Source organism: Lynx canadensis, chromosome B1, assembly GCF_007474595.2.
Source record: "Lynx canadensis isolate LIC74 chromosome B1, mLynCan4.pri.v2, whole genome shotgun sequence".
In the NCBI taxonomy this organism is placed as follows: Eukaryota; Metazoa; Chordata; class Mammalia; order Carnivora; family Felidae; genus Lynx; species Lynx canadensis.
Window position 1 is genome coordinate 85,961,264 of NC_044306.2, and position 72,089 is coordinate 86,033,352.

Genomic DNA, 72,089 nt, shown 5'->3' on the forward strand with positions numbered 1-72,089 from the left:
AAGCAGTATCTTAAATCACTGGGCAAAGAGATATTCTGATGATATTGGGACAACTGGATAGCCATTTAAAGAAATATTTACATGTTACAGAAAAATAAACTTTAAATAATAAACTTATAATAAAAAAGTATAATAAAGTATAATAGTATAATAGTATAATAAAAACTATAATAAAAAAGAAATAATAAAATTATATAAGTATTAAAATATAGATGAACCTGGAGTAGGGAAAGGTATTCAATGACTCAAAATCTGGACGCAATAAAAAGGAAACATTGTCCTTATGCATAAAAATTTATCCAGCCTCACAAGTAAAAATCAAAACCAGGGCAGGCGCCTGGGCGGCTCAGTTAAAGTGCTGGATTTTGGCTCAGGCTGTGATCTTGCCATTCCAGAGTTCAAGCCCTGTGACAGGCTCTGTGCTGACAGTTTAGAGCCTGGAGACTGTTTCAGATTCTGTATCTACCTCTTTCTTTCTCTCTGTCCCTCTCCTGCTTGTGCTGTCTCTTTCAAAAATAAACATTAAAACATTAAAACATTAAATTTTTTTTTAAATTGAAACTACACTGTGTCATGAGGTTGACAAAAATTCAAATGCTTGACAATGCATTCTGTTGGGTAAGGTTATGTGGAAAATAAACACTCTCATACACTGGAAATACAAAATGATAGAAGTCCTAAGGAGAGGATTTGGTATGCATAAGAAAACTACATAGCATTTAAAACCACATTGAGACATCATTGATTGGTCTCTAGAAAGACTAAGATTGACCATACTATGCAATAGTGAAAATGTAGTGTAACTGGAATTCTCATACATTCTGGTGGGGATGTAAAACAGCCATTTTGGAAGCTTGTTCAGCATTTTTTAAAACAGTTAAACATATGCCTACTATACATCCCAAACATTCTAATTCAGTCAAGATTTGCTATAAAATATTAGCAAAATATGTATGATCCACTATCAATGAGGCAAAGAAACTTGAGATTCAATACTACCTTTATGTTGTATTTTTAATTTTGGTGTGTTTGGTTAAAAGTACAGACTATGAGAGAGATGGGCCTGGATTTAAACCCTATTTCCACCATTTGTTAATCATAGATTCAGGCAAGTAATTATCTTTAGTTCCTTCACCAGGGTTGTGATGGTTAAATAAAATAATGTAAAACCCCTGGAGTACAGAGAACACAATAAATATTAGCAATTTCAGAAAGAAAATGTGTTACGTTAACATTTAATACGTCTATACTTAACCACACACCCACACGAAATAGGAAGCCTCCCTGCCGAGCACAACGACCTCTCTTAACATCTAGAACTCTAGGAAAGGCCTGAGGTACTAACTGGACACTGTTCAAAAATGTGAGTTATATAAAACTCAGGATCCATTTATGTGCAATAGCAGGCACTACCCCTCTGATTGCACAGAGGGCAGGTGCTCTTTGGGAGGAGAAACTCTTCGGGCTAAGAGGGAGGAATTCGTGCCCGGCCAGCCCACTTCACTCCTGGCCCGCTGAGCGGGCGCGAGGCCCAAGGGCGCGCCTTACCGCGGGCCCCGCAGCTGCAGCCTCCCCTCGCTGGGCAGCGACCCCTCCGCGCCAGTTGAGCCTCCACGCTGGTGCGCGCGGGCCGCCGCCTCCTCCCTGCCTGCGGCCGCTCGCGCATGCGCGGTTAGCAGTCGCTTCTGGGCGGCCGCCGGCGGGATTGGTCTGGGGAGACGCGGGGACCAAGTGGCAGCGACTCGGACATCTGAGCTGCCACTGCTGAAAACGGGCCCGCAGGACAGGTGCGTGGGCAGTACGCCACTTTCCTACTGCCCTTTGCGCTCCGGCTAGAGTGAGGAATCGGAGTCATTGCATTTACGCCCAGGGCGGGGATTCCTGGGCCGCACCCCTTTCTTTGGCGACCCGCCAGGCTGAACAGGTTGGGGCCAGGTGAGGGAGTGGTTCTTGAGTTCTGGGATGGAGGTGCCCCGAGCGAGGTTCCTGGGTGGGCTGTCCTGTCCTCGGGAGGAGAAAAGCCACCAAGGGCGGCGGGAGTTGATGCCATATCAGGTCCGTTGGGTCCTCCCGAACCGCTGTGTCCACCTGCTGCGCTGAGGCGGGGGCTGGGGCGCCGAGGAGGCTGGTGTTCTCTGCCTCCAAGGCTTGCGCGGCCCCAGCGAGCCGAGTCCGTTATTCCAGCGGTTACCATTTCAGCCCCATTCCAAGCTCGAGCCCCGGTGCGCGCTCCCGAGGGGTGTATGGAAGGCCGGGGCGTGTCAGGGCGCGGCTCACCCACCCACTAGTTTTAAAATCGTGAGCAAAAACAAAAAAGGCTCAGTTTACGCAATTCCCAGCTTTGTAAAACGAACAGATTCAACCCTCTTGGCAGTGGTGGCCTGTAATTCCTGGCCACTCCCTAGATGCGCTGCTTGGAGCCCGGTGTGTGCCTCCAGGGACTGAGCAAAAGAGTTGGGTTGAATCCAGTGAAGCCCTAATTACTATAGACTCATTTTCGCCTAAAGCCTGCTTACGATCAATCAAGACATTTTAGCTGATATTATTTTAGCATCGCCCAAGTAACAAGAAGGCATTTGCTTGGGATTTAAAATCAAGTGTCAATAAAGCTCAGAAGGGGAGGGGGTGGTGCAAGGAGCGAGAAAGTAAATTGAATGGCCATGGGAAGAAGTCTCAAATTAGAAGAGTTAATTTATTTTGAAAATTTTGCTGCATAAAAGCCATCAAAACCCTGATGTAGTCGTAAGATTTACTTAAAAACTTTTTAAGAGGGGCGCCTGGGTGGCTCAGTCGGTTAAGTGTCCGACTACGGCTCAGGTCATGATCTCACGGTTCGTGGGTTCGAGGCCCGCATCGGGCTCTGTGCTGACAGCTTGGAGCCTGGAGCCCGCTTCTGATTCTGTGTCTCCCTCTCTCTCTGCCCCTCCCCTGCTCACACTGTCTCTGTCTTTCAATAATAAATAAACATTAAAAAAAATTAAAGAAATTTTTTTAAGAAAAAAATTCTTAAAGTTTTTACATCACTCTATGTCATTTAATCACTCGAGGTATCCTTCCTTTTGGTCACCTTAAGTTGACCTCTCTTCACTTTACAGTTTTGCCTTCATATTTAATTGGTTTGGTCTTCCAGTACCATGTAGACCTATCCCTGATGCCTTGGAACGAGATAATCGATATTAGGGTTACCTGGGTGGCTCAGTTGGTTAAGCTTGGGACTCTTGATCCTGGCTCAGTTCATGATATCATGGTTGGTGAGTCGGCCCCATCTCTGGCTCTGTAATGACAGCGTGGAGCCTGCTTGGGATTTTCTGTCTCCCTCTCTCTCTGCCCCTCCCCGCCCCTCAAGAATAAATAAACATTACAAAAAAATTTTTTTAATGTTTTTACTTATTTTTGAGACAGAGAGAGAGAGAGCCTGAGCAGGGGAGGGGCAGACAGAGAGAGAGACACAGAATCCGAAACAGGCTCCAGGCTCTGAGCTGTCAGCACAGAGCCCGACGCGGGGCTCGAACTCACAGACTGTGAGATCATGACTTGAGCTGAAGTCAGACACTTAACCAACTGAGCCACCCAGGTGCCCCATAAATAAACATTTTTTAATTAAACAAAGATAATTATATTATCTAGTTGATAAAGTTAATTGTGTATGAATGATGCAAGTATGTTGATGGATCTCTAGAAATTGAACAGTGTTATAAATTAGCCTTACTACTTTTCAGGACCGAGTTTTAGTGCTCTTAATTAGAAAGCTAGAATTGTCCATTTTAATAGACCTTTAAATCATGTAGTTTAACTCTTTCACTTGGCAAAATGAAAAACAAAACGAGCCCAAAGCAGTTTTAACCTCTTGCCTTTTTAATAATAGAACTAGAAGCTTGGTGTGGTAGTGCCAAGTTCAGTGTGTAACTTTCTGTTGTATCATCTTGTAGTTGGGTTCCTCCTGAAGCTGCAGGACAACTAAGACTTTAAAAATAGTGACTTTGAAACACCACTTTTGAGGCATACCAGTGTTGGGGGAGTCCTCAGTGAAGCTGAACAGCAGAAGGGCCTCTTAGTTATAAGATACAGCATACAGAAAAGTATTAATGTGTTACAGAGTTGAGTGTTGGAGAGAAAGAAAGGAGTTTGAAAAGGACAGAATTTATGCTGAGCACTATGAAGAACTACTGTACATTTTTATAAACAGTAAGACTTGTTTTTGAAAACTCATGCTAGAGAGAAGGTAGAGAGGATAGATTTGGAGATTGGCAAGACTGGAAGTGAAGAGGCAAACTGGGAGTTTGTTGATCCTCTTCAGAAATGATAGGTTCCTAAATCAGGCTGTGTCGTGGGGATAGACTGAGGCATTTAAGAAATGCCCAAATGCGTTCAGTTGCCAATGACATGGGGGATCAGTAAGAAACAATAGTCTTATGATAATGGCAAAGTAACTTGACTGATTTAGCTGACTGGAGGTATGGTTAATGGAAGCAGAGCGTTCAGGAGATAAGCAGATTTGGGTGGAAAGCCCACGTTCAAATTAGCAGAAGCTTTGGGACACCCTTGAAGATGGATAGTGATTTGAAATCAAGGAGTGCTTGGGAAAAAAAAAAATAGTTACAAACAGGGAGGGGGGGAGGCAAACCACAAGAGACTCTCAAATACAGAGAACAAACTGAGGGTGGATGGGGAGGTGGGGGAGACGGGAAAGTGGGTGATGGGCATTGAGGAGGACACTTGTTGGGATGAGCACTGGGTGTTGTATGTAAGCCAACTTGACAATAAATTATATTTGTAAAAAAAAAGGAGTGCTTTTTGAGCTGTGGGTAAGATTTGGGAGTCCTTACCTAGCTTTTATAAGTAGAAATCAAGAGTATATATAATGTAAGAAGAGAGCCTGGGGATGGAACCCTAAGGAATAGCAACATTTACAGAAGATTGGAGAAAGTGCCCATGAAGGGGGCAGAGAAGATGAAGAGAATCAAGAATCAGGAACAGGGACATAAAAACCAAGGGAGGAGATGACTCCAAGAAGAAAGCAGTCAGGAGAACAGTAGGCAATAGAATTAAAAATGACTTTGTTAGTAGCATCAGTTTCAAAGAAGTTGAATCAAGAAGCTCAGGAATGATAAAAGTATTAGTTTTCATTGCTGCCAGAACTGATCCCACAAATGTAGGATCTTAAAGCAATACAGATTTATTTTCTCACGGTTCTATAGGCCAGAAGTCTGACACAGTCTCACGGAGCTAACATCAAGGCGTAGGCCAGGCATCACTGTTTACTAGAAGCTCTGGGAAAGTTCTGCTTCCTTGTTCATTCAGGTCGGTGGCAGAACTCTGTTTCTTGTGGCTGTAGGACTAAGGTTCCTGTTTGTTGACAGTCAGCTGAGGGCTGTTTTCAGCTTCTAGAGACTATTCACATTGCTTGGCTTACGGCCCCCTTCCTCCGTCTACAAGGTCTCTCTGGTGGGTGAAGTTCCTCTTACTCTTCAAATCTCTTCTACCCATCTCTCAAGGACTTTCTCTTCTACTTTTAAGGGCCCATGTAATTAAATTGGGCCCACCTGATAATCCAGCATAGTCCCTCTATTTTAGGGTCAGCTAATTAGCGACCTTACTTCCATCTTTAAAGCCCTTTTTGCTATATGAGGTAACATTCACAAGACCCAAGGATTAGGGTGTAAATATCTTTGGGGGGGGGCATTATTCTGTCTACCGTAGGAAAGTAGAAGTATTATTAACAGTTAATGAAAATATACCTTCTAGCTTTGCTAAGGAGAGGAGATACCTAGATACATTTATGTTATCTGGCATGTGATAATTATAGTTCCGATAGTAAGCCAATTATCTCCTTAAATGTCTTAAAATTTATATGAGCACTGTAAAATTTTAAAGGGTCATAGTAATGTAAGGTATTACCATGAAGTTGTTAGTTTTTATATTTTTATATAGGTTTAAGCTGCTTTAAAATCTTTGCTGGAAAGATTTTAAAAGCCATTTAAACTATATATGCATACGTCATAGTTTGGATACACATAAAAAAAGGATTTTCAAGTATAAAACCCACAGAAACTAAAATATATGTCTAAAGGATGGAAGAGAAAATATTTAACTTTGTATTTTATAGACCTAGAACTTTATTTTTTTAATAGTTATTTAATTATTATTTTTGAGAGAGAGAGGGAGCACAAGCAGGGGAGGGGCAGAGAGAGAAGGTGACATAGAATCTGAAGCAGGCTCCAGGCTCTGAACTGTCAGTGTAAAGCCCAAATACGGGGCTTGACCCATGAGCAGTGAGATCATGACCTGAGCCGAAGTCAGATGCTTAACTGATTGAGCCACCCAGGCACCCCAGACCTAGAACTTTAATGTCATTTGTTCTAATCTTAGAGCCTGAGTAAAAGGAATGTATAACCTGAAACTAGACCTCACTTTGAGTCTTGCCCCTTCTATTTAGTGGCAGTCTGTATTCTTAGGTAAGTTACCTATCTCCCTGAGCCTTGCTTTGCTTATGTATAATGGGATGCTAATGCCTTCACCACAGAGTGCTGCAAAGACTAGAATGACGTTTGTAAAATAGTATGTACTCGAGACAGCACTTCTTACTCTTCTTGCTCCACTCTTCCCCTTTCAGTTCCTTCATCAAGTGCTGCTGCTTCCTTTGTCCTTGGCCTAGGGAAATCACCCCTCTCTATCCTTTACATCACACCTTAAATGTAACTTTCTCAAGGAGGCTTTCTCTGACCTTTCCCCTACTATGCAAATTCAGTTTCCCAGTTACCAACTCTTAGAACTTATTTACTTTTCTTTTTTTTAAAGATTTTATTTTTAAGTAATCTCTGTACCCAGAGTGGGGCTCGAACTCACAACCCTGAGATCAAGAGTCTCATGCTTCACCGTCTGAGTCAGCCAGGCACCCCAGAACTTATTTACTTTTCTGTATTATAGTTTACCTGTAATACCTGGGTTATTCGTTTGATGTCTGCTTTCCATCCTAGACTAGAAGCTCTTTCAGATCAAGGCCTTTCTATGTATGTTTTGCTAATTACTGTAAATTCAGCGTCTAACATAGTTCCTGGCACATAATTGACAATCATAAATAGTTGTTAAATGAATTTGTGAATGATGAATTTTAGTATCTATTGGCTAACCTTCCCTGAATTTCTGGACACATCAGCCATCACGATTAATAAATCCCTGATGCAGCTTATTCTGAAGCATGCTCGTTTCTTCCGTGAGAAAATAACTGCATTTCAAATGGAGTCTTGCAGCTTCTTTGGAAGAAGGATGCCGCTATTACCTGCCTCTCTACCTCATTTGTGATCTTTCAAAGTGAATTTTCTATGTCTTACACAGAAAACTCTAAGAATGCCCTCTAATTTTGGTGAGAATTTGTCCAGTTTTATTTTTGTGATACGGTAACACAAAACCTCTTAATTTGATCTTTTTGTTCACTATCTTTCCTAGTAAATTATGAATTGGGTTGTTAAAATGCTGTCTGTAGCAAGATTCTGAAATAACTCATAAGAAGAGATGTTTCTTAATAGATATAGAATAGAACTTAAAAATATGATTAATTTCCCCATATTAAATTAGATCATAAAATTGCAAACTTTCTGGACCATTATCTCTTTTCTCTATAGAAATACGTTTGCTGTGTTAAGTTTTACCAATGTTCTAACAAACTTTAGGAGGCCAATGTTAGAAGTATTGACATAACTATTTTTCTCTCAAGACAATAAAGACATTTATTATGTAGGGATTCAGTCCATAAATTTTTCTAGCAGTTAATTCTAAAAGAGGATTTTTCTCTTTAAGGATCTCGTAGACTTTTGTAGACAATGAAAACTCCCTCATTTTATTTTTGCTTTCCTCTAATTGTGTAAAAATCTTTTTGCTAAATTTATTGCTGCGTACTGCCTCAACAAGAAACTCATCCTAGTTTGTTGCTTACTAACGTCTAGTCCCTCTGCCACCTGGCTTTTTTTTCCCCCTCTTACATATGCATTCATTCATTGATTCTATACACATGTATCTGTTCCTATCACATGCCAGCACTCTTGGGTACTGGGAATACAGAAATGAGAAGGAGTACCAGTCCTCAGCATTTTTGTCTGTTTTTTTGTTTTGCATGATACCTCAAGCTATTCTTTGGAACTATGTAGAAGTAGTATAAATCCTAAATACATAGGTAAGTATATTTTATAATATTTATAAACATTATTTTGAAAATGAACCTATTATAACCAAAGTAATATAATTATATCCAGGATTTCATCTTCGTTCATTTCATTAATCTCAGACCTCAGTAGTTTCTCACCTTCTAGGATCAGATCCAGACTTCTTGAAATGTTTTGTAGTACTGCAGTGTCTGAACTCCCAGAAAGTTGTATTTTCAACTATTATTTCTGCTCTTATGGTTCTTTTTCTACTGTTGTGCTGTATTGCTTGAGGTATTTTCATTATTTCTAGGTTTTTCTGAGTTAGAAAAAAAAAATGCCTGGTGTTAGTTAAAAGTATGTATTAGTCAAGGTAGTGCTCCAATAGAAAATAAAACTATCTCAGAGACCTAACACAATTTCTGGTTGTGGGCATTCTGGAGGAGTGTGCCAACTTGACTAAACCACAAGGTGCCCAGGTACGTTTAAACGTTATTCTGGGTGTGTATGTGAGGGTGTTTTTGGATGAGGTTAAAATCTGAGTGACAGGCTGAGGAAAGCAGATTGCTCTTCCAAGTGTGGGTACTTCATCCAGTCAGATGAAGGCCTGAATTGAACAGAAAGGCTGACCCTCTGGTGAGGAAGAGGGAATTCCTCCTGCCTGACTGTTGGAGCTGGGACTTCAGTCTTTTTCTGTCTTTGGACTCGAACTGAAACATTAGTTGTGTTTGCGTCCCGAGCCTGCTGGCTTTCAGGCTTGAACTTTTACCATTGACTTTTGGCTCTCAGGCCTTCAGACTCAGACTACAACTATGTCATTGGCTTTTCTGGGGTCTCACCTAACTCCAAGGAAAATGTAGTCCAGTCATGTCCCTTGGGCATGGTGATCAGCCAACAATGTCTCTCATGCTTTAAAACAATCATTGGGTATCCTGTGATTGTTTTTTGTTTTCGTGCTCTAGCAGCAGCTACCTTCGATGTGGGAGTGAGCATTACTTCAATACCAGTAAACGAGCTGCACTTTATAATTTGTGACTGTGGGCTCACAGTGGAGATTCAATAGGGCTTTTAGGTAATGTTGCTGAAACGCTTCCAGGTAGATCAGGCTGCTTGGTCTTGGTTTCAGAGATGAGCGAGAATGGCATCTCATACTTGGCCAAAGTCACATGTGCTGTAATTTGTTATTGAATCAGTGCAGAAGCAGTGCAGAGAACATATATGAGATGACGGGTACATGACAATAGATGGATTTCTCTAGGGCCTCCCTTCTACCTGATGAAGGCACAAATACTATTTAGTGATTTCAGCAATCTGTGTGGAGTAAGGAATACACAGGAAGCTTAGAACCCTGGGCCTACAATTTTTTATATGTTTATAACCGGGGGCAGAGGGGATAGTATCAGCATTACATGTTTTACCTTATACCATATAAACAAGTGCTGGCTACACTAAAATCGTATAACCATTTAAATCAATAAGGAAATAGAGGACTTGAACAATATTATACACCAACCGGACCTAATAGACATATACAGAACACTCTATCTAACAACAGTAAGAAAAATTAATACCAATCAATTGAAATAAATATTAATATCAGTCTTCCTCAAACTGTTCCAAAAAATCAAAGAGGAGAGAATACTTTCAGAGTCATTTTATGAGGACAGTATTACTCAGACACCAAAGCTAGGCAAAGACACTACAAGAAAAGTACAGACCAATATTCCTGATGAATATTGGTACAAATACATTATTTTTCTTTTTTTTACACTTATTTATTTATTTTAAAAGAGACAGAGATAGTACAAGTTGGGACAAGGGCGGAGACAGAGGAAGAGAGAAAATCCTAAGCAGGCTCCACACTGCCAGTGCAGAGCTCAATATGGGGCTCGAACTCATGAAACCGTGAGATTATGACCTGAGCTAAAACCAAGGGTCAGACACTTAACCAAGTGAGCCACCCAGGATCCCCAAAATAATTATTTTTTCTTAAGTATACATGGAATATTTTGTAGGATAGACCATATGTTAGGCCAAAAAACATATCTTAATAATTTTTTTAAAAACTGAAATCATACATGGTATTTTTTCCAAATTATAATGTAATGAAATGAGAAATCAATAGCAGAAGGAAACCAGGAAAATCCACAAATATGTGGAAATTAAACAACACACTCTTAAGCATACCAAAAGGCCAAAGAGGAAATCATAAGGAAATTAGAAAATATCTTGAGATAAGTGAAAACAGAAATGCAACATAGAAAATATCTTGAGATAAGTGAAAACAGAAATGCAACATACCAAAACTTATGAGATACAGTGAAAGTTTTGCAAAAAGGGAAATTTATAGCTGTTTATGTTTACATTAAAAAATAAAGATCTGAAATTCACAACCTAACTTTAGACTTTAAAGAACTAGAAAAACCAATACTACAAGAAGGAAAGAAATAATAAAGATTAGGTGAGAGAGAGAGAAATGGAACAGAGAGTAGATAAGCAATAGAGAAAAATCACTGAAACTAGAGTTGGTTTTTTGAAAAGATCAACAAAATTAACCAAGCTTTAGCTATACTGAGTAAGAAAAAAAAGACTCAACTAAAATCAGAAGTGAAAGAGAGGACATTACACCTGATTGTGTAGATATAAAAAGGACTGTAAGAGAATACTATGAACAATTATATGCCAACATCTGGTTAATCTAGATGAAAAGGGTAAATTCCTAGAACATAGAATCTATTAAGACTAAATCATGATGAAATAGAAAATCTGAACAAATCTATAACTAGAAAGGAGATTGAATCAGTAATCAAAAACCTTCCAACAAATAAAAGCCTAGGAGCAAATAAAGTCTATTTGTCTACCAAACATTGAAAGAAAAATTATTACCAATCCTCCTCTAATTCTTTTGACAAATTGAAGAGGAAGGAACACTTCCAAACTCATTCCATGAGGGTAGTGTTACCCTGATACCAAAGCCAGACAAAGAAACTACAAGAAAACTACAGACCAATATCCCTAATGAATGTTGATGCCACAATCCTTAACAAAATACTAGCAAACAGAATTCAGAAGTATATTAAAAAGATTATGCACCGTGAACAAGTGGGATTTATTCCCAGCATGCAAGGATGTTTCAACATACGAAAATTAATCAATGTACTATAACACATTATCAAAATGGAGGGGGGGGCATGATTATCTCAATTGATGCAGAAACAGCAATTGACAAGATTCAGCACTTTTATATGATGGACACTCAAACTATGTATAGAAAGAAACTACCTTTAATAGTAACAACATAATAAAGGCCATATGTAAAAAGCCAACAGCTAACACCATACTCAATGGTGAATGACTGAAAGCTTTTCCTCTAAGAACTAGAACAAAACAAGTATGTCTGTTTTTGACACTTCTATTCAACATATTATTGGGAGTCCTGGCAGGAGCAATTAGGCAAGAAAAAGAAATAAAAAGGAAGAAATAAAATTTATTCATAGATAACATGATGTTATATATAGAAAAAAACTTAAAGACTGTACCAAAAAAAATGTAAGAACTAATAAAGGAATGATGGTTGCCAGGGGTTTGAGGGAGGATCAATGAGAACATTGTTGCTTAATGGTATAGAGTTATTAGCTGTACAAGATGAAGAGAGTTCTGGAGATTGGTTATACAATGGTGTAAATGCACTACTGAATTGAACAGTTAAAATTGGTTTAAATGGTAGCTTTTATGTTGCGTATTCTACCACAATTAAAAACATGTATTTACACAAATTAGTTACTTGTGTTTTGTGGTAGTACCCCATTGTCAGGCCTCTCAAAGTTCCAATACAGACCTGGCCATATTTTACCACTTCCTTTAAGAAATATGTGACAAACTTCATAGTTTTGTTTGAAGCTTGATGATATATTGGTACCATAGTGTGATATCTTGCAAGTAATACTGTGACCATGATTTTTTTTTTTTGACAGAGAGAACGTGCAAGTGAGCGAGGGGCAGAGAGAGAGAATCCAAAACGGGGGGGGGGGAGAGAGAGAGAAAATTGGGGCTCATCTGGAGCTCATGTTTTACCCAAAGTGGGGCTCATATTCACCCAAGACAGAGCTGGAGCTCTGTGAACCAATGTGAGACTCTTACTTGCAAACTGTGAGATCATGACCTGAGTCGAAGTCAGATGCTTAATGACTGAGTCATCCAGGCGCCCCTGACCGTCATGATTTAATTCTCAGTTGTCAGCTGGTGCATCATTGAATAATAATAGAGCACTCAAGAATTAAACAGAAACTATTAGGTCTATATTTCTGATTTTTTAAAAAAGGAATGAATAGCAGCAACAACCTTGAACTACATCATTTTTAAATGGAGACTATTATCTATAGAACTGCATTGGCTACAGAATGGTTTGTGACCAATAGCAATTTATTTTTAAGTGTTTCACTTCTGTAGTAAGGTCATGTATTCATTTCTGGGTAAATATCTTAATAACTTAATACTAATAACCTAAATTTGAGAAATTTTCAAGAATTTTGAAAACATATGCTGTTACTATTTTTGTAATTTCTTTCTGTTGCTTTATCAAAAAGCATGTAATAATGCAGTGGGATAAGATTAAATTTAGAGGTAGCATGGTATATTAATGTACAGTTCTAGATTCTGATCTTGTTTCACATTTTCAACCCATGTGACTTTGACCAAGTTTTAAAATCTGTTTTCAATTTGTAGATGGGAAGTAATAATGCCTATCCTATTCACATCCTGGGCTGCAGAGATTAATTTGGCTCCTCCCTTTATGCAAATGCATGATCATAGTCCTAGAACTTTAGAGAAGAGACAGATTTTAAGATAAAAGATTTTCGAAATTTTTTTCATGAAGCTTTGCCAACTGTTTATTTCTGAAGGAAAGTTAGGAAGAACTATAATATAGAAAATAGAATGGGGATTGCCCTGGTTGATGTGAGAATAGGATTCCAGAGAGAGCACTGCCTGCTTGGTTTCGCCTTAACTTTTCCCAACAGCCCAATACACCAGAGCTCAAACAAAGCACTTAGAATATTTTTTTTTACAAACTATTAGGAAACTAAAGTGTGTTTTAATTTTAAAGGAGGAGATAAGGGCCACCAGTGATACTAATGTTCATTATTACTATTATTTTATGCATTTCTGTTTTACTCAAATAGTAACTCAAGCAAAAGACTTTACTACATTATGTAAATATGCAAGGCTTGTAAAACTTTAGAACAATGAAGCTTTTAGAATTATTATAATTTTTTAAAATGTTTATTTATTTTGAGAGAGAGGGAGAGAGAGCACATGTGACCATGCATGCATGCATCGGGGAGGGGCAGAGAGAGAGAGAGAGAGAGAGAGAGAGAATCCTAAGCAGGCTCTTTGCTGTCAGCACAGATCCCAATGTGGGGCTTGATCTCATGAACCATGAAATCATGACCTGAGCCAAAATCAAGAGTTGGCAACTTAACCAACTAAGCCACCCAGGCACACCTGAAGCTTTAGAATTTTCACAATTAATAAGCAATTTGCAGTGCACTCATTTCTCTGCCAATAAGTACAAAAATTTTTAAATAAACCTACCTATGATTATTGAGTCCAATTGATCTCTTTAAATTTACTTTCTCAGTTACACCTCTTTTTTATGATTCAGAGAGTTCTCAAACTCTTCCAACAAATAACAGCATGCATCATTTTTTGTGTTGTCTTTGTCCATAAAGATGTGGTATTGACACACTTTTTAATATAGAATATTCCTATTGTAAATTGGTGTCATTGAAAAAAAACACACATTTTTCAAAGTAAGCTTTAGTGTTATATTCAGTGTCCCTTAGAAGAAATCAAGGCCAACTGGCCCACATATTCACATAAAGTTTTGATCTCATTAGAGAAAGTTCTAATCACAACTCAGTGAAACCAGAAGCTGGTTCTTTGAAATGATCAACAAAATTGATAAGCCTTTAGCAAGACTCAGTAAAAAAATAAAGAAGATAAACAAAATTACTAATGAAAGAGGAGAAATAACAACTGACACCACAGAAATACAAACAGTTGTAACAATATTATAAAAACCCATATGCCAACAAATTGGACAACTTAGAAGAAATGGATAAATTCCTAGAAACAAATATGTAGCCTACCAAGACTAAAACGGGAAGAAATAGAAAATTTGAACAGACTAATTACCAGCAGTGAAATTGAATCAGTAATCAAAAAACTCCCAACAAACAAAATATAGTACCAGATGGCCTCACAGGCAAATTCTACCAAACATTGAAAAGTCTTTTTTTTTTTTTAAGCTTATTTATTTTGAGAGAGAGAAAGAGAGTGTGTGAGCAGGGGAGGGGCAAAGAGGGAGAGGAGTTAGAGAACCCCAAGCAGGCTCTGCACTAGCAGTGGCAGCATGGATCCTGGAGCCCGACATGGGACTCAATGCAAGCTGGACGTGGGGCTGGATGCAGGGCTTGAACCCACGAGTTGTGAGATCTTGACCTGAGCCAAAACCAAGAGTTGGACTCTTAACTGGCTGAGCCACCCAGGTGCCCCAAATTCTACCAAACATTTAAAGAAGAGTAATAGCCCTTCTCAAACTATTTCAAAAAATATAACAGGAAGGAAAACTTCCAAATTCATTCTATGAGGCCAGTACCACCCTGCTACCAAAACCAGATAAAGACACCACAAGAAAAGACAGAACTACAGGCCAACATCTTTCATAAATATAGATGCAAAAATCCTCAACAAAATATTAGCAAACTGAATTCAAGAATATATTTTAAAAAATAATACACCATGACCAAGTGGGATTTATTCTTAGGATGCAAGGGTGGTTCAGTACTTGCAGAACAATCAACATGATAACGTCACATCAATAAGAGAAAGGATGAAAACCAAATCATTTCAACAGATGCAGAAAAATAATTTGACAGAGTACAACATCAATTCATGATAAAAAAAAAAAAAAACCTCTGCAAAGTAGTTCTAGAGGGAACATATCTCAAAATAATAGAGATTTTATATTAAAAACCCATAGTCAACACAGTGCTCAATGATGAAAAACAGAGCTTTCCCCCTAAGGTCAGGAGCAAGACAAGGATGTTCACTCTCACCACTTTTATTCAATGTAATGCTGAAAGTTCTAGCCACAGCAATTAGACAACATAAAAAAATAAAGGGCATCCAAAATGGTAAGGAAGAAGCAAAACTTTCAGTATTTGCAGGTGACATGATAACTATATATAGAAAACCTGAAAGACTCCACCAAAATCTACTAGAACTGATAAATGAATTCATTAAATTTGCAGGATACAAAATCAATGTATAGAAATATGTTGCATTCCTATATGCTAATAATGAAGCAGCAGAAAGTGAAATTAAGAAGACCATCCCATTTACAATTACACCAAAAACAATAAAATATCTAGGAATAAACATAACCAAAGAAGTGAAAGACCTGTACTCTGAAAACTAGAAAACATTGATGAAAGAAATTCAGTATGACTCAAAGAAATGGAAAGACATTCCATGCTCATGGGTTAGAAGAACAAATATTGTTAAAAAGGCCCTATACTACCCAAAACAATCTACAGATTTAATGCAATACCTATAAAAATGCCAAGAGCGATTTTCACAGAACTAGAAAAACAATCTTAAAATTTGTACGGAACCAGAAAGGACCTCAAATAGCCAAAACAACCTTGACAAACAAAACTGGAAGTATCACAATTCCAGACTTCAAGTTATATTACAAAGTGGTAGTAATTAAAACAGTTTGGTGCTGGCATAAAAATAGACACATTGATCAATGGAATAGAACAGAAAACCCAGAAATAAATCCACAGTTATATGGTCATTCCTTAATAAAGAAGGAATGAATATATAATAGGAAAAGTCTTTTCAACAAATGGTGTTGGAAAAACTGTACAGCCACATGCAAAAGAATGAAACTGGACCATTTTCTTTCACCATACACAATAACAAACTCAAAATGGATTAAAGACCTGAAACCATAAAAATTCTTGAAGGGAGTATAGGCAGTAATCTCTCTGACATCAGCTATAGCAACATTTTTTCTAGATATGTCTCTTGAGGCAAGGGAAATAAAAGCAAAAACTATTGGGACTACATCACAATTAGAAGTTTCTGCACAGTGAAGGAAACTAAAACTAAAAGGCAACCTATGGAATGGGAGAAGATCTTTGCAAATGACATGTGATAAAGGGTTAGGATCCAAAATATACAAAGAACTGCTACAACTCAACACTCAAAAAACAATCTACTTAAAAATGGACACAAAACATGAACAGACATTTCCTCAAAAAAAGACATACAGATGGCCAACAGACACATGAGAAGATACTCTGTGTCACTCCTCATCAGGGAAATGCAAATCAAATTACAATGAGATATCATCTCATACCTGTCAGAATGGCTAAAATCAAAAATACAAGAAACAAGCATTGGCAAGGATGTGGAGAAAAAGGAACACTTTTGCACTGTTTGTGGGAATAAAAATTGGTGCAGTCATTGTGGAAAACAGTATGGAGTTTCCTCAAAAAATTAAAAGTAGAACTACCCTATGATCCAGTAATCACACTACTGGGTATTTACCCCCAAAACACAAAAACACTACTTCATGGGATGTAGCCAAACCATGGAAACAGCCCAAGTGTCCATTGATGGATGAGTGATAAAGAAGTTGTGGTATATATATAGACAATGGAATATTACTCAGCCATAAAAAGGAATGAAATCTTACCATTTGCAACAACACTGATAGAACAAGAGAGTATTATGCTGAATGAAATAAGGCAGTCAGAGAAAGACAAATACCATGTGATCTCACTTGTGTGGAATTTAAGAAACAAAACAAAAGAACGTAGGGAAAAAAGAGAGACAAACCAAGAAACAGGCTTTTAACTATAGAGAACAGATTGTTACCAGAGGGAAGGTGGGTGGGTGGATGGGAGATATAGGGGATGGGGATTTAAAAAAAAAAAAAAAAAGAAAGGTTCTAATTAGTTGGGCTAACTATATGGGGAAAAAAACTTTTTATAATGTTTATTTTCTAAGAACAACTTTATTAATACATTATTTGCAATTTCAAGTTCACTTGTTTAATGTGTAAAAGTCAATGGGTTTTAATAGACTTAACAGAATTATGTAACCATTACCATATCCAATTTTAGAACATTTTCATTACCTCCCCAAAAACCTTACCTCCCTTAACCCTTTCTTCCGATTCCTTTCCCTAGGCACTCACTGAATCTATTTTCTGTTTCTATAAATTTACCTATTTCTTTTCAATGGGATCATACAATATGTGGTCTTTTATTATGGGCTTCTTTCACTCAGCATGTTTTTTGAGATTCATCTATCTTGAACATATCAGTATACCATTCAGTTTTATTGCTAAGTAATATTTTATTGTATAGATAGCCCATATTTTGTCTAACCATTAGTAGATGGATATTTGTGTTGTTTGTACCTTTTGGCTAATTATGAAAATGTTTCTTTAAGCATCCATATTTAAGTTTTTGTGTAGACATATGTTTTCATTTCTCTCTGGCAGATACCTAGTAGTGGAATTGCTAGGTTATAGGGTAATTCTGTTTTTAACATTTTAAAGGACTGACATACTATCTTCCAAAACTTACATCATTATACATTCCTACCAGCAATGTATAAGGGTGCCAATTTCTTTATATCCTCTCAGCAGTTGTTACTTTCTCTTTTTGATTATAGCCATTCTGGTGGATGTAAATTGCTAATCTCATACCAGTGTTTCTAAAGCGGACCAATGTAGGTCTATAGAAACGTTCTGAAAGATCTAAGAGTTCTAAGAATTTACTTTTAAAAAAAGTTTTCATGGGGCCCCTGGGTGGCCCAGTCAGTTAAGCGTCTGACTTCGGCTCAGGTCATGGTCTCACGGTTTGTGAGTTCGAGCCCCATGTCGGGCTCTGTGATGACAACTTGGAGCCCGGAGCCTTCTTCCTATTCTGTGTGTCCCTCTCTCTCTTCTCCTCCCCTGCTCATACGCTGTCTCTCTCTCAAAAATAAATAAAGATTAAAAAAATTTTAAAAAAAAAGCTTTCATAATGATGGTAACTGGGGGAAAAAAGTAATAGAACTGTACTATGGATCATCTGGATCTCTGACCACCTTATAACCAAGGACTGCCACACGAGTTCAGTATCCACATTTACTTTGTTTAAAAGGCCATTGGCACCAAAAAATAAAACTTGAATTTTAACATGTTAATGAGAGTAGAGCAAGACATACAAATCATGTATTTCTGCCAAAAGGCAGCCAAATTATATTTGATTTCTACTCAAGTAATGCTATAATAATGAACAGACATTTTGCAGTACTTAGAGAAATGGTTAGAAATGAAAAGTATTATGATAAATGTAAAAGAGGTTTATCCAATACAGTCAACCTGATTGCAGTAAGCCCATATTTATTTGTCTCTAGCTATGATTTGATTCAGTAAAAGACTTACGTGAAATTATGATAAAAAAATTTTTCTTTAGGTTTTTGGTGTTTATATGTAAACATACTTTGGTTTTATAATTATGAAACTTCAGTTGGATGTTTATATATACTTAAGCAAGATTGTAATAAATTTGAGAACCATGATTTTTTTTAATGTTTACTTGTTTATTTTGAGAGAGAGAGAGAGGGAGACAGAGTGTGAGGGAGCAGGGGAGGGGCAGAGAGAGAATTCCAAGCAGGCTCCATGCTGTCAGCACAGAGCCCAATGGATCTCACGAACCTTGAGATCATGATGGGAGCCAAAATCAAGAATCAGATGCTTAATCCGCTGAGCCAACCATGTGCCAACCCCAACCTTTTCTTTCTTTTAAAGGAGTCCACATAATATTTGAGTTTGGCAATCACTGTTGCTTATCTCTTTAGGTTTTGTGCTCTTGGTTCTTTGTTTTTAGAGGCAGGTGTGTAGCTGTAGAATCTGTGTCCTGTAGGAGTTGAAGTTTGTATTTTATTTATTCAAAGTATAATTTAAATACCGCCATTAATGAAGCTATCCTAGAACAAAAGAGGTATTAAAGAGAAACTATTTCTTTGTAAGTGTACTTCCATATTTTTCACAACTTTTCTTTTCACTGATAACTCTTAATTTCACAGGTAATCAGTATGTATTTCCAAAGATTTTGGCTATATTTGGGTCTTCTGTTCATCTCAATTAATGCAGAATTTATGGATGATGGTGGTGAGATGGAAGATTTTGATGAAAATTCAGAAGAAATTGATGTTAATGAAGGTGAACTCTCCTCAGAGGTAAGATTACTGCAAAATGAGTTGTAAATTATTCCTTCACAGAATATAGAGGAGAGTGACCTCTAAGATTCATTTCAGTTTTAATAGTAGTCATTTTCTAAATAAATAGAAAAACACTGCTTTTTTTCTATTTCTTGCCATGTTTTAGAATGCTCATGTATTACAGAAATTTGTGCATTGCACCTAGCACAGTTTTATTACTAAGTGAATATGCAGAAGATTTTTATTATCAAAATAGGAATTTGTCACTGACTAAAGAGCGCTAAGCACTTCTATCTAAGAGAAAGGTTTTCAGTCTTATTTTGGACACTGCTGGCCCTCTTCAGATAAAAGATAAGGTAGTGTAATTTGCAGTTCTAGAGATAAAATAAGTCGTTTTTCTTATTTCTCTGAGGAAAGGAGATGCTAAATAGGAGGATGAATTAGAAAGGGAGGTGGTAATGAGGTAGACATTTAATAAGGCTCACCTGCGTTTCTGGCTCATCATTGTTAAGATATGTTTTGAGGTGGTGACTAACAAGTCTGAAAAACCTTGCGGAGATTTTTGTACATCTTGTCAATCCAGAAGAACTTTTACACTGAGGAATATTCATAGATAATATTGGGACGATCAGGAAATTTTTCAGAAATATTTTTGATGGTAAGAATGCATCAATTGTATTGTGTCAGCAACTGCTTAAATATATTATTGTTATAGACTTCACCTCACTTATTTTAGAGTTTTTTATTTGCAAATGAAAGTGTTGTTTAGCTGTTTAAGGTGATTATTCTTTCTCTTTTAAATTTTAAACTCCATGAGTACATTTCTTTTAAAACCTAGTTCTGCGATCTACAGAAAGTTAAGTAATCAAAGTGCTGATGATTAATTGAGATACAGCTACTACAACAGTCTTTGGAAGTTAAAACTTGAAATGAATTGAGAGATACCTGCCATTTTAACTGTATTAGGTGATAGTTGAAAAAAATGGTTGGAAAGGGAAAGAACAATTTCTGATGCTTCTAATTTTATAGTATTATAAGCATGTAGTAAAAGTAATCTAGACACAGTAAAATGTAAATAAAGGGCAATATAAACTTCTGGTGATTTAAAGAGTGATCTAATAGAAAGAAGCCTCGTGGTACCATTGTCCATTTTGCCAGTCCATAAAAATATAGAGAACAGTAAAGTTGTAATTCAGTAAACTTCATGAAAAATTGGCAATTTCAGGGGCACCTGGGTGGCTCAGTCCATTGGGCGTCCAACTTCAGCTCAGGTCATGATCTCACGTCTGTGAGTTCAAGCCCTGTGTCGGGCGCTGTGCTGACATCTTAGAGCCTGGAGCCTGCTTCAGATTCTGTGTCTCCCTCTCTCTCTGCCCCTACCCCGCTCGCGCTCTTTCTCTCTCTCAAAAATAAATAAACATTAAAAAAAATAAAGAAAGAAAAATTGGCAATTTTGATAGCAGAATTTTGACCCTGTCAGTAATTATGTGGAATTGTGTTTGATTATTACTATCCACCCCCCTTAAATAGACAGGAAAAGTACTCTCAGGTTAGGGTAGAGACAGTGAATAGAGAAAGTACTTCTGAATTCTTTTACCTAAAGGCTGAAAAAAGAAATCTCGTAATCATATACATAAAATTACAGAGCTTGATTCAGAAACGACCCAGATTGATCTATTACTTTAGGCAAAATTTTATTTGTTCATCAATTCAAATTACGTTTTGATAATTTGTCAATTATTTCTAATCTCTTAAATTGTTTTGCTGATATGTTCTATACAGCATAATGGTTAAGTGTATAAGCTTTGGAGCCAAACAGCCTTAGTTCATATCATGTCCCAAAACTATCTAACTGTGCCACAGTGGGTAAGTTACTTGGCCTCTCATGCAGTTTCATCATATGTAAAATGGGTGCAATAATAGTATTTTGCTCACAGAAGTATTATGAGGATTAAAAGAGCCACCATATAACCACCACCAGTATCACTGTCATCATCATACCAGCTAACACTACAGAACACTTGAAACCATTCTTTGCAGATAATTGCTTTACAGTGCTTTCTGTATTGAATCTTTCTCTTCTCTGGGTTCCTAATCTCTCAAAATGGTATCTTCATCCTCTATCATGTAACAGTGAAATTTAAGAGTTGATATTACACTTGTCTACATGCTTACTAAGTTTTTCATCTTACATGCGTTAGACCATGCTCTGTCCTCTGTCTTTGATGATTTATATTCCCAAATGTTGTCACCTGTTAGAATCCTTTCAAGGCCATGCCAGCCGTGTCATGAGGCTTTCTCTAGTAGAGCTTTTTCCCATCCTTCCTGTGTTGGAAGGACTCAGTGTATTCTTTATTTGCATTTACAGTATTTTTCTCATCATTGTATCTTTTATATTCTCTTGTACCTTATCACACTAGGATACAAAGTTTTGAGGTCATGTCACCTTTTATCTGTTTTACCTATATGTGCATTGCATATTAGGTTCTTAACTAGTGAGATTATTAAAGTATTTGTGAAGATGAATAACTTTAGATTTTAAAAAATCTATTTTCTAGATTAAATATAAGACACCTCAACCTATAGGAGAAGTATATTTTACAGAAACTTTTGATAGTGGAAGGTTGGCTGGGTGAGTATTCATTCAAGAGAATGTTTTCTTTGATTTAATTAGCATTTTTAAAGTTATTGGCCTATGAATATTGCCTCTACTACAGAACTATAAAAAATTTTTAAGTATTCTATTTGGCACTGTAAACCAGTACCATTTTTGTTATTGATAGAAATGTTTAACTTGGAGAGTTATTCATTTATACAAAGAAAATATGCAAATGAATTACAAATATAAAGGAAAAAAATTATACCATTTCTTCATTCCTAAGGACTGATATTAATGATCTAACTTCAGATGACAAATTCAAATTATTGTCCCATCCTAAATATTGCTAAAAAAGTAAATGCCACTATTTATTGATTTTTATATGCCAGACACTGTCCCAAGTAGGTAGGTCAGTACTATATTTATTTCCATAGCTTTATCGCCTTACAGGTGAGGAAACTGAGGCTTAGTTTATCTGATGTGTGATCATACAGCTAGTAAATTGTGGATTCCAAATGTGTTTGGACTCTAGCCTTGTGAGATTATGTATGGGCATCCTTATTTAGCCTCTAAGCATTTAGTTTTTAATGAGAAGTGACTATTGGGTAATCTTTTGTTGTGTTTCTAGTATATGTTGTGTCTATAAATTGCTGGCTTTACTTTTAATGATACGTATTTGCTTTCATCTTTATTTATAGGTGGGTCTTATCAAAAGCTAAGAAAGATGATACAGATGAGGAGATTTCCATATATGATGGTAAAATATTTATTTAAATATTCAATATAACCAGTATGATCCAGAGTTCACTACCTTTTAAAATTATATTTCTATTATATATATAATATATATATAATATATGAGGTCTGGGGCTCCATCATGCTTCCACAATAGAATGTTCAGCCTTATATCTCCTTTCTGATATTTCTGGAGGTCTCTGGGTGACCCATACTTAAGCCACCATCTGGTTTCCTGACTCGAAGGAGTTGAATTTTTACTCCAGTGCAGTTAGTCACTGCATTTCCAGCAGCAGTATTTCCCAGGCTACTGCTGTTCTGTGGTGGTTCAACTCCAGCATGGGCACACCTAGATCAGGTTGTAAGTCAGGGCAAGATCCTCTTAGCAAGTGTGAAACAGGGTAATTAATGAGAGCTACTAGTTACATGGCTACTCCTGGAGCCCATATCTTCAGGCCTTAATATCTACTTTCATTGGTTCTCTGATAGGATTATCTTCAAGCTTAGCCATAGAAAAAAAAATGTCCTATATGCAGGGGTCATCTTTTCTTCCCTAATAGGACGACAAAAGAACTTCTTTTTCCTTTTAGTCTAAAATCAGCCTCTTCCTTGGTTGTATGCTAAAGCAAGATCAGCCTCTTCTCATAGTGACAGGTAGTGGGAGTTCTCTTTCTCTCAGAGGACCTCATACCCATAAGGGTATGACCTCACACTCAGACTCCAACAGGCAGATACATGAGAACAGTAACAAAACAGATAATAGCTTGTGTTGGATGTTAGCTATCTAATTCCTTTTCATAGTTTGTTTTAATGTGAGATGAAAATCATGCCTGCATGTCTTTCTTTGCAGTGTTCTCCACCCTCAGAACTCCTCTGGGTTTTTTTGTGTTTATATTCTCCAAAAAGAACTCTGCCATATGCACAGATCAAGCAATATTGCATTCAGTCCAAATCCATTTAGAGAAAAGAATAATTTCACCCAAAGAAGCAGGAAGTCTGCAGATGTGTAACATGACCTAAAATATGCCCGCAGAGATACACATTATCAAACAGAATGTTTGGCTTAAAACACCTAGGTTTAGGGGCACCTGGCTGGCTCAGTCAGTAGAGCATGCAACTCTTGATCTCAGAGCTGTATGTTTGAGCCCCATGTTGAGTGTAGAGATTACTTAAAAAAAAAAAAAATCTTAAAAAAAAACTATGTTTAGACTACTTTACAGTTTTTTCAAGAACTTTGGGTAGATAATTGTTTCACATTTGTATTTTAGTTTCCTAAAATTAAGATATACTCTATCTTACAAGTGAGTTTAAATCTCTGTTTCTTGATGGACAAAAGTGTCTTTTAACATTTAAATGAGTCTTTTCTTTAGCTTAAAATTAAAATCAAACAAGGAAGCAAAAAAACAAACAAACAAACAAAAAAACCAAGCTTCTTAGCACTGAAGTTTGGTCTGTAGTCTCATTAAACATAAATATCCATGAAAATAATTTTCTCACATATTAGATTTAGTATAGTTTTTGAATGATTTTTACCAGTGTCTTGAAAGCAACTTTGAAAAATATGGAATCAAAGTTCTAGATGCTAAAAATGGTGTTTTGGATATTGATAGTAGCAGTGTTGTTTATAAATTGGTTAGTGGAGGGGCACCTGGGTGGCTCAGTCAGTTAAGCATCTGACTTCAGCTCAGGTCATGATCCCACAGTCCATGGATTCAAGCCCTGCATTGGACTCTGTGCTGACACTCGGAGCCTGGGACCTGTTTCAGATTCTGTGTCTCCCTTTCTCTCTCTGCCCCTTCCCTGCTCATGCTCTGTCTCTCTCTCTCAAAAATAAATAAACATTAAAAAAAAAGTGGTAGTTGAGATTAATATTATGTTCTTTTGCAAGAGAATTTATTATTCACAATAGTTAATGACAGCTTCTGTCAAGTGCAACTTGAATAAAGCTCATTCTGAGCTTTTCAGGAGTAAGCAGATCTGTGAAACATGTGCTGGGATGTAGAGTTTGCATTTGGAGTAGACCTATTTACATTTTTAGATTAAGTTATTAATAAAAGTACAAATGTTTAATAAATACCAGTTCTTTAAGTGACCAACTTTCAGGATGTAAAAGCTGTGAATTCCTTTTTAAAGAAAAATGTTTGTTTATTTATTTTGAGAGAGACAGAGAAGGTGCATGCCCCTACATGAACTGGGAGGGACAAAGAGAATCCCAAGCAGGAACCAAACTACGGTATCATGACCTGAGCCAAAATCAAGAATCTGACACTTAACCAACTGAGCCACCCAGATGCCCCTTAAACTGTGTGAATTCTTTTTAAAATTTTATTTATATCAGAATATATATTCACTGGTATTGTCTAGAATTTGGCTAAGTGATAAATTAATAGAAAGTTATTATTTATTTGGAATTAGAAAAACCTCTTGTCATTGGGCAATAATTACCCTGTCACAAGTTTTCTAAAATTAAAGCACTAGATGGTACCTTTTTCATAGCTGATAAATATATGTGCATAATTGCAAAAAAAAAGAAGACAAGATAGTTTAAAAAATTCTTTGCTATAAATATCCTGAAAATCCTAAAGATGAAGTTGTTATTCCTTAAAAGAAGACCTTTGATTTTGGTCAAACCACAGGTTAGTAGTGATAATACAATTTATCATCAATGTGAGAGAATAAATATCAAATGAATTCATCTTTTTTAGAAAGGTATAGTGTAACCAAACGAGGGAGAGAAAAGGAAAAGAAAACTATGAACTTTTAAAAATGGATTTTATAAAACTCAATAAATTCTGCACAGTGATAGACAGACCAAAAATTATTTCTCTCTGATTCATGATTGTTCAGGTTCCTGCACTATTGTTTTGTTTTGTTTTTTGTTTTAGAAAGGAAAACAAGTGATATAAAGAGCATTTATGATTCATAAGTGCCTGTTAATAAATATTCCAAGTTGGTATAATGCTGAAAAATAGCTAGTTTTTGCTAAATTGGGTTTCATTGGGAATTGACAGTACCTATAATTTTCAAAGCTAGAACATTTTATACAAATTAATAGAAGTTGGTTATTTTCTATTCTAAAGAGAAAAAAGGAGAAAAGTCCAACATGCAACTTTTGGGCTACTGGCAACCCATGGAACTTTACAGCATTTGTAGCCCCAAATGTAATTGCAGGAGCTGTCTGATCTTAAACATGGAAAATCCCAGCCCAGAGAGGAGCGAATGCAACTTTGCCATTATTATAGCTTAGTGCTTATCCAGTGCTTGCTACTTTCTTGGCCAAAAGTTCTGAGAGCTTATTGGCCTAGCCTGAGAACAGTGACCTTAATTTGTGTTTATTGGGCATACAGTTTTCAAAATAAAATTTAAATCCCCACAGTACCTTTTGCAAAGTAAAGAAAGCAGCTGATGAGTATCATATATTGCAAAACAGACCGATGCAAACTGCTTATTTTGTGTTAAAGATACTCTTTATCTCCTATGTAATTTTAAAATATATCATTTTAGGGGTGCCTGGGTGGCTCAAATTGGTTAAACGTCTGTCCAGCTCTTGGTTTTGGCTCAGATCATGATCTCATAGTTCATGGGTTCCAGGCCTGTGTCAGGCTCTGTGCTGACAGTGCAGAGCCTGCTTAGGATTCTTTCTCTCTCTCTGTTGCTGTTCCTGCCCCTCTCATGCTGTCTCTGACTCTCTCAAAATAAATAAATAAACTTGAAAAAATAAAAATAAAATTTATCATTTTAAAAATATAGCATTGATGGGGTGCCTAAGTGGCTCAGTCGGTTAAGCGTCCGACTTCGGCTCAGGTCATGATCTCACAATCTGTGATTCTAGCCCTCTGACAACTCAGAGCCTGGAGCCTGCTTCAGATCCTGTATCTGTTCACGCTCTGTCTCTGTCTCAGGAATAAACATTAAAAAAAAAAAAAAAAATACAGCATTGCTAGATCATGCTACAAACCACATTTTGTAATTTCATTGATTAAAAAGTCAGAGAAATACAATGTAATTTTAGCTAAGAAAATGAAACTATTCTCTACTAAGATAAAAAAAAAGAGTGGGCATGCATACAATTGCAGATATTATTTCCTGTTTTTCAAATTTTGTTCTATTTTTCGCAAATCAGCCTTCATAAAAAAATCTTACTAGTCACCACTGCTGATAAATAATTCATAAGTCATTGTTTTTGGTTTTCGTTTAATTTGCTTTGCTTTATATTTTAGGAAGATGGGAAATAGAAGAATTGAAAGAAAACCGAATACCTGGTGACAGAGGGCTGGTGTTGAAATCTCGAGCAAAGCATCATGCGATATCTGCAACATTAGCAAAACCCTTCATTTTTGCTGATAAACCTTTGATTGTTCAGTAAGTTTTATTATGTTTTACAGTACTTTCTCTGAAATGTATGTTAGTTTTGTATAATTTGGCTTCTGAATATAGCTATGAAGGGTATAAAATGGGTATAAAAGTCCAGATTTCCTTTTCAGTTTCACTTACTTAAATACAGAAGGCATAAATATGCATAGGCACTCTGAGGTTTTGAGTAAAAGGAAGGTTAATTTAAAAGTTTTATAATATGTACTGTAATATAAAAAATTTTGCCACCGTAGACTGTATAATACATACTAAAATCACCATTTTTATTTTAGCTCTTTTCTTAAAATTACTTACTGTTAAGATATTAATCTCAGTATATTCAGAATAGAACCATAAATATTGCTGCTAAACCAGTGATAAGATTCAAAGGAAACAAATTTATTTTAAAAAAGATACACATATATGGATCAGTGTCTTCTAAGCATCGACCCCTTTTAAGCATTTTTTTAATGGTTATTTTTATTTTTGAGAGAGAACAGAGCTATGAATGGGGGAAGGACAGAGAGAGAGGGGGACACAGAATCCAAAGCAGGCTCTAGGCTCTGAGCTGTCAGCACAGAGCCTGATGCGGGGCTCGAACTCACAAACTGAGATCGTGACCTGAGCTGAAGTCAGACACTCAACCGACTGAGCCACCCAGGCGCCCCAGCATAGATGCCTTTTAAAGGGCACATGTTTTCACAATCCTTCACTCCCCCATAGTGTGACATAAACTAATTTTATTATGATGTTGCTTACATGTACACTGTCAGGTATAAATTCCTCAAGTTTCACCTATATAAAACTGATACAAAACAAAATCCACTTATACGAATACAATTACAAAGTCAAAAAATTCAAATTAAAAGCAAAGAAAAGGAAATGTATAAATGTTATTTTCTACCTTATGTTAGAAGATTTGGCTACCCAAAGTTAATTACAACACAAAGAAGTATCATTAACTATGAAGTTTATCACTCTAGAACCCCTTCAGTATTTTTGTTAACATGTTTAACATGTTCTCCACATAGTATAAAATGCCATTCTGTGTTTTAGAAAATTTTTAAAACATGGCATTTGGCATCATTGGCTTAATTTTTCACTTGTGTTGTCTTGACTTAGCTGCATTGTCATGTCAATAAATTTAAATTTTTGAATAATGTCAAAGAGCATATGATTATTATTTTAGCAAATTAAAAATATTTTTACAGTTACTTATTGGAATTAATATTTGAGCTTGATATTATTTATCATTATTCAGGGTTTGGTTTTTCTTTTTTCTTTTTTTTTTTTATATATATATATATATGAAATTTATTGACAAATTGGTTTCCATACAACACCCAGTGCTCATCCCAAAAGGTGCCCTCCTCAATACCCATCACCCACCCTCCCCTTGGTTTTTCTTTTTTCTTAAAGTTGGAAAGTAATCCTATTCTGTTGAAACTTAGGTGAATAAAATATCACTTTCTATTTTGGCCCTTTGTGGCTTAAATGAAAAGATCAAGGGAAATAATATGGAATTTAATATTTTCAGAATAAAATGAATCAAATATAGTATTTTCAGAAAGTATAAATCACCACTAGGCAAGTAAGCAAAAGTAGAAGCAAAGATTAGGTAATAAGTCTAGAAGAAATATTAAAGTAATTGTGAAATTATATCCTCAAAAAGGAAGAAGGGGGCCAAGAATTGAATAGCAGTCTTTGATATGCTTACAAACAATTTGGAGAAGGAGAGTGAATGTCTTCTCTTAATACTGATGAAATGGGACAAATAAATAAATTTTATATTAACTACTATAAATACTGTGGATTTATAACATAACTTTGCTCAAAACCTGCTTTTCCCAAATTGTGTACAATTTGTGTAATATGCGTTATGTGGTCATATAAGTTTTAGAAACTAACAATATCCTAACTTTCGACATAAGGAAGCATATTTGCTTGCCCGTTAAAGGTTTTGAGAACTTCTACATGTAAAAACCTTTTTCTAACTTTAATACTTTGTTTTCCAGACATACTTGACTACAGAATTCTTTTCCCCCTAATGATAATTACTGTTTCATAAGACGGTATGGGAAATGATACTCTAAAAGAGAATCAGGTTGCCATATACTCTAATATATCCTCATTTTTCCTGTGATTAAAGAATAACAGCTGTCAAGCTATATGATACACATTTCACTCATCTCTAATCCATTGTGAATTATTTATAATCTGCACAAGTTAATGATTTGAAAACTCTGAAAGTTTGCAGTGTAAGAAATAGATGTAACAATTGGGTCTAGACATAATACAACAACAAAACTATATTTATAGAGACACTTTACAGAATTGTTTTTTTTCAGTTCTTACCTTCTCACAGAACCCTTCGTCCTTAGATCACCTATAATAAAAGTATCTTTTTATTTTACCTAAAATAGTTAATATTTACCTTTCATTCACACCATGGACCATTTCTTTTACTTTATAATCTTTAAAAACATGTTCCATGAGAAAAAAAATCTCTTTTTCAGCTACTGCTTAAAATAAATATAAGGGCAAGGTTTGAGGAAAACAGATTGTCCTTTATTTAAAAAATGAAAAAGAACAAAACAGACCCTTTCTTCTGGTCATAACAGAAGCTAACATTTTGGACATCTGGCCTTTGCTGTACATGGTATTATTTAATCATCACTGTCCTTTGAGGTCTGTGAGCTTGAATAACTTACCTTTCCTAGGTGTCACTAGAGTAAGTGGCAGAATCGGGAATAAATCTCAGGTCTTTCTGGCTCCAAATTACATGCTTGTAACCACTGTTGTAGACTTCTTGAGAAACAAAGCAGAGTGGAAATTAGCGGGGAAAGATCACCATAATCTGGCAACTCAGAGTCACTTAAAGTTTTACTATATTTCCTTTGTTCTTTTTGGTGCAAAATATATACACTAATTGGGTCCAAACTGTCAAAGTTTCGTATGCTTTTTTTTTTTTTTTTAACTTTTGTGTCACTAAAGTTTTTTTAGAAACATATGAAACTACAGTCCTTTCTTAAAATTATCATTGGTTTCTGTTACTTCTCTAGTTCTCATTTCTTTTTCTTTTAATTCATCAAGCCGAATCACAACCATTTTGGTTTTTACTGTTTTTCACTGTGAGGGCCATTTCATTGATCATTTCACATGTAATTCATTACTTTACCAAAAATCTCTCCTAAATACTGCTCGATATGCCTACGTCTTTGCCTAAGAAAGATTATTTTCTTTAAAAAAACAAAATAACAAAAACCTCTTGCTGGAAATGACACGGTGTTGCAAATCCATGAAAAGGCTCTCATGTCGGTTCATTCTTCCAGTTGTTTTTCTGCATTTCCTGGCCATTGAGGTGTGAAGTACTCCAGGTTATTGACTGAGATTATGAAATCTCTTTGCTGGAAGTATTTAATTAAATGGATGAGCTATTTAACATGTAGGTGTAGTTGAACTACAATACAAATTAGTGAACTGGGTATCTAAGATCTATCAGCAATTTCTTAGAAATCTATTGCTGTAGCTATTGTCCTCATAGTTTTTGTTTTTTAGTTTATAAAGAAATATGTATAGTGTACACCTTATCTGACTTTGAAGTTTCCTGTTCTAGTTTTAAAGTATCTTATTCTTAATTCAGCAGTTTTGATGGAAAAAATTATGGCAACAAGTTGGCTGACTTTTCTATAGTTGATTATAATCATTCTATTAATATTTTAAGAATGTGCATAGAAAAAGCATGTCTGCTTATTCCCTACACGTTGTGGATATGCTTTATATGAGCTTCTGGTAATGTAAAACATTTATGTTTAAATGAATTGAGAATAATACATTCGGTTTGAAGAGCGATTAGTAATTTTTTATTTATCAGCAGTATGATTCTTTTTCCCTTCATTTAGATATGAAGTAAATTTTCAAGATGGTATTGATTGTGGAGGTGCATACATTAAACTCCTAGCAGACACTGATGGTTTGAATCTGGTATGATATTTTAATGTTTAAGAAAACCGTATTAAAGTTTATAATATTTTTAAGAAGCAATTGATAAAGCTGAAATTTTTATTTTAACTGAAATTGAAAAGAACCTTAAAAATCTTTGTCCAAACGAGTCTGTATAGCTTTCAGAGTGCGCCTTCCAGTTTCATATGCAGCTATGTTACTTGATGGCATCAGTTTTGTAATCTTTAGCAAAATAATAGTTTGCTGTGTCTATAAGTAAAAAAAATAACATGGTGCTTATAAATGTCATGGAAAGATCAGCTTAGAGTTATTTTCTTTACAAATTAAGAATCATAAGTTTGTTCAGAGAAGTAAAATAACGGAGCAAAGCAGTAAAACGAAATGGTCAAACAACCAAATATAAAAGGTGGGCCAGTTCAGGAGTTGGCAGTCCCCAAAAATAACAGGTTAAAAATATTTTCATAATGAAGCAAGTGTATTAGAACTGTTTTGAAGGTTGGAGGCGTTTCTTGTAGCATTCTCCTATAGGGGGCTGTATCAGGGCTTCTGCATATAATGGACATAAGATAAATGAGGCATCAATGAGATATTTGTCAGAATGCATGGCTATGCCGAGGCTGTGAACCATATTAGAGTTAGGTAAAGGGGAGGCCATTTGTAGTATATGTTGAAGGTTTTGGGTATTGAAAGGTGACTGTCACTCAAAGCTATAATGACATAATGAAATTAAGTGCCAGGTATTTTTCTAAGCACTTTACCTGATTAACTCAGTAAGTCCTCAGAGAAATCTTTAAGGTAGGTACTATTATTATCTCCATACTTGAGAGGTGATGAAACAGGACTATAGCAAAACTAAGAAATTTGTTCAGGGCCATATACAGCTGGTTAAGTGGCAGTGGTAGCATTTGCATCCCATTATCTGACAACGGATCCCATGCTTTGAACCAATAGGCCATGCCAGATAAAGAGAAATTACTGGTAGTAAGATAGGGAGCATGTCTCTGTGTCTGTTTTTATGTCTGAGTCTCTCTTCACCATGTGCTCAGGAAGGTCATTTTCTGGTATCTTCTTGAAAAATAGTAATGGGTAATCATTAAGGTCATTAGTGTGCTTTTCTCTATGCTTAAATTTTCTGAACAAAATATTAATAGTTCAGATTTAATTTAATAAAGTAATTCAAGTTTATTATGATGTTGCTAGGGTGGTTTCAGCATCTCCTACATCTTCAAGAAGTAGCATGTGCATTTTTAAAAAATCTATTTTTGAAGTAAAACTTTTTTCCACATCCTTTATTGTCACTTGTGTCAAATGATTCTTTGGTGAATTAGCATTCAATAGATCTTCATAACCTCTACCCAGTTGGATAGAATAGAAAAATTCATTAAATACTCTAATTCTGGACTAATCCCTACACTCATCTCTCTTTGAAGGAAAACTTTTATGATAAAACATCCTATACCATTATGTTTGGACCAGATAAATGTGGAGAAGATTATAAACTTCATTTTATCTTCAGACATAAACATCCCAAAACTGGAGTTTTTGAAGAGAAACATGCCAAACCTCCAGATGTAGACCTTAAAAAGTTCTTTACAGACAGGAAGACTCATCTTTATACCCTTGGTATATCCTTTTAATTTATTCATTAATTCAAAAATATTTGCTGACTACCTTTATTTCATGGCAAGGGATTTGGGAGAAATAAACATTGATCCTACCCTTGAGGCGCTTATCTTTTTAGGATAATTATAATGCATATAGTGCAGGTAGAAAGTAAAATGCCATATGAGAGGTGCAGATGAGGTACAGTTAAGAGTTCAAAATCAATATTACTTCCAGTTTGGAGACACAGAGAAAACGTTTTGTTTTTTTATCTTTAATTTTTTTTTTAATGTTTATTTATTTGAGAAAGAGAGAGAGAGAGAGAGTGCGAGCATGAGTAGGGGAAGGGCAGAGAGAGAAGGAGACACAGAATCTGAAGCATGCTCCAGGCTCTGAGCTGTCAGCACAGAGCCTGACGTGGGGCTTGAACTCACAGGCTGCGAGATCATGACCTGAGCTGAAGTTGGATGCTCAACCAACTGAGCCACCCAGGCGCCCCCAGAGAAAACTTAGAGATTATATATTAACTAGTCTTGAAATGTAGATGGAACCTGGAAGATAGGAGAAGAAAAGGAAATTTGAGGTGATATGACATTAGTGGTACTATAAGAATAGAAAAGATTAAAAAGGAAAAAGTCCTTGATGCCAAGCTAAGAAACTTGGACTTTACAAGTAGTTGAATTATTGTTACTTCCTACCTCATGGTAGTTGTGGCACATATTTAAACTTGGAAAGGGAAAGTATTGAGCAACCATTATATTAACGTACTTAGCTTTACTTTGTAAATAGGAGTTTGCATAGACATTGAGTGGGAGGAACATTGTAAGGAATTGATTCTCCTCTTCCCAAGTACATACAGTTATGGAGCTTTGATGTGTCGATGATTATTTAAGATCACAGCGTGTCAGAATCTGAAGGACAGCTCTATCCAAGACTAAGATATTTCAGTTCTCTTTCCAAAGACTTCAGTTGCAGAAACATTGAAGTTGTCTGCCAAGGCAATGACCGATTTTATTTTTAATGTCCGCATTTATATCAAAGAGCTTTTTCTAAAGTTGGAAAATAGAACTGGATGTTTTGGGGAACGTAAAGTAAAAGTAATGAGAAGTTATAACTAGAATAGAACAAATAAATTTCATTAGACTTTGTACAAATTTGGGGAAAAGCAACTTGGTATAATATATCAAAGACTGTAAGAGGATTATGTGTTTTGAAACCACAATTCCATTTTAAGGAATTTATCCAAAGAAAATAATCCAAAAGAAAGAAAATGAGCTATGTGTGGAAATAATACTGTAAATTTAAAGCAACCCAAATGTTATAGTAGGAATTTTATATGCAGTACAAAAATGATAACTATGAAAATATTTAGCAACAAGGGAAAATGTTTACAATATTAAAATGTTAAAAGAAAATGAGATATAAAGTGGAAGTAGATTATTGTAGGGGCCACTAGGCAAATTATGCAAGCAAATAGAAAGACCAGGAAAAAAAAAGAACTAATTGTCGTTAGTCACCTGATACATACCATGCTCTGTGCTAGGTACTTGGTTTAGAACCATCATGTGAGGTGAACAGTTTCTTTCTATTGTACCTTAACTTAGGTTAAGTAACTCGCTCTAGGAAATAAAAGTAATTGGTAGATCTAGAATTGAAATTCAAGTCTGACTCTTAAACACTTGCTTTCTTACTACTATACACAAAAACTTTGTCGTACTAGGATTATTGAATGACTTTAAAAATTTTTCCTGTAGGGGTGCCTGGGTGGCTCAGTTGGTTGGGTAACTGACTTTGGCTCAGGTCATGATCTCGCAGTTTGTGAGTTTGAGCCCCGCGTCAGCTCTGTGCTGACAGCTCAGAGCCAGGAGCCTACTTCAGAATCTGTGTCTCCCCCTCCCTCTACCCCTCCCCTGATCATGCTCTGTGTCCCTCTGTCTCTCAATAATAAATAAATGTTAAAATTTTTTTTTTAATTTTTTCCTGTACTACTAATATATTTTTGTAACATTATTTTATAGTTGTTCTAAGAACTTTACAGAGTACACCTTTAAAGGCATAAAATCCAATGTCTTTTATTGTAAATTCATTTAAAATATTTTAATACAGTTTTAGACAAAGGTGTCTTTTCACATATTAGGATTTGTCATGTGCTTTTTTGTTTTTTCACGGTAATTTTTAAACATTTCAGTTGCAGAATTTATTCAGAACATTCTTTTCAAGATTTTTCTTGAGAAATGCCTTTTTTGAGTTAGGAAGAATCTAGTACTTTTTTACATTTAAGATCTTACTCTTAGCTCTGCTTAAATCTTGACTTTTTCCCTATGTAGTAATATAGTTTTATAATCTCAGCTGCAGTAGAAGAGGAAATATTGGAGAAAAAAGGGAGAAAACACAGAGTGTTGCATTATATGAATTTGTATATAAATTTGTATTTGATTTTGGTATAAGTAATTTGGCATTGTTTTTACTGAAACCTCTAGAGATTGTTCTTGCTTTAGAACTATTTCTTCAGAGCGTGGTAGCCCGCTTACTAATTAAGTCAGGACAATCCTGACATTCATTGATAGCTCCTACTTCTTTAGCTTATTGAAAAGCACATGTTAGACATCTATTTTCATCTAACATTCCTTCCAAAGATCTAAAATTTACCCAGTGACCATACCACCCAAGTTTACAGTGGAGAAAGCTTTTATTTTGTCATTACAATGGATAAGGGGTCCTTTATGAAACTTGGCTTGGATAGTTAGTTAATTAGTTTTAGAGATGGGGAAGGAGCAGAAGGAGAAGGAGAGAGTGAATCTCTTTTTTTTTTTTTTTAACTTTTTTTAATGTTTATTTTTGAGAGAGACAGAGCATGAGTGGGGATGGGGAAGGGGCAGAGAGAGAGAGGGAGACACAGAATCTGAAGCAGGCTCCAGGCTCTGAGCTTTCAGCACAGAGCCCGACATGGGGCTCGAACTCAAGAGCTATGAGATCATGATCTGAGCCGAAGTCAGATGCTTAACCAAATCAGCCACCCAGGTGCCCCTGGAAAGAGAGAATCTTAAGCAGGCTCCATGCTGGGCTTGATCTCACAACTGTGAGATTATGACCTGATCTGAAATCAAGAGTCAGATGCTTAACCAACTGAGCTATCCAGGTGCCCCTGGCTTGGGTACTTTTAGAGAGCTAACATTCACCTCCAAACAAACATATGTGTAAACTTGAATATTTTCCATCAACCTTAAGATATTTTACACTACAGTGTATGCATCATTGAATTTGAAATGTCATTAACTTGAAAATTTTCTAGAAAATGGTAGTCATGCATCAATGTTAATTTCCTGCTTTGGGTGACTAGATTGAAGTTATATAGGAGAATGTCCTTGTTTGTAGGAAATATACATTAAAACATTCAGGGATGATGTGTATGAGGTTAGTAAATTAATTTCAAGTGGTTCATGAAAAAATAAAGTTCTTCATAGTGTACTTGCAAGTTTTGAAGTTTGAGATAGTTTCAAAAAAGTTATTTTAAAATACTGAAGAAGATTGGGTTGCCTTCTGTGATAATAAATAAGTGAAGCTCACTGGTTGTGTGAGTCCCAAACTGAATTAGCTATTGGATATTCTTTATTTGAGAAGTAATGGAGCATTTTATTAAATTATTACTTAAGACAAATTTTTCCCTTTGGTTTTAGGAAGCACTGTACCTAGTGATCTCAGCATATTTTGATTTAATATTTGATTGTAATTCCTCTATTTCTGGTTAATAAAAAATTCTACTCATGAAATTTAGGGTAGTTTTTTATTTAGAAGATTATTTTTAAAATGTCAGTCATTATAGGTGTTATTTATTTAAATTGGTCTTTAGTGATGAATCCAGATGACACATTTGAAGTATTAATTGATCAAATAGTTGTAAACCAAGGAAGCCTACTAGAAGATGTGGTTCCTCCTATCAATCCTCCCAAAGAAATTGAAGATCCCAGTGACAAAAAGCCTGATGAATGGGATGAAAGAGCAAAAATCCCTGATCTTTCTGCTGTCAAACCAGAAGACTGGTAAGCAAAGAATTCAGTAGCAAAGCAATAGTTGGTATAATTCAGTAATGAGATATTACATATAAGTGACGTTTACAACCAGTGAAACATATTCCTTTAAACATCAAAATTACTTATTTTGACTATTTGGGGTGAAATAGTCTTCTAAAATAGACTTTGTATTTCCTTGCCTTTTAATTATCTTAATTTTCATTTTAATTAATATTTTTTCAACATTTTTTCAATATTTTTTTTTTATGTTTCCAATGCTGTGGGTGGGGGGCATTCCATGAATCTAAGACACCGACACTTTAATTTTAATTCCTAGTTTGATCTTTATCATGTATGTGTGTGCACATCTTATATAGTTAGTTTTTTCAGTTAATGATTACTGGTTTTAAAATAGACATATGTTCAGCATCTTCTAAAGCCATATAGGATTCACTCGTACTAAATTCCTTAGCTGAGTATTTGTGTTGTTTTCATTCTATAGGATTATGAGTATTTGCCTTAAAAGAAATGTATTCAGTTCCTGAGTTCCCATAGCTTTGAGTTCAGATGGTGAGAGATGCCTGCTAACTCACTCTAACTCACCGAGTTCCTAAGGGTCAGGAATCTGGGTGTGGCTAGCTGACTGGTTCTGGCTCAGGCTCTCTCCTGAGGTCAGAGTTCAGCATTCATCTGAAGGTCTGACTCTGGCTACTGGAGGATCTGCTTTGCTTTTTAAATGGCTAATGTGGCTGTTGTCAAGAAGTTTCAGTGCCTTGCCACTTGGGCCTCTCCTTAGTGTGCTCATGACGTAGCTGATGCCCCCCCTCCCCAGAGGGAGTGACCCCAGAGGGGGAGAGAGCACAGCCACAGGACTTGTAACATCTTTTTATAACCTAATCTCAGAAGTGACGTGTCATCACTTCAGCTGTATTGTTTGTCACAAGACTAACTCTGCCTGGTACATTTAGGAGGGAACTACACAAAGGTGTAAATATTAAGTATGGTTTTGCTATTTATTTTTGAGAGAGAGAGAGAAACAGAGTGTGAGTGGGAGAGGGGCAGAGAGAAAGGGAGACACAGAATATAAAGCAGGCTCCAGGTTCTGAGCTGTCAGCACAGAGCCCGATACAGGGCTTGAACTCAGAAACCTCAAGATCATGACCTAAGCTGAAGTCAGATGCTTAACTGATTAAGCAACCCAGGTGCCCCACTAAGTATGATTTTTAAAAGTTCTTTTCTTAGTTTACTAAGAGTTTTGTTTTTTTCCATGATTGGGTGTTGGATTTTGTAAAGTACTTTTGTGCATGCATTGAGATGACCGTGTGGGTTTTCTCTTTTCTTCTTTTTTAAAAAATTTTAGAGAAAGAAAGTAAGAGGGGGACAGGGTAAGAGAGAATCTTAAGCAGGCTCCATGCTCTGCGTGGAGCCCAACGTAGGGCTCGATCCCGTGACGGTGAGATCATGACCTGAACCAAAATCAAGAGTCAGACACTGAACTAACTGAGCCACCCAGGTGCCCCTCTTTTATTCGCTTAGTATGGTGAATTATATTGATTGATTTTCAATACTAGACTAAACTTACAGTCCACTTGGTCAGCAAGTGTTGCCCTTTTTATATTTGCTGGATTCTTAAATTTTTTTTTTAATGTTTATTTTTGAGAGAAAGAGTGCAAGCAGGGGAGGGGCAGAGAGAGAGAGGGAGACACAGAACTTGAAATTGGCTCCAGGCTCTGAGCTGTCAGCACAGAGCCCAACACGGGGCTTGAACTCGGGAACAGTGAGATATTTGTCTTTGATGATTCATGATTTGATTGTCTTACCTAAGAAATCTTTGCCCAAATGAATGCCACAAAGATTTGCTTTTTTTTTTCCTAGACAAATAATTTTGACTAAAACTCTGTTCTAAGTTAATTGTATGTAGTGTGAGATCTAAATCAAGATCAATTTTTAAAAATAAGGATGTCTAATTGTGCCAGCACCTCTTATCATCATTAATGTCTATAATGATCTATGATGATAACTTTTATTTTACTAATAATATGGTAATTTGTGTTTTTTCTTGATGAATCTAGCTACAGGTTTATCGATTTTATTGACCTTTTTGAAGAACTGGCTTTTGTTTTATTTTTTTTTCCCTCTATTGACCTTTGTTAAATTTTGTTATTTGTTTCCTTCTTCTTACTTTGGACTTAATTTGCTTCATTTTTTTTTTTTTGGCCTTATTTAGAAAATCTTTTCTGACAGAAGCAGCTGTAAATTTTCTCTAAACACTGCTTTAAGTGTGTTTTACAAATATATGTCACTTACAAGAACATTCAGTTCATACCGTTTTCTAATTTCATTAGTGATTTTTTTCTTTAATCCATGTGTTTTTAAATGTGTTGCTTTGTTGGCAATTATTTATGGATTTTCCAGATACGATTTTCATTTTGACTCCAAATTTTTAATTCTGTGGTCAGAAAATTTACAAATGTCAATTGCATCAGGGTTGTTGAAAGCATCTACATATTTACTGGTTTTCAGTCTATTCTCTTACTGAGAGAAGAGTTTTAAAATCTTTTGATGGATTGGTATCCCGTTTGAGTTCTGTTAGTTTTGCTTCATGTATTTGAAGATCTGTCACTACTTCTATTCATAGTACTTCATGACCTCTTGAGGAACTAACCGTTTTTTTTATTATAGAATAATATCCTTCTTTATAAACTCTTGTAATACTCTTGTCTTGATGTCTACTTAGTCTCATACTAAGTCAACAAACACTTCTGGTTTCTTTTAAATCATATTTCCATTGAATATTATTTTCCTTTGTTTAACCTATATATGCCTTTATTTTTAAAGTCATTTTCTTGTAGGCAACCTATATGTGGTTCGTGTGTTTTAATTGGAGTGTTTTAAATTGTCTACATTTAATGTAATTATTAATATGATTGGATGGAAACATACTTGTTTTCTTGCCACTTGTGTTGTTTGTCCCATATATTCTGTGGTACTTTATAAAATATTTTTCCTGACTTCTTTTAGATTGAGTTATTTTGTTTTATTTTTAGTCTTGTATTCTTTCTTTCCTGTTGGCATATTGCCTTTTCCTCTGTGGTTTATTGTTTTATTGGTTGCTCTAGGGTTTACAGAATTTTGCATTTCTAACTGACTTCAGTCTACTCTCAACTAATATTATATCACTTTATGTCTAAGTTAATCTTATCAGGGTCTTGTCATTTTCTCCTCCATTCTTTGTGCTATTATCATACATTTATGTCTATCTATTCTATGAAGGCCACATATATTTATTCTTCACTCAGTATATTTTAGTCAGACAGTTATTAGGGGAAAAGTTGTTTTATTTACCCACATAGTTACCACTTAGGATACTCTTTTTGTGTAGATACACATTTTCATCTGTTACTATTTTTCTTCTGCCTGATAAAAATTCTCTCAATGTATTGTGGTACATGTCTGCTATCATTGAATCCTCTCAACTTTTAAGTATCTGAAAATTTCTTTATTTTCCTTAATTTTTTAAAATGTTTATTTATTTTTTGAGAGAGAGAGAGAGAGAGAGAGAGAGAGAGAGCACGAGCAGGGGAGGGACAGAGCGAGAGGGAGACACAGAATCCAAAGCAGGCTCCAGGCTCTGAGCTGTCAGCACAGAGCCCGAAGTAGGGCTTAAGCTCATGAACTGTGAGATTATGACCTGAGCCGAAAGTGGGACTCTTAGCCAACTAAGCCACCCAAGCACCCCTGTTTTCCTTAATTTTTGAAAGGTGTTTTCACCATTATAGGTTGATAATTATTTTTAAAGTCATTTCTTGAGTTGTCTTGAGGCTTGCGTTGTTTCCAATGAGAAGTCAGTTGTTATTCCCATCTTTTTTCTCCTTTACCTAATATGTAATTTTTTTTTTCTGTTTGGTGTTAAGATTTATTGTTACTAGTTTTCAACAATTAGATAGTGTTGTGCCGTGGTTGTGGTTCTGTGTGTGTGTGTGTGTGTGTGTGTGTGTGTGTGTATGCTTGCCTTGCTTCCCAGCTTTTTGGAATGTGACTGTATAGTTTACAAACTATCAACTTTGGATAATATTTGTCCTCATTTTTTTTCAGTATTTTTTCCATTTCACTTTTAGAGCGAGAGAGTGCGGCCAAGTGGGGGAATGGGGCAAGGGAGAGAGAATCCTAAGCAGGCTCCACACACAGTGCAGGGGGCCCAATGCAGGGCTCAATCCCATGACCCTGGGATCATGACCTGAGCCAAAATCAGGAGTGGGCCACTCACCAACTGACTGAGCCATCCAGGCACCTCCTAGCCTTTATTTCTGTAAATATTTATATGTGCCTCTCCATCTCTTTTTTTGGGACACCAAGTAAATGTAAGACTGCTTTATGTTGTCTCACAGGTCACTGAGTGTTCACTTTTTTAAGCCAATTTCTCTCTCTCTGCTTCATTTTAGAAAGTGTCAACTCCGTTTCTTCAAGCTCTTGTGTGTAAACATTGGGGTTACTACTGACTCAGAAATTGAGTGTTGCTCCTGGATAACCAAAAGTGTTTCCTTGTTAATTCTCTTGTAGATAAAGAGAGATCCTGATTTATCATAAAAATGTCTTTGCATTCAAGCAAATAGTATCATAGGGAAGTAACTTCTACAAGGAAGAAATAACAGTATGGTTTTTTTTTAATTAATAAAAAGTCACTATTAATGCATAATATTCATGAATTCATACTTTCAGAAATGGTAGGAGTACCTCCCTCCATGTGAATTTTCTTCCATTGTTTCATATTTCTTTACCTATAAAGAGTAAGCCTGGGAAGTAAGTTTGCCCTGAAATGAAAGAAACTGCTACTAATAAGCTCTTTCTGATTGGTGATGCATGTTAGAATTTGTTTTATAAGCTGATAAAAGAAATGCTCCCTTAAATTTTAAATTCTCATTACTCTGAGCCCTGAGAGACTCAAAATTGATAGCAGGCAAGTATAAGTCTTTACATATAGAGAGTTGATTATTTGAGTTTATTTTGTTATGTAGATCTGTTTGAAAAATTACATGTAACCTCTTGTTTAAAATTTGTACTTTTCTATAAAGATGAAAATTATACTAGTAGTTTTATTCAGTACTTACTATGATTATGTTTATATACTTGAGAATTTATTTTCTAAGTATAATTTTTAATGAAAATATAAAAGTAATAGAATTAAATATGGAGAGTTTAAAAAAGAATAATATTAGAGTAAGGAAGACCTTTCCTAATATGACATAAAATTTAAGAATCATAAAAGAAAATATTAATAAATTTCAACTACAGAAAATGAATTATTTGAGTATAACCAAAAAAACACCTATCATAAACTATATCAAAAAATACATGAGAAACAGGAAAAAATATTTTCAATTCAGACAGCTAATTTCATGTTAATTTCTAATATATTCCAGGATATTCATTATAGAATTATTTGTAATAGTAAATTTTTAGAAATACTAAATGTCCCTCAAGAGTAGTTAGTCTAAATAAATTATGGTATAGCCACAAATTAGAAAACTGTACAATAGTTAAGAATGAAGCAGATACATATTATATAAAACAGGGCTCACAGAGCAGTCTTGGCACATAGTAGGCTTCCAATATGTGTTTGTTGATGAATTGATGAGTTTTTAAGTAAACAAAAACATACTCTGTATAGAATGCTATCATTTGCATAAAAAAACCCAGTATATACCTATGTGCGTGTATGCATGGGGCACAACAGGGAATATATACGCAAGAAAGTAACAAGTTAGCAGAAGATTTTGGTGGATGAGAAATGGGGGAGATAGTAGACACAAAGACAGAAGGGTAGGAAATACCTTTTGGTATCTTCTGACTTCTGTAACATATGCATTTTTAAACTTTTTGAATAACTAATACTTGACACAAAATACTGTATTTTTAGGGATGAAAGTGAACCTCCCCAAATAGAAGATTTAAGTGCTGTGAAGCCTGATGGCTGGCTTGATGATGAACCAAAATTTATTCCAGATCCTAATGCTGAGAAACCTGATGACTGGTAAACAAACACTCTTCATCCTCAGCTGTCAATTTCATCCACTTCTTACTTGCTTTTTGTTACTGACTGACTGACAGGAGAGATGTGAGGTTACTATATTTGCTTTGTTCTAATTTCCTAAGGAATGAAGACATGGATGGAGAATGGGAGGCACCTCGTATTTCTAATCCAGCATGTCAAATTGGGTGTGGTGAGTGGACACCTCCCATGATAGATAACCCCAAATACAAAGGAGTGTGGAGACCTCCAATGATAGATAATCCTAACTACCAGGTAATAACCCACTTCTTCCAATTCCATAGTAAAGTTTAAAATGCTGTGATATTTCTATTATATATTTAGTTATTGATAATGCTGTGTTAACTTTTAGAAATTTGATTTGTAATAGTATACTTTAGCTATCTTAAGCCAAAGGAGGGGTGCCTGGGTGGCACTCAGTTGGTTAAGTGTCTGGCTTTTGTTTCAGTTCAGGTCATTATCTCAAGGTTCGTGAGTTCAAGCCCCACGTGGGGCTCTGCACTGACAGCACAGAACCTGCTTGGGATTCTCTCTCTCCCTCGCTCTCTGTCCCTCCCCAGTATGTGCACAGTCACTCTCTCTCTCTCTCTCTCTCTCTCTCTCTCCCACAGAATAAAGAAACTTAAAAAAAAAAAAAAGTAAAAGAAAATAGACTCCAACTAATTTATTTAAAACATTTTTTAATGTTTATTTATGTTTTGAGAAAGAGACAGAGTGTGAGCAGGGGAGGGGCAGACAGAGAGGGAGACACAGACTCTGAAGCAGGCTCTAGGCTCTGAGCTGTCAGCACAGAGATGGACACGGGGCTCGAACTCATCAACGGTGAGATCATGACCTGAGCTGAAGTCAGACACTTAACTGAGTCACCCAGGTGCCCCTAATTTATTTTAAAAAGTAGAGTACTCTTGGGGCGCCTAGGTGGCTCAGTCATTTGGGAATCTGACTCGATTTCAGCTGGGGTCCATCTCCCATGGTTTGTGGGATCGAGCCCCGTGTGGGGCTCTGTGCTGAGGGCATGGAGACTGCTTAGGACTGCTCTGCCCCTCTCCTGCTCATACTCTCTCTCTCTCAAAATAAATAAACTTTGGGGTGCCTGGGTGGCTCAGTGGGTCAAGCGTCTAACTCTTGATTTCAGCTCACGTCATGATCTCATGGGTTCATGAGTTTGAGCCCCGCATCAGGCTGTGCATGGACAGTGCAGAGCCTACTTGGGATTCTTTTTCTCTCCCTCTCTCTCTGCCCCTCCCCTACTCATTCTCTCTCTCTCTCTCTCTCTCAAAATAAATAAACTTTTTAAATAAATAAACAAAAAGAAATGCAGAATCTCAGGTCTCAAACCTACTGAGTCTAAGTCTGCATTAAAAAAAAAAAGTAAAGTATTCTTGGGGCACTGGCCAGCTCAGTGCATAGAGCATGTGACTGTTGGGGTCACATAAGTATAAGCCCCACGTTGGGCATAGTCTACTTTAAAAAAAAAAAAGTAAAATACCCTTTATGTAATTTTCTGGAGGAATAATATTAAGAACTAAACATCAGTCACTTCATACTATATTTTTCTCCGTTAATCGATGATCACTTTGGAACCAAGTTCTAGTTTAGAATTAAATATAAGAAATGAGTTCTGATCAGGAGACCTTACATTTGTACATTTTAGTAATTGATGCCTGTGCTTAAATGATATGGTCCTTATTTTCTGGTGTTATTAAACTTTGGCTTTTTTTCAATAATATCAGATGTCTTTTGAGTGTACCTGGATTTTGGGGTCGAATCTCTATGTTATGCATTTAACCCTGTAGTTTTATCTAATTATTCATTGACATTTTCTAACATTTATTATACATAGGCAATTGCATATTCTAATTGTTTCCTGTGAGGTTTTTTTCATAGCATTTATCACAGAATGCTTATTTTGGTAACTTTTTAAATGCCTGTCTCTTTCACTACTTTAAATTTAATAATAGAGGAACCATGTCTCTCTTGATCATCACTCTATCCCTAGTATCTGGCATAGTGCCTGGTACAGAATAGACATACATGATGGAAGAGTGAGTGAGTCAGTAATCATATTGTTGAATTTTTTTGATTTGGCTGAGTTTAATCATTTAAGATTTAATGGAACTTTTATGTTGAATTTTTTTCTGAGGTGCAGAAAAACATATCCATACCCATCATTGGTATATGTTAAAGGAATGGCTTCATACTTAGCATACAGTAATCTCTCTGATTTGGGCAATTTTAATGACTTCTTGCTTTTAATAACTTTGCTAAAGGTAAAAAATATTGTCTATAATGGTATCACTTGTGAAATTTAATTACTCAAGTTTCTTTGTGTGTTGGATTTTCACTTTGCCATTTTTGGAGTTTAAAGTCAGTTTTATTCATAGGGAATATTGTGTACAGAATGAGAAGAAAAGTTTTTCTTTCCAATGACTTGCTGATGAATTAACATCAGATAAGATTTTCTTTTTTCTCCAAATAGTACTGCTGATTTCATTCAACAGCAACAACTTCTTGAATAGCATTTATAATGACATTATTTTATTTGAAAATGTCTTTAATTATTTTTTCTTCCAGGGAATCTGGAGTCCTCGAAAAATTCCTAACCCAGATTATTTTGAGGATGATCATCCATTTCTTCTGACTTCTTTCCGTGCTCTTGGTTTAGAGCTTTGGTCTATGACCTCTAATATCTACTTTGATAATTTTATTATCTGTTCAGAAAAGGAAATAGCAGATCGCTGGGCTGCAGATGGTTGGGGAGTGAAAATAATGATAGCAAATGCTAATGAGGTACAGTATTTACCATAGAATAATAATAAGACTTCGTCCTGGTTATAGGTTATACAAATGGCCCTAAAAGGTAAATAAATATGTAGTCATTAGTAAATGCCAAAGAAATATACTTAAATAATTTTATGTAGATAAAATACTTAGCTTTACTATATTATAACTTCATCATGAACTATATAATGAACTGTATGTGTGTACATTTTTCATTCATTAAATTATGATAGCATAATGTGATTTAATTGCTTACTTGCTATTTATAAGGAGACTACTTAATATCTTTGTCACCTTATCAATTCAAGGCCTAAGTAGTAACAGCAATCTAAATATTATTCTTTATTCATTGTAACTACTTTTCACTTAGAAGAGTACAGGGAACTTTAAAATTTATTATTATTAAATTGTGTTCCAGTATTTTTTACCCAAATCTTAACACTATTTAGAAACATTAAGTAAGTATTTCAACACAATGCATCTTGGAGAATTTATCTTTAAAATCAATTACTGTAAAGAAAAGTACCTCACATTTGGTTTCTTTGGACATTAGCAAAAGCCATCAAAAGAGTAGGTAAAGAGATTTTCACTCTGAAACTTTCTTAACTAAAGCTTTTAATGAATTTATATTTTATTTTAATAAGAGAAACAATTTCCTTGTGTATGAAATTTGTTAATAAAAAAGAAAACGCAGTAATTCCCAGGTTGATCTTATTAATAAGTTCTTTAAAAGTAAAGAATGAGGGGCACCTGGTGGCTCAGTTGGTTAAGCATCCAACTCTTGATTTTTGGCTCAGGACATGATCTCGCTGTGTGGGTTTGAGCCGTGCATTGGGCTCTGCATTGACAACGCAGAGACTGCTTCGGATTCTGTGTCTCCCTCTCTCTGTGTCTCTCCCTTGCGCTCTCTCTCTCTCTCTCTCTCCCTCTCATAAATAAATAAATAAATAAATAAATAAATAAATAAATAAAGAGTTATCATAGCATTATATACTTCTAAATGAAAGAGAATACATCCATAGAGAGGAGTTCTATCCTGAAGTTTACTAAAAAATAAAATTGTCATAATTCTTGCTGGTAAGTTAGTAATTTCTACCTACGTAGTAACATATCTTCTACTACAAAGTTTCAAACAGTGATACATGCTAATAGAGTTTAAATTGTACAGTGCATAAGATGGGAAAATAAAGTATTTTTCGCTTAGAAGTTCATCACTCCTTAATATGAAACACCTACATAAAATAAGTTGTTTTCAATAGACTGTATTTCCTAATGAATGTTCATAAAATCTGAATTTCATGTTTATGCCTATTTCTTCTATAGCCTGGTGTATTTAAACAGTTAATGGTAGCTGCCGAAGAGCGCCCATGGCTTTGGCTCATTTATCTTGTGACGGCAGGGCTTCCAGTAGCATTAATTGCTTTATTTTGTTGGCCAAGAAAAGTCAAGGTAAAGAAATTGAATTTCCTTCAACTTAAAATAAATCTCTTAGTATGTAGGAGTTCTATGAATTGAGCAAGTGATTTCTTAAGAGTAATAAGCTAAATAAATTTCCTGTAAGTTTTTACTGTGTTCACTATGTTTAATACCAGTTATTGCAAAAAAAAAAAACTTTTTAAAAAATAGGGCTTTGCTTTCACTAAAAATAGCTTCTGTTAAACTACTACAGAAAAAATATGAAGAGTCAGAGTATAAAAAAACTGACATATGTAAACCACAAACAAAGGGAGCACTAGAGCAAGAAGTGAAGGAAAAGAAAGCCATCCTGGAGAAACCAGTCGACTTGGGAGAAGAAAAAAAGCAAAGTGATGGTGAAAGTCTTGAAAAAGGTAGGATAATGATATTGAGTTATAACAGGAGTCCTTCCCTCCCACCCCACCCCCCACCCCCATGGCAAAGCTTGTAAAAAGAGCAGATTATCTAGTAAATAATAGCTGTTGCACTTGCTTATTGTCAAATATGTACCTTCTGAATCCCCAGAAGGTGCATGCCTGGGGCAGAGAGGAGTGATGGCCCCTGGCCTGGGTTTGCACGCTGATAGCCATCTGCTTACAGTTTTTGTTCTCTAAGAAGAAAGAGATTTAGCTATCTTTCAGTTGCTTGGGAGCCTGGATCCAGTGTGTCCTAGCTTTTTGCAGGGACTTTTCTTACCTCCAAGAACATAGATGAGATGGGAGGTACAGAGAGCACAGCCTCTGAAGGAGAGGACTAGGTTTAAGGCAGGTGATTGCGGAAACAAATTCAATAGCAAGTCTTTCAGTGACTGTCGTCTATCAGTCTATCATACAGAATGAGTAATTTAATGTCCCAGAAGGATTGCTGAATTATATGTCTCCTTCCCACCCTACACTAAACTCCTAAAGATGTTAGAACTGAAGAACTGAGGCTTTTTGGTGGGTCTCCATTGAGACTTTCACTCATCTAGGTAGAAATAAAAGTATTGATATTTGCCAGGTGTCCCAAGTCAGGTTCCAGATTGAGCCCCCTACAACTTAAATTATGCCTTGAGCACTGTTTTTAACTTAAGAGTTGATGAAAGAGTGGACTTAAAAATCATACTCTCAAAAAAATACACACACATGTATATTTACATATATTATATATATGACAATGTGTGTCCATATATATACACATACACACAGATATACTTGCTTTTCATATTACATGTAAACTAAATGCTTAAGAATTTCTTAAGCCTGTCCTTTCCCTCAAATATGATGATTTATTTATAAAATATGGTAAAATAATGAGTATTTGCATTAATTTTTAGAAATTTCTAATAGTAGAAATTGCTTTTAAATATTGGAATTTAAATAAATCCCCCTTACTACATTCAATACTTTTCAGTAGCAAAATTCTAATTCAAGTCTTTGCCTGTAATAAAAATCTATATTCTAGAAGAGGAAGGTGAACCTGAGGAAAAGAGTGAAGAAGAAATCGAAATCATTGAAGGACAAGAAGAAGGTAATAAATCAAATAAATCTGGATCAGAGGATGAGGTAAGCAGCTCTTTAACGGAAGATAAACCATTTTTTATGTATGATTGTTATCCATAAACTATTTTAGTAAAAGCAGTCTGGTTTGTGGAGAATTTTTTCCGTGTTTCTCCCAGGTTTCATAGGAGCCTCCATATTGTTTTTAAAATGTATCCATAAAGAAGGCAAGAAAATAATTTAATCATCTTAACCCCTGATAAGAAACAGCATAAAGTGTGGGGTTTACAAAATCCAGAGAGCTGCATCTGTAAAATATTATGACTTTATCATTAAAGTGTTCTGTTGAAAATGATTATAAACAGACCACTTGAATATTTAAAAGGTAATTCTGTTTATTATAAGACAGTTTTCTTTACACCTATTGTAAAAACATTCTTTTTGTCTGAATAATTTATTGTCACATTTTGTAATATTTCATTCATTGGGTAGTTGAGTACTATCTGCCTGATACAGTGGTTTGTTTGTTTGTTTGTTTTCAAAGCTTTAATAAACTAGTTTTCCCATTAATTTGATCCGTCTACCCCTTTTGGTATCCTGATATATAACAGAACTTTCCACAGTGCCTCTTTTTAGGCAGTTATGGAATCCGAAACCATCCAGGATATGAGTCAGAACCAGAGCTTTCTCTTTTTGCCCAGCATGTACCAAAGGCCTATTTTCTCTATTTGCTAGCCCTTAGGAGCTACGTGATCTTACCCCAGTCACCGTCCTCACCACCCTCATTACTCAGTGCTGGTAGGGTAAAAGCAGTTTTGCCTGGTCTACTACATGGGATGACATAAAGTTTCTATTTTGTGAGTTTGAAGAACTCTCAAACTTGTTTCATTGTTACCTGTTTTCTAAAGCTTATTCAGTATATATACTTGGTGACTGGTCTTCATTGCCTCGTGAGGTTTTAGGGGAACCTTAGTCTGAATATCTGTATCTAGAGGAAGCTGGGTGAAGATAATTTCCTCCAGGATAGGATTTTAAATAGTCATTGTTTCCCCTGCCACTCTCTTAATAATAATACTTGCACTCATTCATTTGAATATGTGTCTAGTTATATTTTGCTTCACAAAATATTTTGTGCACCTTTAAAAATATCTTGGGGCACCTGGGCGGCTCAGTCGGTTAAGCATCTGACTTTTGATTTTGGCTCAGGTCACAATCTTACGGTTGTGGGATCGAGTCCCACGTTGGGCTCCATGCTGGGTGTGGAGCTTGGTTAGGATTCTCTCTCTCCTTCTCTCTCTGCCCCTCCCCTGCTTGCTCTCTCGCTTTTAGAAAAACAAAACAAAACAAAAAAACTGAATTCTGTCTTTGTCTTTTACTCTTCTTTTATGTCAGTGAGCTAAAATTAGCCAACTTTTTATATAGTATGACCTTGAAAAGTAGTAAGTGTTTTGTATAACACCATATAATACCTTCATTTTTTTTTTTTTTTTTGAGAAGGGGGGGCAAATGAGTGAGAGGCAGAGAGAGAGAGGGAGAGAGAAAGAGAATCCCACAAGGGGCAGAGAGAGAGAGAGAGAGAGAGAGAGAGAGAGAGAGAAGCAGGGCTCATGTGAAGCAGGGCTCGAGATCATCCAATGCAGGGCTGAAACTCACAGACTATGAGATCATGACCTGAGCTGAAGTCAGATGCTTAACCAACTGAGCCACCCAGGCGCCCCCTTCATTATTTTATTTTGTTACACAAGTTTAATTCATGTATGAATGCTTGTTCTGGGAGGGTAAGGAAGGAAAAACCCCAAATTATAAATCTGATGTTTCCTTTTCCGCCTCCTAATTTTTCTCAAAGTACTGTATGCCAGAAGTTCTGAAAAAGTCTCTATAAATCCAGCTCAGCAATTCATTACTTATGGAACTATTGTGATGAAGTTAGTGTTGACTATCCCACAATGAAAATGTCATACAACCTTTAGTTAACCATGACACTGAGATTAAATTCTAAATGATAAAATAAAATCATGAGTAGAGTTGTTAGCAGTATTTCTTGTCAGATGCATATTTGGTAAGCAGAGTTATTCTAAAATGTAATCATGCCAAAAGATGAACAAAACACATTAATTTATGTACACATTTTTGATCAGCTTCATGAATTAAAGAACACATATAAGGTAGCGTTTGATTGTTACATTTTAAAGAATAAGAAATATTTACTACTATCTACTAGTTACCCATTGTATGAAAATAAACATTTGCATAATTCTTTCTCCAGATGAAGGAAGCAGATGAGAGCACAGGATCTGGAGATGGGCCAGTGAAGTCAGTACGCAAAAGAAGAGTGCGAAAGGAATAAACTAAATTCAAGTATTTTTAATTCGTGAGCGAGATATTTGGCATTCTAAAATCAGTGTGCCATATCTGAACTTGAGTCACCTGCACATTTTTCTAATACCTAGCAATGTTATTCTTTCAGACATTTATTTTAGTCTTTCTTTTCAGGAGAAAAAAAAAAAAAAAACTTTGAAGTTACCTGGTCTTTGAATTTAGAATAAAAATGAGTGGCACGTTGTATATCAGATTTAAGAGAATAATGTCATTAGACGTTACAGAGTTTTAATAGTTTGGAGAAAGAAGTTTTGGTTTGTACAGAGCAAAATAATATGCAGCAGCTTCACGGCTATTGGAAAATCAGTTATTGGAATTTCCTCTTAAAACAGCTCGACAACAATATAACCGGCAGTTGTACAACGAAAACGAGAGTGTGTTCTGTTGTACAGAGCTAAATGCAATAAAGTTACTGTATGCTTGTTTGATTCTATCAACAACTGAAAGTGTCGTATGTGGCCCCCATTTGCCTAGTTGTGTCAAATTATAGTTATGGTCCATTGTTCGCTTAAACTATAGATTCCGTTAAAGAGGTGTTTTGTTGACGAGCCAACAAAACAAATGTCTAAGTGTCATTCGTAGAATCACTGGTTAATAGTGCATCGTATTTTACATCTGAATACAAAGATAATAGCTTCATCAAAATAAAATGGTGTACAGATGTTTTTTCAGCTTTTATAATTGTTTTATGCCAGGATGGCTTTTACCCTGCTCAGAAGATTGCTTATGCATACATCGCTCTTGAAAAGAAAATTTAAACATTTTTTCTTCTTTAAATTGTACCCTCTTGAATTGGAAAATTATTGAGGGGGGGGCTTGAAATTATTTTCTTTTTTCTTGTCATTAAGAAATTCTAATATCAATTATCATGCTTTGTATTTTTATCTTGCTTTTTTCCTAAAATTCAAATCCATTTTAAGTCTGTTCTATCATCTGGCTTCAAAGCCGTCTCTAAGGTAGATAGTAGATATTGCTCCTCTTTTTAAAGTAGTTATCAGAAATCACAGAAGTGCATCATAGTGGAGCTGTGCCATTCCATTTAAAATATCTTAAGAACTTTTTATGTTTGGGGAACAGGTTAGGCCCTTTGGAAGAGGATCTGAATCTTTGAGACCACAGAACCACTTTAATGCTAGCTCTCTAGGGAACTAGTTAGGTAATATCACACTAGTTGGGTAGTATTTTGGATTTCTTCATGGACATATACACCCCCATTCTTGGGCAAGCCCCAGCTAAGTTCCCATACAGCCTGCTCCCCAGTAGTATAGTTAGAGCGTATGTATAAGTAAAGTGAGTGTCTGTCTTCTCTTTTTTACTAAAATTAAGCCAAACAGGCAGTAATACTATTCACTCCTTATTTTAGAGAGTGAAAATAGGTGCTTTATTCTCTTTGCTGAGTACTGACTTTCATAATTTTTTGGTAGAAAATCTAGGGGCGCCTGGGTGGCGCAGTCGGTTAAGCGTCCGACTTCAGCCAGGTCACGATCTCGCCGTCCGTGAGTTCGAGCCCCGCGTCAGGCTCTGGGCTGATGGCTCGGAGCCTGGAGCCTGTTCCCGATTCTGTGTCTCCCTCTCTCTCTGCTCCTCCCCCGTTCATGCTCTGTCTCTGTCCCAAAAATAAATAAAAACGTTGAAAAAAAAATTAAAAGAAAATCTTAATACATAGTTAACCATATTTTGTATTTATTTAATACTACCTGAACTTTATACAAAAAAACCTGGCAAGGACTCCCTTTCTTACTTTGTATTTGGAATGTCCAAATGAACTAGACACACTGAGTGATTCTAGAGAATGTTTCCAAAAGTAAACCGCTACTTCAGGACATAAATCCTTCCGTAAGTTTATGGAAACCTTCTAGCCTAACAAGTGTCTTGTATGTGAACATTTATTTCTAAATATTGATTAAAGGGTTTTTTTTTTGTTGTTTTTGTTTTTGTTTTTGTTTTTTTTACTTTCTTGGTTGCAGATTCATTTTAACTTCAGTGTTTGGTTAAACCCCATGAGCTTGCAGTGCTAACATCTGAGCAACCAGTTTTGCCAGCTCACTCCTACTTCCTGTGGCTGTACCCTCCGTGGATGTATCATGGCTGATAGGTTTAACCAAAACTTAAACCCGTACAAACGTGTACCAGATCCATGCAGTAGACAAAGCATTGAGTCTTCCTTAATAACAAGATGGCTTTTTTCCTTTTACCAATCTAATCTGACTTTGTTTAAAAATGACTTAAATTTTATCCTTTTCTCTAATAAAGAAAAATAAGTGTATTTTGCTTTTCTTTATTTTAGTTGGCCTTTTTAGAGGCTTTTTAACTTGACCAGGCTAAAATAGATTCCTTTTCCTTGAATACATTTTTTTAAAAGTTTTTTTAACGTTTATTTGTTTTGAGGGAGAGAGGGACACAGTGGGAACGGGGTAGGGGCAGAGAGAGGGAGACACAGAAAGCGAAGCAGGCTCCAGGCCCTGAGCTGTCAGCACAGAGCCCAATGTGGGGCTCGAACTCATGAACTGCGAGATCATGACCTGAGCCAAAGTTGGACCCTTAACAGACTAAGCCACCCAGGCAACCCACTTGAATATCTTTGTAAGATAACTTTGACTCCATTGATCATTTCTCTAGGAAGACACATATTACTTGAATTAGTAGCCTTTTGAAGAGTCAGGACACATTTGCAAGAGACACAGGATGGAACTGTTTACGTGTTACAATTTAACCCCTAGCAGTGAATTTAACGTATCTTAGAAATTTAGAACATGAATCCAAAGATAGTTTTGTATTCAACGAAAACTATTTAGAAAATTAAAACATAAGTATATTATACTTTAGGCATCTAAAGTTTTTTCATTCTCTTCATTCGTGCCTATAGTAGGATTTAGGGATGAACTGTCACATGGCTAATATCAGAAAACTACTCGTATCTCTTATGTAAATGAATAATAGCATTTCTACACTAACTTTAATATTATCATCCCAAATTTTACCTCCCATGGATTTCCATTGTGTGGAAGAGTTTAGGAGATAAAATCCTTAATTCAACATGTCAGATGCGGTAGGCCGATGGGAGAGGAAATATATTTGAGAATGCATTTGGAGTTTGTCTCTGGAAATATACATGCATGGAAGAGTCATGGTATAGTTTTGGAGAAAGATGGGCAGTAGGATGATTGGGTCTTTTAACCTACGTAGTATCTTCCCACATAGGTGGTGCTTGTTAACTGAATACATTTTACATTCTCTGTGAAATTTGGGAATATTCTCAAGTTTTAATAATTTAGACTAAACATTTAGTAAGCCATCAATGAATCGCATATAGAATCTAAAACAAGTTAAATACATTATACATTAATTGTAATGTTCTTTATTTGTCACCACCCATCAGCATCCACCTCCATTATAAGGTAAATTAGATCCTAAGGCCAGTATAAAGTTCCTGTTATGGTAAATTTGGGTTTAAATGCCATGAATCTCTATGATTTAAAGAGAAATAAACTATAGTATTGTTTTTCAGATAGAGTAGCTAAGAGTCAGTTAAGTCATTCTTCTGATTTTTTTTTAATGTTTATTCATTTTTGAGGGAGAGACAGAGTGTGAGTGCAGGAGGGGGAGAGAGAGCGGGAGACACAGAATCTGAAGCAGGCTCCAGACTCTGAGCTGTCAGCACAGAGCCCTACATGGGGCTCAAATCACAAACTGTGAGATCATGACCTGAGCCAAAGTCGGGTGCTTAACCAACTGAGCACCCCAGGTGCCCCGTCTCTCTTAGGATTCTTAAACAAACTTGAATGTAATGATATTTTCCGTTCTTTCATAATTTGCAAGTGATCTTAAGTAATCTCTTTGTCTTTGCTAGTAATTTTGATAATTTCAGATTGAAGAAATACCTGCAGACAACCACTAGAGGGTGTTACCTCAAAAGAGAGAAAAACAGTTACTGGGAAAAGTGAAGAAAGGTTTTACTTTCTAAAGAATTAAGATCAATTTTGCTTTGCTTTGGACCGCAAAGTTAATTTTGGATTCTATAATTCAACTCTCATTTATCTTTTGGAAAAACGACTAGATCAAACGGAAGAGTAATGGACAGGAACAGAAATATGACACTATAAACTGGTGGGGGTTACATGTTTAGATGATTTTGGTTACTTTTCTGCAAAAATTTTTGTTGCTACACATACAATTCAAAAAAGTCAAAAAAAAAATCTGTGAAAAGCAAAAGTGTTTTCATGTTTGACACCAAAATTCATTTGGCAACCAAACCTGACCTCCCTGACAGGCTTTTTATAGCATTTATCATGCTTATTAAATTCATATATTTGATACAAAAAATGTAAAATGTGTTGGATTACAAGTGCTGCCTAAAACAATATAATACTTTATGAAATCTGAAAAAGTCCAATTTCTGAAACATCTAGTCCCAAGAATTCCAGATAAGGGATTGTGATCTATAGTTAACTTGCTACAAATAAAGTCCAAAGGGAATACAGAGAGGACAAATTCTAGATAGAATATTATCAGTATTGAGGGAAGTCCCACTTGGGGGCCACTGAGGAAAAGGGATATGCTCATTTTCTCTGCCAGTCATCACTCACCGGCATTTACACTAGAAGTACTACAGAAAAAAGTATCCTGACACTTGTTAAGACAGTGAGGAAGACTGTTCTAGCTACAATAGGTGCCCAAGACTGTCAGAGTAGGGGAGAGACACTTTGCTCAACTCCAAATACAGTAAAGGTGGCTGGCAATTTAAAGTCATTGAGCAGAATGCGGGGAGGGTTCATAGATGGAAAACTGCTAAGAGGAGACACCAAGGGTAGGGGAATGCTTGCTAAACTGACTTAATGCGATTCTTGCTGGAGGCAGACCAAGGTGATCAGATACAGAGGGTGGGGCGGGGGAGTGAATCCTCTCTAAGTTGACTTAGCAGGATTCTTTTGAAAACTGGCAATAGGCCAAAGACAGGGCCTATGAGAGGCCCGGTTGAAAAGGTCTGCTTAAAATTTGGTCAAAGAGAGTCTATGTCAGAAGCTAGACACAGTTCCTGTGCACATCTATATATCTAATACAGAAATTGATAGCCTGAAGTAGGATACTGTTACAAGAAAAACAATGTATAGCATTGATTTACCATTCACATGACAAGCAGGTAGGACTTGTATTTCAGGTAACATTTTTAAAAAATATTTTTATGTTTATTTCAGAAAGAGAGTGCATGCAAGTGGGGGGAGGCAGAGATAGGGAGACAGAGAATCCCAAGCAGGCTCCATGCTGTCAGCACAGAGCCTGACACGGGACTTGAATCCACAAACCCACAAACTGGGAGACCATGAGCTAAGCTGAAATCAAGAGTCGGACGCTTAACCGACCAAGCTACCCAGGCTCCCCTCAGGTAACATTTTGTCACCTACTGAGATGATAGCTCTATGGGTAGCAGTTGGAAAAGTCAGAATGTGCAATGAGTTGCCTGGTCCTTGATGCTTTTAGCAAGGCATCACAAGAAAGAATTTACTAGTCTCTAAGCAGAGATGGAATAAACACCAGTATTAGGAACCTCAAAGGATTAGAAGAGCCAAGTGCCTCTGTACCCTGAATAACAAAAAAGGATTGTTTTATTTTTGAGGTGTGGGAGGTGGGGGTGGCAAGCCTAGCAAGACCTCCCCGCCACTTGGTTAAGCCACACAAAGGGATCCAGGTCTGCAGTGATAATCTGGGTGTAGCATTCCCAGAGCAGTCTTATTTTCAGTTGGTCTCAAGGTAGCCTCCATTAAAGAGAGGCAGGGTCCTGTGATGAAAAATACTTTGAGAATTTGGTCTAGAAAAGTGCTTGATTGTGGTTCCTAACAGGTGGAACTAGAACTGTATAGACCAAAAAGCTACATTTTTGTGGGAATTTTACTGCCAAAAAATGTAAGCGTGGCCCTAAAACAATGGGCACCAAGCTCATGCCAGCAGGAAGTGGACTGTTTCCATGTCTCCCATAAAGGGCACACTCCTAGCCCCTACTTAGAGCCCTGGAGGGAAATGGATAAGGAATAATTTTCCAGACTGGAAGCCATTGAGGGTAATAAACAAGGGACTCCCTTGCCAGAGAGCAGAATCAGGATCTGATCAAGGAACTTCCTTCTCCACCATCAGAGACAGACTCTTCTCAGGGTCTCCCAGGAATATCCCACAGTTGGTTTGAATCAATACATTTCCCTTTATTCCTCTTTCCAAGTTGAGAGTTTTTATTTGCGTTTCCTGACCTCACCACACCATTATAAATGGGAAGAAGTGAGGGTGAGAGCAAATAATTTGCCCATCAGTTTAGAAGTCATCATACTATTTAGAAGCCACATCTAAAACTGATGGACCTTAATAGAGATCCTGGATTTTGAGCTGAATCAGTAACTGGTGAGGACGGGTTGAGTATGTTCTTTGTGCAGGAAGAAGGTTGTGCACAGAGACTTAATAGCAGGAGAAAAGGGCTATGGCTGTGGCTGCGAGTTGCTACCAAAATCCTCTATGTGCTTCTATGGTAAGAAAGTTGTAGCTGGAATATGGCTTCCAGCCAAAGACTACATTTCTCAGCTTCTCCATCTAGATGTAATGAAGTCTCCATGCCATTGGAATGTGAGAAAACCTACGTGCCAACAGGCCCAACACTTAAAACCTTGCAAATGTGTCCCATGAAGCCATGTTTGAAAATGGCAGAGGTATCCTCCATTCAAGCCCCCGAGTCATTATGTGGAACAAAGTCCACTAGCTTGCAGTGCTTACCTCACAACCGTTAGTTGGGAGAAAAACTTCTATATCATCAATGCATTCTTGTTACAGGAGCTTAGCCTAACCTAAACATTACAACCACCTTTTCCCTGACAATCTTGGATCTTCCTCTGAATTCTTTGCTTTTATTTTAAAAATTAATGTACAGGGACACCTAGGTGGGCTCATTTGGTTAAGCATCCAACTTCGGCTCAGGTCACGATCTTGTGGTTTGTGAGTCTGAGCCCACCTCTGGCTCTGTGCTGAGAGCTCAGAGCCTGGAGCCTGCTTCAGATTCTGTTGTCTCCCTCTCTCTCTGCCCCTCCGCTGCTCATGCTCTGTGTCTCTCTCTCTCTCTCTCAAATATAAATAAACATTAAAAAAATGTTTTTAGGGGCGCCTGGGTGGCGCAGTCGGTTAAGCGTCCGACTTCAGCCAGGTCACGATCTCGCGGTCCGTGGGTTCGAGCCCCGCGTCAGGCTCTGGGCTGATGGCTCGGAGCCTGGAGCCTGTTTCCGATTCTGTGTCTCCCTCTCTCTCTGCCCCTCCCCCGTTCATGCTCTGTCTCTCTCTGTCCCAAAAATAAATAAAAACGTTGAAAAAAAAAAAATTAAAAAAAAAAAAAAGTCTACATGTTTATTTAGTAGTTTAAAAAAAAAAATGTTTTTAAAAATAAAAATCAATGTATAATATCCTCTAACATTTGTTTTAATAAAAATATTCCCCTAAACATAAAGTACTTAAATAAGATATGCTACTTATCCTGTAGCTTTGAACAACCCTGGATACACCACTACATCATTATACACACCACAGTTACTATATTAACACACACACAATCTCTGAAACAGGTTTTTATTAAACAGTAAAGCAAAACTGGAACACAAGTTTAAATGTTTGTAAATTAGGTCACAAAAGGGATGCAAAATGTTTGCAGTATAACTATTATATTCATACAGCTAAAGTCATTCATCGAATCTTACACCAATACAAACGTTAAGATTATTCCATGATTAAAAGTAGCCCAAATCTAATAACCAAAACTATATTAGTGGATCTCTCTTCCTATTTAACATTTTAACATTACTTCTGATATTAATTTTCTTACCAAATGGAATCTACAAACTAAATTTCTTGAAACTGTCAAAGAGTGACTAAAACTCTGCAAACCAAGTAGTTAGGTTTACAGAAAATTCTGGGGAAGTAGTGAGATTAAAATACTGAGAAAATATCACTTAGTATACATGTAAAACTCCTCCATTTTGTTCATGATTCTGACACTAATACACTCTCAAGGGATTTTGCAAAAGTTGATCTGCTGGGTACCACAAAGAAACCTTGAGACTAAACTCTTTGTAACTGTCTTCTAGGTGTGGTTGACCTAAGGTTAGTCACATTTAATCTACTTTCATATTCATATATTCCCCAAAAGATATCGTCTGTGCCACAGATCACCCGAATCTGGAGTGAAAACATTTGGAGCTGGTTACTACTGTTTGCCCAGTACCTTTCCCATCCCATTTCTGTTCTATTTCAAACATATAACCGGAGCTCATCTTTTCAGATACCAAGTACATTAGCTGTGCAAAAGGAAGTTTTTAACAACAGACCTTCCCAATTTGATAACTCAGTTGCAAAGAAAAGTCTTCATATTTATGGCCTCTGTTTTCAATCAATTAAAGACAAACCAACAATCCTATTTTATTACTAACTATGACAAGCCCTAACTGACAAAGTGTCTTATTTTGGTTAAGTTTCAACAATTCAAGCTCAGGTTACTCTCACAGATGATTAACTATTAAAATTACTTTTACAAATGTGAAACCAATTTTTTCCTTAGGGGAAGGGAAATGGGAAGGAAGAAGCAAATGGAGAAGAGGCACAACATGGTAGACAGGGTACATAAAGCTGTGCGTTCAGTACATGATTTTGGTCACTTTTCACAACACGGTGGTTATTTTCTTGTATCTCTTAATATGCCTATAATAAAAGACAGTGCTAAACCTATAAATCAAAGCAAATTTGATAAAACATTCATTTTCAAGTTTCATAAATATATGCATTTCTAATTATAAAGTCTCTACAATACATTAGCACATTTTCATAGACTAACATATTATACACAAGCTCATGGAAGTCTTCTGTTATGCTCTTAATTTTGCCTAGATCTGATATTATCTTCATAAATATTCAATTAAGCCACAAACAAAAGTACTATAACTTTTTGAACCTATCCCAGTTTTAAAGAAAAAAAGATCAGCAGCAATTCCATAAAACAGAAGGGATGTCAATCCCTTACTTTCTTTTGCTTTTTGTGTCAGTTGTTTGAAAAACACTAGAAGCTGACATGAGGTTTTCTATATATTGTCCAAGAACTTGGTTTTCTGATTTTAGCTTCAGATTTTCTTCCTTAACTGCATCTACTCTTGCAGAGAGGTCTGTATTAAAAATAAAAAAGCCCATTATCAATAAAATAATGGCAATGACTCCATATCATAAAAGACTTAAGATTCATTCTTAAAATAGATAACATGATCTTTAAATTTTCTGTTTTTAAATTCAAGTAACTTAGAATTCAGGTGAACAAAGTAAACTGAGTGCCGGTCAATAGCTAAAATTCTTAAAAAGTGATTTCACATTAGACTAAATGTTATTCTTGGTAAACAGCATTTATGTTGAGTGGTTATTTCTTTAAATGGTTATTTCTAAAAAATACAGACTCAGTTTTTTCACCAAAATGTGAATTTTGGTTCATGCCTTAACATAAAAACTAACATGTTTGCTAGAAACGCTTCAGAAAATGTGGTAGGCAAATACAACTTGCTTTATACACGGACTATAGAAAGTCAGTTTCCAAGCAATGAAATATTTTGCATTTTTACCTTAGTAAGAAATTCAAAAGACACAGTTCCTAATGATCAAATAAAACATCACCTCCATTCATTCACTTAACAACTAAGTATTGGGTGCCCTCTAAGAGTCAGGCACTGTTCTAGAGGCAACAGTAACGAAAGCCCTTGCCTTCCCAGAGCTTACATTCTAATATGCATGTGAACACATGTGCATTTAGGGGGTCCCAAGTAAAAGGAAAAAAAAGAAGGGTAAGAGTGGTAGGAAGCAAAAGGGAAGTTGCCCTTTGAAATTTTTTTTAATGTTTATTTATTTTTGAGAGAGAAAGAGACACAGCGTGAGCAGGGGAGGAGCAGAGAGAGAGGGAGACACAGAATCCGAAGCAGGCTCCAGGTTCTGAGCTGTCAGCCCAGAGCCCGACTCAGGGCCCGAACTCACAGACCGTGAGATCATGACCTGAGCTGAAACTGGATGCTCAACTGACTGAGCCACCCAGGAGCCCCTGAAGTTGCCCTTTTATATAGTATAGTCAGGGATAGCTATTTTGATAAAGGGAATTTGACCAGAGACCTAAAGGAAGGAAATGAGCCATACAGAACGCAAACACCTAAGGGAAAGATTCAAGCCCCTAAGTAGAAGCATGCTGAAAGAACAGCAAGGAGGCCAGTGTCTGAGGCAGAATGTATGAGGCAGACAGTGTGACATGACTGACTCTGAAAGGTAAAAAGGAACAGGTTTCCAGAGAGTAACCTGGCTTTATTAACTGTGAAATAGGAAGCCAGTGAAATGACACGATCTGCTCACCCTGCTGTTACAAAAGGAAAAAAAAAAAAACACACAACCTCTTAATTTCACTAAAAACCGAGATGTTTCAGGACACCCGGGTGGCTCGGTTGGTTGAACATCCAACTTTGGCTCAAGTCACAATCTCAGGGTTTGTGAGTTTGAACCCCACATTGGGCATGCTGCTGTCAGTGCAGAGCCTGCTTCAGATCCCCTGTCCCCCGCTCTGGTTCTCCCCTGCTCACTCTCGCACTCCCTCTCAAAAATAAATAAACATTAAAAAAAACAAGATGTTTCACTGGTAGTATTAATTTTATGCAAGACATTTAGAAAATGAAAACAAACCTCAGATCAATTTACTTTTAATCTCTGAAGCTAAAACACTTTTTATTTTAATATAAGCTTTATGAAAGTGGACTTAGTAATAACACAATGCTTAAAAGGGGGCTCTCATGTAATAAACAGCATTACCTTAAACCCAGAGGGATGCATAAGAACACTATTTGACTTTCTCATTGAAGCACACCTCTTCTTTAAAATCACCAGCCAAAGATACAGGCAGGAGGGGGAAAACATTATCGGAATGGACTTTGAAGTTTATACTTGCAAAAACTGGGGGCACGGCAACAAAATTTAGCAACATAAATGCTTACAATTTCAACTAAGTGGATGTTATTCAAGAAAACTACAAAATGGAGGCTCACCTTCAAGTGTGTGTTGAAGTTCCAACACTTGATTAATAAGTCGCGTTTTTCCTCCAGTTCCACCTGATTTTCAGCATCAACTGCTGTAATACAAAGGTTTGCATTTACTATTAATTAACGTTAGGTACCATTTGTGTAGTGCAGCACTTAAAGTCATACAAAATGTTTCATCTTTGTTATCTTACTTGCCTTACACAAGAACCCTGTAAAGGAAAAAGCTATGTGCCCACATGGCAGATATGTTTTGCCAACATCAATTCTTTCTAGAACTAGACAGTATATAAGTCAGTAAATTAGCCAAATCCAACCCCTCTAAATATTGCTTCCCTGTTCTTTCTGTTGCTGTATTAAGCCAAAAGCATCCACAAAACCAGGAACATACAAAAAGGAAAATAAAGAACATACCATCCATGTCAGCATTCATCATCTCGGGTAACAAACTTTTGGGCCTTGGATACAAAATCCTTGATGAATCGTCTGCAATAAGAAAAAGAAACAGACACATATAGTAATAACATACCATTGTACATTTATCAAATTTTTTTAAAGGAGATAATGATCAATAGTAGCAAAGTTATGGAAGAACAAATACAAAATATTAGACACAAATTTTAAATATGTATCTTCTTAGAAAGCAGTATGGTAATAAATTACACTCATAAAAACATTTAAATATTTTCTACTAAGCAATTTTGCTCTTGGAAATTTAGCCTAAGGAAAATTACAAAGAAGGAAAAATTATATACATAAAATCTTCACTTCAACCTTATTTACAACCCACCAAATTGGAAACAACATAAACTGTCCATTCAGTCTGTAATTACTGTAGTTTCTAATTGAGTGGGTACTAAAAATAATTAGGATGACTATAATAACATAGAAGAATGTTTATAAAATGGTGTATTCATTGATGTAAATCATGTAAAATATACATAAATACAAATAAAGAGAACAGCAAAATGAAAAAAAGCTCTTCTATTAAGGATGATAGTAGGGATGAAAACAAATGTGTTTAAAAATATTTTTCATCATTAAAGTATTATTATATATATACTGTTTAAAACTTTTTATTGATAACGTTCAAGAGAAAAATACTAGTTATCTGAAACATTAATGTGGGATAAATGAAAATATCAACCTGTTACATCCTAGTTACAGTTAAAACAAAATTAGGATGTGAATAAGTAAAACATTAACATTTTATTGTTCCTATAAAAGGTTTCAAAATATTAAAGCATAAAATTCTTATGAAATACGTTGTGCTCTATAGCTAACATTCATTTCATATTTGGTGTGTTCAAGAGTTATTAAATAAAGCAGATTATTACTGGTCACCAATCTAACCTACTCACTGAAGCAATTTAGACCTGTCAATATTGTTACTCTTTCAACAAATTATTTATGGAGCACCTCTTATACCCAAAGCATTGTTATGCTTCCATATACTAAACAGTGGAACCCAGACCTACTGAACAAGGATGTCGACATTCTAGAACTAGAATCACATTAAAGAGTTTTCAGATACTGGCACGAATGTGAAGATAAAATGCTCAGTGTACGTACATATGAACTATCTCTGAAATAAGACATCACGTATTATTCTAAAAAAGAAAGACATTAAACCTCCTACACATAGCATTATTAAAGAATTAACTAGCTACAAATGATGTAAAATTGATTTAATGCTTAATAAATCTACTCCCAAGTCTTCTGGCATCTTTCTACTTCTCTAGAATTAGTTACTCTCCCCTTCGTATCTTATTCACATGGTTTTAATTCTCAGGTTCTGTGTACTTCAGAGAAAGTTGACACATATACTTGTGATACATGTATGTGTTATATACATATTACATGTGCATTATATATATACATACATACGTAGTATATGTACATATGTAATATACATATAAAATATCTCTGAAGTGCAAGGAACCTGAGAATATATATGTAATTAATTAAATATATATTAATAATATATACACATAATATGTTAATATGTAATATGTATCGGTACATCTACATAAATCCAAGTAGACTAATTACTAAAAATCTTTTTAAAAATTATTTACTTATTTATTTTAAAGTTTCATTTATTTTGAGACAGTGTGCATGCATGTGTGAGTGGGGGAGGGGCAGAGAGAGAGAGAGAGAGAGAGAATATCTCAGGCCCTGCCCCATCAGCATGGAGCCAGATGCAGGGCTCAAACTCAGAAACCAGGAGATCATGACCTGAGCGGAAATCAAGAGTTCCACACTCAGCTGACTGAGCCACCCAGGCGCCCCCAAAAATTCTTTAAATTATTCAACTTACTATAATATGCGAAGCCCACACTTCAAAAATTATCCCTCTCCATTCAATCACCAACGTATCTCTTTACAACTGAAGAGGAAGAGTGTTAACAGTGAAAACTTTATTTGACACTTGCAATTTTCCTACTATTTCAACCACTGACCTGGCTAACACAGGTCTGGGAGGGATGACATAGGCCACAGCCAAAAGCAAAAGTGATCTTGAGAGTACTCAGCCAACAATAGCCTGCAGCTTGGCTATTTCCCCTGCTAAGTAATATACAAAAAGTACTTCAAATTTCTACTATTTGCTTTTAAAAATACAGCTAAAACAAAATTTTCATGACAAATAAGAAGTGTTGTAAGATACATAAGCCAAGCAACAGATAATCATGCAATCAATACAAATGACTTTGATATCAGATTTCGTATAGGGATATGGTATATTTTTCTTGCTTATGTTTCAATCTAACATGAAAAGTAAAAAGTCTACAAAAGCAAACTGTTCCAAACTGATCAATGTAATCATGAAGCCAGTTTCTGAAATTTTGGCCACGTGTAAACCAAACAATAGAAAATCTTTGTATGGTTTATCAACAGTTTGACTTCATCTGAAAAAATGAAGGAAAACAAGGCAGAAAAATGGGATGGAGGGGGATTAGAGGAAAAATGAAGCTTAGAAACACACACTGAAGACTGGGGTGGAGTCAATAACACAGAAGCCAGGCAGGCACAGGACAGTGCTATGGGATTGACAACACAACCTGAGAGAACACCATTCATATCATAGTCCATGTAAGACTGCACTTGAGTCTTGCACAGTGCAAAATCTGCCCTACTGTATGTGGCAGCCTTGTACAAAAGGGTATTCATGATTCTTTAATAAAAGAGACAGGAGTATTGCCAGCTGCCTCTGCACAACAACAAAAAAGACAAATAACAATTTTCTCTTATTATGATATGATTAAATAGCCTGGCCTCAAAATGAGTAACAAACTGATTTATTTTATATATAAGATCAGAAGGTTCATTGTGCTCTTTGTATCAAAGCAATTTAGCCACAGATTTTTTCTTTCAAAATAAGATCAATCTTCAAACTTCATGATGTCTACATTAGCACATTAGACTGAGTTTTTCAACTATAAAATGTTTTTTAATCTATAGTTGTTATCATATCAATCCAATTTCATGTGAAATGCACTTTTTAGAGTTCACTGTCAATTCTTCTGTTCCTATACATAAATGCAAATCTGATGTGAAAAGAAAATCCAGACCAAAGTATCTCAAGTGTGAGGACACTGAAATGAATGTGGGGTGCTAAGGCTGATCTGTTTTTCCTAAGGCTGCCTTAGTTCCAAAATGATTACGGTTCTGAGATTTGTCAACTCTGACTCAAGCCTAGATTGGATCTCAGAAGTGTTTCTCAAAAATTGCAGTAAATTTTCCAAGGGATGCAAGTGCTGATGCATAGGGGCACTTGTACCCCAATGTTTATAGCAGCACGCTCAACGATAGCCAAATTATGGAAAGAGACTAAATGTCCATCCACTAATGAATGGATACTACCTGGCAATAAGAAAGAATGAAATATGGCCTTTTGTAGCAACGTGGATGGAACTGGAGAGTGTTATGCTAAGTGAAATAAGTCATACGGAGAAAGACAGATTACCATATGTTTTCACTCTTATGTGGATCCTGAGAACTTAACAGAAGACCATGTGGGATAGGAAGGAAAAAAAAAAGTTAGAGAGGGAGAGAGCCAAAACATAAGAGACTCTTAAAAACTGAGAATAAACTGAGGGTTGATGGGGGGTGGGAGGGAGGAGAGGGTGGGTGATAGGCATTGAGGAGGGCACCTTACGGGGTGAGTACTGGGTGTTGTATGGAAACCAATCTGACAATAAATTTCATATTAAAACCAAAACAAAACAAAACAAATTGCAGTACATTTTGATGCCTATCTTCATCTAGCTTTGGTCAGTGGAAGAGAACCTAGAACTATTTTGATAATTTAAGTCCTGGATGTAAAAGGTATGGAGAGAACAAGGGTCAGGAAGTGTGACAAACATTAGGATGGACCCATCTTCCATGCCCACACACTTGTGACCAAAGACTACTGTTTTACCAGCGTAGACCTCTACCTTCTTTTATAGTACCCTGAATAGTACCACTGTTAAGAGGCAGTGTAGCACAGTGATTAAGAACATAAATTTTTATTACCTGTATTTAAATCCTAGCTCTGCTATTTTATATGCTCTGGAACCTCGAGCAAGGTTATACCTCAGCCTCAGTTTCCTCATCTGTAAAATGAGGATAAGAGTATATACCTCATAGTTTTGTTGTCAAGAATTTAATGAGTTCATATATATAACGTGCTTGCAATGGTACTTTGTACAAAGAAGGTATTGAATAATATTAGCTGTTATCTTCTCTCCCTTTTGACTCTAATTCAGGCCACAAAAAGAAATTTTGGAAAAATCATCTGGTCTAGCTGCCTCATTTCACCAATAAACAAACCAAGGCCAAAAGTAATAATGGCTTACCCAACATCACAAAATCACAGAAGTAGTTACCGCCAGAGCCAGGAGTACCCAGGCTAGTTTTTTCCACCATACCATTCCAGGTATGCTCACATCTGAGACCTGAGATTTTGAGAGTTAAGACTGACATGCAACCAACTTTTCTGCATCTAAAACTGACTGTGCGTTAATCAACTAAATGCTTTACATATATTATTAGTTCGTATTCATCAAATCAACAGGGCATCGTAATTTATGTTTGTGGATGCTGTATCTCAGAAAGGCTATGTATCTGCCTTAGACTTCACAGCCAATGTTTGTACCAAGAATTTGAAGGCAGGTCTAACTATAAAGTTCCTGCTTTTCCACTATATAATGGCAAAAAACTTTAATAACAGCCCTAATCTCAGTTTTCCAGATATTTTGCAATCTTTGATGTTAAGTCCCTTTGATATTTTACTAAGCAACTGAAGATAAATTCATTTCCTTCAAGCTGTATCAACTTTCAACGTGAGTTTATCTGTTCAGGCTCCTTCAAGTTCTGAATTGTTCTGGTTAGATAAATGCAGTCTGAGATTCTACAAGATTAAGGAATTGATTTGATCGGTCCAATGAGGACAGGAACGGAAGCTAGAGTCCCAGAGAATGACTAGCTACCGTGAATTTAATCAATGAGTACGGCAACAATATATAGGCACAGCTTTGGATCTTCAGGTACAGACTTACGGTGTCGGCAGCACAGCATTTTAACATTCTTACGTCATAGTAGTGGTCTCGCTATACTGTATAACAAAAGTCCTGCTTTTCAGAAATGTATCTTCTCTCTCCTTTCAATCCTAACTCCCCAAAACTTGCTCTGCAGGACCCTAAAGCCCAAGTAGAAACTAACCCGGGAGCTGCTTTCAGCCCCTGGAAAGCTGTCGCCAAGCCCTTATTTACCGCTCACTCGCCACCCTCCCCGCCTTGGCATCCTCTCCCCACAACCTGCGGGCTCTCGGCAGAGCACCCACGGACTAGTCCAGGCGTGCGAGGTCCCATTCCACCCAAACGCCCCTCCGCCGTCCCAATCAGGGCGGGAGGCTGGAGAACGGCCCTTCGACTCAGAAGAGACGGTGAGAAGGCGGCAGAACGTGCGCCTCAGAGATGAAAGCAGCCCCTCCCCAAAGGAACCTCTAGGCTCAGTAATGAGAAGATGAGACGGAGGTTGCGCAGGGGCTCTGCAGACAGCCAGGCCTCCGCCGCCCACCAAATGCCCAGGCCCGAGGCCGCTCTTCCCGGGCCCTTGGTGCGCCGGATCGCGTCCAGTCTACCCCGCCCTCCAGGCCCTTGGCTGTACCGTGACCGCAAACTCCAATAGCCCGGGGCCAGGCCCTCCGCCGCCCAAGACTGTCCTCACCTGCCTTTGGAGGCGCTGGGAGTGGGAGGGATAGGGAGGACGCCTCAGGCCCCAACACTTTCACCAACCGGTACCGGCAGCTCCGCCCTCTGCGTCCACAGAGCGTGCGCAGAAACGGGAGTCCCGCCCTGTCCCGCCCCGTCCTGCCCGGTCTCCCACCAATCCCCACTCAAGAAGGCACGCCTGCGCATTAGCTGTACGACGCCCCAATCGTCCTCTGTCGAAGCCCAGGGATCCACCTTTTGCCATAACAAAAGGACGTTGGCATCCAATCAGGATTGAGGCTGATGTGGGCGGGTCCAGGAAAAAGCAACAGCCAATGGCAGTACAGAGGCGAAGTTAGGCGTGAGAAAGCCAGTCCCAGGAAAGCAGCCCTTCAGTCTCAGCAGGACCCTGAAAATTGGGGTCAGAAATCCAGTGTGGAAAATTCTGACAGCTGTCAGGAAGGAGGTTGGTAAAACCAAATGCCGGGGGAGAGAGAAATCATTCAGATTTAAGGAAAAGGGTATTTGTGGGCGTGAAAGATAAAGCCAGTATAATACTGTAGTACCTCAATTCAAAAAGCAAACTTTTCCATATTTTTAAATTTCCCAATACCCCTAGTGGATTGTTCCTCTCCGCCTCCTTTCCAAACGATTATTAAATCCATAGTGCACCTGACCATTTAATAATATTTTAGAATTGAGAAAATACTTTACTTTGATATATAGAACTTTCGCTCACCTTCTCTCATTTTGATTCTCACAGCAACCCACAGAAAGAAACTGAAGCTTAAGAATAAATAAATGTCTTGCTCAAGGTCATACATTCAGTGTGAAATGCTGTGGCCAGGCTTTGGGATGTAATGTAATCTGGCTTGATAGCATTCATTGATATCTAGCACTTGACACAAAGCAGCATCCTGCTTGTGTTTAATATTTGTTGAGTACAGGGTAGTAATACATATTGTTTTGGCTCTGGCACATTCTCCTGAGTTGTAGAGGTGAGCCTATGTCTGCCTGTTTCTTGATTTTTCACTTAGGGTTCAGTTTGCTGACATACCGCCTTAATCCTTTTAAATATATATGTATATATGTATACATGTGTATATATATACACACATATGTGTGTATATATATATATATACATGTGTATATATATGTATATATGTATATATATGTATATACATATATATGTATATATATCTAAAAATCTTCCATTCAGTATTTGAGAACTGTATATTTGGCTGGAACTATGTGACATAATTTGAGAAATATACTAGAATGCAACACAGGAGCTAATAAATGGAAAATAAGAAAGATCCAGTGTATATCCAGTAGGAGTGTCAAAAAGAGAAATTACAGACAATGGGTGTGAGCAGTATTCAAAGAATAATAACTAAGAATTTTTCAGGACTGTGGAATATTGAATGCTCAGAATCAAGAAGCACTTAATTCTTGAACAGGTTAAAATAAAGAATTTCATACCTGGACACATCCTGATGAAACTGCAGAACACCAAAGACTAAGAAGTATTAAAAGAAACTTTGTTGTTGTTAGAGCATAAAATATACATGCTGTTTATAGTATAAATACAAATAACAAAAAAGTACCATCTTCTTATTTTATTTTTGATTTGTTTTAGAGAAAGAGAGCATGGTGCACGAGCAGGGGGAGAGGGCAGAGGGAGAGAGAGAGAATCCCAAGCAGGCTCTACACTCAGCACGGAGCCCTGTCAGACTCCAGCCCCCAATCCTAGAGTTCATGGCCTGACCTGAAATCAAGAGCAGATGCTCAACTGGCTGAGCTACCCAGCGCCCCTCATCTTAACTATTTGAAATGTACAGTTCAATAGTGTTAATTATATTCACATTGCCATGCAACCAGTCTCCAGAACACTTTTCATCTTGCAAAGCTGAAACTTTATACCCATTAAAAAGCAACTCCTCATTTATCTCTCCCTCCAGCACCTGGCAACTGCCATTCTTTCTGTCTCTATGAATATGACTACTGTAGGTACTTCATGTATGTGGAATCTCTTTCAGTATTTATTTTTTTGTGACTGACTTTTCACTAATCATAACATCCTCAAGGGTATCCATATTGTGGCATGTATCAGAATTTCCTTCCTTTTTAAAACAGAATAACATTACATTTATGTATAGAGCACATTTTGTTTTTCTATACATCTGTCAATGGATACTTGGGTTGCTTTCAACTTTTAGCTATTGTGAATGCTACTATGACAATGATGTGTGCAAATATCTCTTTGAGACCCTGCCTTCAATTCTTTTGGGTGTATATCCAGAAGTAGAATTACTGGATCATATGCTAATTCTATTTTATAAGCAACATTTTTAAATGTGGTAATGAGGGCACCTTGGTGGCTCAGTTAGTTAGGCATCCGACTTTGGCTCAGGTCATGATCTCACGGCTCTTGAGTTTTGAACCCCATGTCAGGCTCTGTGCTGACAGTTCAGAGCCTGGAGCCTGCTTTGGATTCTGTGTCTCCCTCTCTCTCTCTAACCTCCCCTGCTCATGCTCTGTCTCTCAAAAATTAGTAAATGTTAAAAAAATTTAAAAAGAGTATGAAAATCCTAATAGTGCTATAAACTAGCACTGAAGCAAAAGCTGGTAGGACTGAAATAGAAACCAACCCACAGTGCAGCTGAAGAGTTCATCACTCCCCTCTCTGTAATTTGTAAAATAATACACATATACAGAAAATTAGGGGCGCCTGGATGGTTCAGTTTGTTAAGCATCCAACTTGGGCTCAGGTCATGATCTCACGGTTTGTGAGTTCGAGCCCCGTGTAGGGCTCTGTGCTGACAGCTCAGAGCCTGAGCCTGCTTCAGATTCTGTGTCTTCCTCTCTCTCTGCCCCTCCCCTGTTCACACACTCCCTCTCTCTCTCAAAATAAATAAAACATTAAAATTTTTTTAATATATAAAAAAAGAAAACTAGTAAGGAACTCAAGTCCCAAGCTTGGCTTGCACATTAGAATCACCTGGGAATCTCTTAAGAATTCTAAAGAACAGGCTACAACCCCTATTTCTTAAGTCACAATCTCAAGGGTTGAGATACAGGCATTGATATTTTGGGAAGATACAAAGGTGATTTCAACCAGAGTGCGGGAAAAATTTGGGAACTATTGTTATAGAAGACGTTAAAAAGCCTATCACCCAATTTCACCTAGTTGGCACTTATAAAGAATTCCACCTAATAACTAGAACATAACTTCTTTTCAAATGTACATGGAGTATTCAAGGAAATGGATCATATTCTCTATCATGAAACAAACCTCAACACATTTAAAATGATTGAAATTAAAAAAAATAAATAAGATCATTGAAATAATACAAAATATTTTCTCTTCTGACAAAAGAATAAACTAGAAATCAATAACAAAGATATTTGTGAAAAATTTAGAAATTAAGTAAGTATATAAATTCTACACAAACTCTTCCAGACAATAAAATAAGAAAGAACATTTTGCAATTCACTTTATAAGAATAGTGTTACCCTGATTCCAAAACTAGACAAAAACATTAAAAGACATAAAACTGAACATAGACACAAAAGTCCTTTGCAAGTTTTTAGGAGATCGAATCCAACAATTGCTCCTAGACAGAGGGTCTGAACAGTTGTGATTCCTGACCCCCAGAATTTTCACTTTCTCCACAGATATGGTCTAAAGCTGATCCTAAAATTCATATGAATTCATATGGAAATTCATATGGAAAAACAAAAGATACAGAATAACAATGTTGTAATAGAACCATAAAGTTAGAGGACTTATACTACCTTATTTCAAGTCTTATTATAAAGTTAAAGCAATAAAATAAATGGAGTATTGTTATAGACACATAGGTAAATGAAATAGAATAGAATCTAGGAATAAACCCACACATAATATGGTCAATTGATTTTCACAATGGTACCTTTCATGAGAAAGGATAGATTTTTTTCCATAAATGGTGCTGGAACAACTGAATATCAGT

The 72,089-nt window shown here is 36.4% G+C and overlaps 2 protein-coding genes across 2 annotated transcripts; one reads left to right on the plus strand and one right to left on the minus strand.

Moving 5' to 3' along the window:
- Window positions 1–1,747: 1,747 nt before the first annotated feature.
- CLGN (calmegin) lies at window positions 1,748–51,264 on the plus strand. The gene is made up of 15 exons (XM_030313027.1): window positions 1,748–1,787; window positions 19,293–19,445; window positions 21,986–22,059; window positions 22,725–22,783; window positions 26,982–27,123; window positions 31,017–31,098; window positions 32,508–32,700; window positions 36,530–36,719; window positions 42,607–42,720; window positions 42,843–42,993; window positions 45,313–45,528; window positions 46,843–46,968; window positions 47,189–47,348; window positions 48,418–48,518; window positions 50,719–51,264. The coding sequence occupies exons 2-15, from the start codon at window positions 19,302–19,304 to the stop codon at window positions 50,797–50,799; spliced, it is 1,833 nt and encodes a 610-aa protein (XP_030168887.1). The 5' UTR covers window positions 1,748–1,787; window positions 19,293–19,301; the 3' UTR covers window positions 50,800–51,264.
- A 7,144-nt stretch (window positions 51,265–58,408) lies between these two features.
- SCOC (short coiled-coil protein) lies at window positions 58,409–68,301 on the minus strand. Its single transcript, XM_032592895.1, is given in 6 exon segments — window positions 58,409–60,007; window positions 61,907–61,957; window positions 61,960–61,989; window positions 62,312–62,383; window positions 68,111–68,219; window positions 68,221–68,301. Coding segments are annotated over 6 exon segments (486 nt in total). The 3' UTR covers window positions 58,409–59,864.
- Between the last annotated feature and the right edge of the window lie 3,788 nt (window positions 68,302–72,089).

Bases quoted from the DNA above. Each gene is read 5' to 3' on its own strand.
- CLGN (XM_030313027.1), top strand. From the start codon at position 19,302: ATGTATTTCCAAAGATTTTGGCTATATTTGGGTCTTCTGTTCATCTCA. The intron at 22,784-26,981 runs GTAAAATATTTA...TTTATATTTTAG, and splicing joins GGAGATTTCCATATATGATG to GAAGATGGGAAATAGAAGAA. The intron at 46,969-47,188 runs GTAAAGAAATTG...AAACTACTACAG, and splicing joins GTTGGCCAAGAAAAGTCAAG to AAAAAATATGAAGAGTCAGA.